Here is a 59,635-nt window from a genome sequence, read left to right on the forward strand (position 1 = left end):
GGTGGGGGTAATCTTAGGGTGCCTGCGGAGTGTTTGTGTGTCTGGAGAAGATTGGCTAGAGGAACTCGAGGAACCTCCGGTTCCCCATTTGGGGCTACAAATGAAAACTAGCCCCCCCCCCCCAACTCCCAATCCCTCCTTATCACTTGGAAAATTCCTGGTGTGTAAAATTGAATTCATGTGCTATTTCCCAGGACGAAGAATACACCAAGGATTGGAGAATACATAACATGGAAAAGCTGGAGGAGCCCCACCTAAACACATTGCTCAATCCCTTTCTTGTACACGCATGCAGACAGACACGCAAGCACACACTGCAAACACAAGCAAACGGGGTCTCTGTCTTTCTAGAACAAAGACTTTAGTGGACTCACATTAAGGCCACAAGCCAAAGAAGGACTCCCTTCGAGTATTATAAGAGGAACTTCTGCTGTTGCATGTGTTCACACTGCAGCAGAGACAATGGAAATGAATGAAACAGACATTTGGTTTTATATCAAAAATCTCACCTTCTTATTTCCATCTATTCCAGGCACAACATGAGCACAAAGCTATCCAAACAGGTGCTGCACATGACCTTAATCTAATAATCTAAAAAGAAATTATATCCACTGACAAGAAGCCTTCAAGAATAACTGTCCATTGATCAGAAGCAATAAACAGTGAAGAAGTCTTCATGTCTAAAAAGGGTTAACTTTTAAATAAGCTCTCCCCCCAGTATGACAAACACTGCTTCTCAGCTTTAATTATAACCTCATTATTCACTGAAATAACACTGAAGACAAAAGAGTCCTTAATGTACAAAGACTGCTCCTAATTCACGGCCACCTGCTAAAATGATTACCAGTTTTTTTCTCGTGTGAACACACAACGGTCATAGCAAAGAAGAAATCCCATCACCGCAGGAGCGAGCTGAAGCACCTGTTCATCAGCTGAGCACCTCCTCTGAAGCAGACCGAGCCAGATCCTGCCCACTGACCCCCAGACAGGGATTACAATGTTGTGCAGGTCAGGACAGCAAGACCATCACACACCCTGCTGGTTGTGTTCCTGACACAACCAGCTCTTCTTCTGTCCGAGCTGTCACACATAGCACAAAAAATGAACTCTAATGAAAATTTAGAAAAATTGACATATTGTTGATTTGTGTGTTTCAAGTATAGCTTTACACTCTCGCTGATTACTGTTTAAAAAAAAAGTTAATCATCGGTTTTTCAGAACGTTTATTTTCAAGCAGGGGAGAAAATTAATGGAGGCCTAAGGAAAAAGTACCATCTTAAATGAAAAGAACTGTTCATGCAAATAAAACTGGGGGGAGAGATTTGTAATTTTATGTGCACACTTGCATTTCATTTGATTAATTCATCTTTTATTTCGTTAGAGGAAATTACGTTGTAGTTTCCACATATTGATTCCACAGTACGACTGCTGTGTTTGACTCCAGGCAACAAAGTGCTTTCTCCATGAGTGAAGTTCAAGGAAAACTGTGCGTGTGCTTTGATGTGGCAAGAGATGATTTTCAAACCATTTATGTTTAGTTAAATTAATTATTTATGTCATTCAAAATTGATTAACGACAAAAAAATGGACACCGTGTTAAGCAGTATTATTGTGGTTGGTCTGAAGAAGGTTTCTTTCTAGGGTCATGAAGGATGTCCTTCCTGACTGGAAGCTGAGTGGGCATGTGGTATTCGAGGGGTCTGACTTTTAAGAGGCCTGCACAGCCAATCGTGATATCCCATAACCAAAGACCAGTCCATCCCACTAGCCGCTGCCACCTGTCCTTCGCCCTCCCTCAGGGTGCATGGAGAGGGTGATGGCCAGATGGCTCTTGAGGGCCAAGCAGCCTCCTTAGTGCAGCATCCTCCCAACCCCCAGCCTCAGAGCTCCATGCCTGGTCCCAGCTCCACCCTCTGACCCCCTCCTCCCCCATCCTCTCCCATCCATAGTCCAAACCCCTGAGCCCCAGTGCTCGTCAGTGCTGCATGACTGGGAAAACACAGTCCTTCACTAAAATAAATCCCCGTCTCTGCTCCGCAGCTGCCTGGTTTGTAAGACACGTTTAGTCGGTGGCTAAGAGAGCCCTCATCTCTATTGGCAAACACTGTTCATGACATTAAGATGTTCACTATCACAAAGTGCCAGATCCTGCTCTTTCTTTACAGCTTAAATACAAATATTTAAAAGAAAAACTGTTTGTTTCAGCTAGCTGCTAAGTTTAAATAAGGTAACGAGCACTACAAGCCACGGTGATCACTAAAGATAGTGATCACTTATCTAAGTGCTACAGTCGGAGGGCAGCTAGCAAGGAGCAACTGTTATAGTCGGATAATGCCTACAATAGGATCTAAACAATCTCACAAGGCTGCTCATTTGTCATCGTGCTATCCTATCTCTCTGATATTACATTCAATTAGTTTCAGATACCAGCAGAGCAGGGCGCTTGGCATGAACAATCAATCAAACCCTGTCAATGACAAATTGTCACTCCTCTATTGCACTCCATATCTAGGCAACAGGCCAACATAACAGTGGAGAGATGATTCAGGACCAAATCTAATGGATGTCTCTACTTGGGGTCATATTACTGCAATGGTTCTTTTTGAGAGAAAAACTGAAGTCTCGTTATTCGAATCTGTTTGATGCCAGCAACAAATGATCATTTTCAGTGGTTTTAAAAGAAAAATTGAAAAAAAATATTTAAAAAAGCACCTTATAGAGCAAACTGCAGAGATGTATCTATAAATGCTTATTTCAGAGACAGGCCCAACTGTAGAAATCTGAGTGGTAGCACAGATGTTGTAGTCCCAATGAACAGGTTGGCAGATTAGGGAGGGTACGGCTACAGTGACCTTGGGCATATGTCTACCTAAACATCCAGGGTTGGAGAAGCCATTGTAGAAAAAACTGCAAATTGTTTATTTATTCTTTTCATGGTGCTTTGGTAATCTTCAGGATAAAACTAAAACATTCACAATGAAACATAACTATTTCAGTTCATCTGGACAGAGTTTTCAGTGGGAGAAATGTTTTGTCACCCATCCAAGTGACTTCTTCAGTCTCAGCTGACTTATAAACGATCAAGGAACTGACCTCACAGCCCATTGTTCATTCAGTAGGCTAGTGTCAGTCATTGTGCAAATGTACTGTTTATAAGGTTGGGGAAACCTGCAGTCAGCTGAGACTGAAGACGTCACTTGGATGAGTGCTGAAACGTTTTTCCCACTGAAAACAGAATCAGCCTTTTGGGATTTGCTTACCTGGATGATTGAGCATGCATCAAGAACTCTTTCAGCTTCAAGTATTATCAAAAAAGTAGGCTTTCCCAGCTCATATTTTCTTCATTCATTTTGTGGGCTGAGCATGTACTACGGATGAATCTACTTCGAAACTATTTTTACTGCCCAGAGTCACACAGAGAAAACCTCAGTTTATTTAATAAAACTTTCAACTGATATCAACTGCATATCTAACCTGCTTTAGGCATGCTTACTGTAGTAGTTAAAGAAAAGTGTCAGTGAGCTACTATTCTTCACCATCTACCACTGTGAAGATGGATGGATGGATTGATAGATGTTCACCCAGCTTACTGGGATTAAAAAAAATTAACTGAAACCAAGTCTGATATACTAGTGGTATTAAATAAGAGTGCAACTATCCACCATAACAATAATAGTAAGGTCTTTATTTATACATGTGTCATGGTATGCTGCTTCCATAAACAGCTGAAACAAAACAAAACACTGTCAGCTTAACTACTATAGGGTCAGTATCCTATCAACAAGTCTCATCGAACCGTTTTAAAGCTGGAATCACTAGAGGCCGTCATCTGTGGAAAGGAAACTCGAAACGTCGCTAAACAGGCCTCTCCCACTGTGTATAAAATGTGTCCTGAGATTACAGATTAAGTCCACCCTATGAAGAACATAAACAAAAGCCATGTAGCGTTTCCCACTCCTCTGTGACTCTTAGCTAATTATGAGGCTGTTAGAGAATAACTGCAGCAGATCAACACGCGCATCCACTGTAAACACCTCATTATCCTACAGAACCCCACCCAACCGTATCAAACACTCCTTAATGAGCAGTCAGAATAGCTGGTGAAAATAAATACATAATTTCCAGCGGCTCTGATTGAGCAATTAGTGTCAGAATCCTTTTTATTCTCACGTAACTGAATCAATAAGAGATTCCATTACACAATTCTCTCTGTCACCTTCTGAATGCCCTTCATCGTCTCTCGGACTTGCTAGTGAGAGGGCGGAGGTTAAGATCTAATGTCAAACCAGTAATGAAATCTTGCCCACTTTTTTAATTAGTGTCTTTTTGACTGTCAGCTTGAGGCTGGTGCTTTCTCAGCATAATGAATCCTGATTTGCGTTCTGTCTCTGTGGATAATAGAAATGTTGGAAGCGCTGCTTTTTCACCAAACATGTAGACAGCATGGCTAAGAAAAACAGATTTAAGTCAACACTGCCTGAACCTTTACCATATGTTTGACATTTGTGTTGTAAATGTGTAATGTCTCAAAAATCAAGTGTGAGGTCAGGATATAAATCAGCCAGCAGTTCAATAACAGAGAATTCAGTGTTTCATTAGCACTCTCTCAGGAGTGAGGCTGTATGGGAGCCTGGGATATCCCACCTACCAGCAGACGCAACAGAATTGTTCATTAAAGATCAACTTCTTCTCTTTTGTTGCTCTTCAATAAATTAAGCATGCCTGTCTAGACCTCTAGTTCACAATCATTGAAATCTCTACAACCCAATTTCACGCTGGCTCCCACAACTCTGTGTTACAGAGCAGAAACAATGCATGAATATGTGCTGCAAAGTGTTGTTGTCAGAGGAAACCCAACTTTTATCAAAAATGTGGGGCAACATTTTCAGAGTTACACATTACATTCTCATGGTTATAAAATTACCTATATCTGTGTTAGAGGCAGCTTTTGACTCCCAAAAGATGTTATGTTATTTACAGTTTTAGCCGAGACCTAATGGAGAGGTTGTTGTCTGTCCAAGGATCATCAGATAAAACTTTTAATGTGACTTAATTTTATGGCAGTTTTTACTGAGTGTTGAACTTTCCGCTTCCACTTGTAGATTCTTCAGTGTTGTTAAAGCGTTAAGGATGAAACTTGCCACTACTTCAACAACAGTGGCACAGCACTGACTTCCTGTTATTCAGTATCCTTCAGTGGTATCCCAGAAAAGGAGAAATTTATTTCTATCCAGTAAAACTTGTAAGAACTAATTAACCTAATGGCTTTTGCAAAAATGCTGCTAAGTAACAGTACAATTGCAATCCTTTCTTGCAGCTGGACAATTCCTAAGACTAAAGCTCTAACTTCAAGGAGTTCATGTTCAGTGAATAGCAAGTGGCTACATAAGGACAGGTTTCTGATAGTAACAAAAAACAGTGTTTCTCTTAATAAAACATCATTGCAATTAGGGCTGCTCAATTAATCGAATTTTAATCACGATTACGATCTGGGCTTTCAACGATCATTAAAAATGACTGAGCCGATTATTAGCCCCTCCCTAATTTATCCGCGACACCTTAAAGGCCGGTCCGTGAAAATATTGTCGGGCATAAACTGGTCCGTGGCGCAAAAAAGGTTGGAGACCGCTGATTAAGAGGACCCGAGGGAAGCTCGGAAAGCTAAGCAGAAGTTATTTGGAGAGTGACTGCCGTTGGTTGAAAAGAGAGTTAAAAAAAAACAAACTTCAGTGGTGTTGCACACTATTTTATATTATTTTTTTTAAAGTCATTGTTAACCCTTTAAAGCCGGTCAGAGCAGCACGCTCCATTTTGCGTAACTATTTTTAAATCCCTGTAGAACCTGAACCGTGTAAGCTAGCGCAATAATTTGTTTTGCATATGAAACCGGAGGAGTTGTACTTACATCTGATGCCATCAGCGGTTTCGTTCCACATATAGCTTTGCAAAAATTGCATAAAAAGCGCTTGCAGGAACAAAAACATAATATTCCAGAAACACGCTTTGCCGTTCCTATCAGCTGTTCGTAACACTTCCCACAGTGAAATGATGCACATGCTGTTTTCTTTGCAAATTTGCATCATAGGATTGTTTTTTGTTTTTCCTGCAGTATATAAAAATTGCTGTATCTCCAAAATAAAACTATGAAGACACTCAAAATAAATTTCCTGTTGTTGTAAACTATTTTTTGCAACTTTATTGTATTTAAAGTTTTGAGGGATAAGCCTCTTAAATTTCTCCAAGTAGAAATATATGTAAACAAAACAAAAGCGATTTTCAATTTTTTTTGTAGTTTATTGCACTTTTTTGCAATTTATGTAATTACTATGGACTTAATGCATACATATTATTAAAATATGGGCTATAACAGTTGTATTGATGTATAGCAACTTGAAATGCTCCCACAAATGGCACTACAGCATGTAAAAAAAAATAATATAAGCTCTGGTGGACTTGGTTCTATAGTAGGTCTTAAAGGGTTAAATAAATATCGTCAAATAATCGTGATCTCAATTTCAGTGAAAATAATCGTGATTATCATTTTTGCCATAATCGAGCAGTCCTAATTGCAATACAATAAAATGCATCCATGATTCTCTAGTACTTCCCGTGTACGTCCATGATTGCTACTCAGTGAACATTAATATATGAAGCAGGGGACATGTGACATAGTACATCTACAAAGAGAACAAAATCCAATTACCTCCTACTGGGGAGAGTATCACATATAGGATCTTGAACCCACACAGCCTAGGTAATTGCCAGGGGACATTGAATCTCTGCATGAAAGCCTGAGGTAATTCTCTCACAGTGGGTAGCTGTGTGTCAACGTTACTACATCAGTGCTTTCAGTTTATGTATGTTGCTTGATGTCCATTAAGAGGGAAGGTGAATATTAGCCCAGTGTAGCGCAACCTTTCTCTTTAGGGATGGCCAAGCGTCTGGCCTGCTCTGTTTTCCTATTGATGATGCCGTCACGTTTGCAGCTGGCTTCTAATGAACTAGACGTGTCGCTGCTGAGAACTCACTGAGCATGCAAAGGGCAACAAAAAAAAAAAAATCCCTTTATGAATGATATCAGGGTTAGTTACCATAGCAGCAATGAAGCAGATGGAAAAATCCAGATAAGATTTTTTTATAACCCCCCCCCCCCCCACTGCCTGGACATCTTCCTCTTCTTTTTATACTGCTTTGTATCAGAGATGTAATGAGGGGAGATAACCTCTAAGGGGCAAGACTTTTTATAACCTTATTTTTGGGGCAAAGTCAGCAACAACTTTTTAGGTTTTATGACTGGTGCATCGATATATACAGTTTCTCTGTCCTGAGGATTATTGAGTTAAATCTATTTGTTATATTTACAGGGTATGTCAATATAAAGTTATATACTTACAATGTTTACAATTGCTCAATGTGTGCCTCTCTGGACACACGGGGTATTTCAATACAATCGCCAAACTCGTCATATACTTTTGCGAGCTTGTCTGAAGTCAATGCAGCCACTGCTGTTGTTATGCTACCTGCGAATCCCCTCTCTCTAAGTACATGTTTCATGTGATACACCTTGCTTCCATAAGGACCTTGCACTGCTCGCCTGATTTGTGACAAAATGGCAGTGAATGGCCAAAGACAGCGGACGCACAGCGGTCTAGAAGCTCCCTCTCAGACCCCTTTAATCACAATATGCAGAAAGGTTCTTATGGATTTTTGGCTTCAAGGTCCTCGTGTTGCTCGGTGTGTCACTTAGCATCCAGCGAGATACTCGGTAGCCTGGGAAACTGGAAAACAGCAGCTGGGACTTTGGTTGGATCAATTAATATTCATGTTCTACATATTCCCATGTGTCTAATTTAACACACCTGATCAAATCAATAATTTATGGGGTGACAAGAGGACATGGGATAAACAGGAAAGGAAACGGACCTCCTTCTTAAACCTAAACCCTGGTGCACCTATGGCAGGAATCTGACAGATCTGTACATAATTTGAAATCAAAACCTCAACAGCTGTCCATTTCTCAGCTGCTCTGGATGGTTGCTGCAATATGCTGGAACACAGACACAATCCCCAACCTGGAGAATTTGGGGTGCCCCTGTCTCATCTCTTAGCTATAAACACATTGTGCTGAGCGTGAGATACATACTCTGAACCATAAGTCAGTCGAGTCCCTGCCCATTGCAGCAGAGCAGGAGAAATTCACTCTGCCTCCCATCCTTAAATGAAGACTAATGCACTCTAAATCAGACATCTATTTAGGTCTGTCACCTGGTGCCTGTTCCAATCTGTCAGACCCGTGCAGTATCCCAGGCAAATGAGAATATCAACTCATCTCTATCTCCAAACAAAAGGAGGGTTTTTTATGTCCTACAGAGGACAATGTAATCATCTAAAACTCAAACCCTTACCAGCTTACAACAGCGCTACATCAACATCATGCAGAAAATGCGGAGCGAAGCTGAAACAGGGAAAATTGAGTCGTGGTATTAAGTGCTCTATCAATCTCAGCGCAGCAGACTGCTGAAGTAACTCACAACCACAAACCAAGGAAGAGGCCTCAAAGAGGAACCCACAGACTCCTTGACGCTTTCACTGATTGTTAGCTTTCAATCAATCACGCTTTGCTTCCCTTGCCTCCACAGTTTGTTTCCTCAAGAGGGTCAGGCAGACCTCTGAATCTCCTCCATGACAAAATGAATACTTTTTTTGCTCATGCATTGAACCAAACATTTTTACTAAAGGAGATAGCAACAGGTTTGTTTCCCTCATTGACGTCTCATGCATCACCCTGCCAAAAGTCAACTGTTAAAGCATGGCTTCACTGTAAGCTTGCGTACCCTCACACAGCCTTGTTGTACAGTAAAGCCAACAGAATCCCACACAAGTAGATACACACTCACCCTTTTCTGGTCCTCCAATCCATGCAGCACAGGCTTCCTCCTCTGGTGCTGTTGTGGGCTAGCCTCTGCTCCTGCCTCCATCTTTCCATAAGTAACTGAGTACTCACTCGGGCTCTCCCACAGCTAAATATCCCACCTTTTTTAACACGGAATGAAGGGAAATACCTGCTCAGAGTATTTCAGTCCCCGTCCCACTTAATTTCCACTTATGGTTCATGAATGTCTCTTTAAAGAAAAAAAAAGAACAATTGTCCTTCTTATCAGCTTTGCTTCATTATAAAGATGACACCGAGTCTCTGAGTGGATCCAACCTCGGCCACATGCTCCGTCTCAGTCATAATGTTTCTTGATGGTTTCTCTTTGAGGTTCCAGATCCCAAGGGGCTGACCTGAAGTGAGCATCAGGGCTGAGATGGGGAACTGGAAACAACCAGGAGGAACCCCTCTTCTAAAAACATCACAGCAGCAAGAGACCTTTGCTCTTGAAGAAGGCTGTGATCCTCGTGGTCTTCTCTGCTGCTATTATAACAAACCACAAAAATGTCGGCAGATTTCAGTTTCTTTGCAGCAAAAGGAGTCCACCCCCAAAAAAAGAACATCCAGAAAAATCTGATGTGGAGGAGCTGGTGTCACTCACAGCTCCGCGGTCACGTGTGGCACCTTGCAGTAAACAAGAGAAGAAGAAAACGGAGAAGACCGTGGTGACAAACTCATGTTTCAGCATCTTTACACACACGACCAAATTGCAGCCATACATGGGCTAACTATGATAACGACTAAATGATTTCGGAATCATTTAGTTTCCTGCTGACTGCTCAGCGATCACACGCTACAACCCATAATCTGAGTACGTTTCACGGCGCACAAACTAAAAGCCCACACCTGCTCCAGGTGTGGGCTTTTTAACCCTAAGAAAACAAAAGAAAAAACTTAATAAAACACAATTTGGCAACTTTCTAACGGTCTTTTAAACATGCTGTATACTTTCTGGACTTCTCTACACACAAAGCTGCTAACGCTACACTTTGACAACAGATACACGTTAACTCGAGAGTTAAAACAAACTGAACAAATTGCTTGCGAAGGTTTGAGCTACTGCAGCATCCCTGCAGGATAATCTGGGAGAGCTCACAGGCTGCCTGACACACCGGCTGCTGCTCTGAGCTGGTAGCAGTTGGCTGCTTTAAATAAACGAGAAGAAGAAATTCAATGAAAGAACTGAATTTGGTGTAAGATTGGAGCTCACCGCGCTCTCCTCTGTTTTCTTTGCCTTCCCCATGGAGAATGGTACCTGTCTCGTGCGCAGCGCGGTCCGCTCCTCTGGCTGAAAGCGGAGCAGCCCGCTGCCTCATTCACGTGCCGTCGGAAATGTTAATACTTGCGTGGGATGGATAGCAAAATGTCCGTGAAGGTTCTCAGTCATCCTGGACATCTAAGGAACTCAGAACTGAAGAAGCTTCTCGGATGAGAGGTGAAACGTCTTCAAGCAACTTAAAGAAGTCCAGACGCTTTTCTTTTCAAGCTCTTTAGACTAGCAAAATTGCTAGAATACTCGAAAATTAGATCTCCTCGTAGGCTATATTATTTGCAACCAAAATAGTTTTGTCTTAAAATGAGAGCTCATAATACGTTTACAATGATGAAAATGACTTTCAAGTGCCTCTGTATTAGAGTTAGCCTCTGTTTTACACATTCGTGTCTGTGATGTAAAACTTACATATTATTATTATTATTGATAATAATAATAATAATAATTATTATTATTATTATTATTATTATTATTATCATAGGCCCGCAGTTTTGAGGATGGCATTTTAAGTCTGTCGTTACAGATGCTGCGATACTGCGATCAAACAGTTGGGTTTTCTTTTCTTTTTCTTTCTTTTTTTTGTCAAAACGGTTCTTTTACTGTGTTTAACTAGCGGACATGGATGCCATCATTTACGACGAGCACCTGAAGGCAGCATTAAGGTCCCGCTCGCTCTCTCAGCCTTGGCATTACGTCACGCGGTGGTTCAAGCTCCGATGTTTTCTCTCAACATCCTTGAAGGCGGCCGTAGGTTTCCATGGTTACTCTCGCTAGGTAGTGCTTGGTTGCCACCTAATGGGGAATTAGAGACATGCAAGCGCTAATAACTGGTAATTGTACTTTTTAGTCTACATTCCTATAGGTGAACTTATTAGAAAGTCAGACTTTATTGATCCACACTGGAAAATTCAGATACCAGTCATTAAATTTAGACTCACTTTTATTAGTTGGAACATCAAAGTAATATAAAGAATTCCAGTATATTACACATTCTTCAGAAATGAATACTATAGAATAAGATTTTAAGTGTTTTTGTTGTTTGTTTGTTTTTACCTTTGTACTTTTACTTAAGCAAATGACCTAACACTAAATAAATAAAATCAGATTTTTTCAGTTTATTTTTTATTTACTTTTTAAGGATGTGTATAACCTGTTCTTACAAGCCTGGAACTGATTATTGGTAGGCTGGTGAGTGTTTCTGATGATCCACTGGGTCATTACACAGCTGCTTATGAAATCTGCTTAACTATGGGGAGGAACTTTGGACTTCACACACCATCCCCTCAAAGAGCCATTGTAGTTCATCAGTGTTACTTGGTAAATTGACTGGTTCTTATATAGGACATTTCTATTCTATCTGAGCACTCAAAGTACTTTGCACAACTTGCCTCATTCACCCATCCATGCAAGCACACATTCATACTGTGATGGTTGCATTGTAGAACAACTTGGGGTTAATATGTTGCCCAATGATATTTGGGATGCTAAAAAAAATTTAAAAAATGTTTGCGTGCAAACAGTGATCAAACCACTAACCTTACAATTAGTAGGTGACCTGCTCTACCACCTGAGCTACAGCCACTGCAGCTGTGTCGACTGAACAGTACACTTCACAGGATCTCGAGTGGGTTAAATTTAGACTCCGCTATTTAAAACCTGAAATTCTTCTTTTCCAGAGACTCCGTTTTTGATTGACAGTGTGTTTTGATGATTCATTGTCTTGTTGAAACAGAAATGGTCTGTTATGCTTCAGGTCCAGGACTGTAAAATTTCCTTATACAATTTGAATTTACTGTTCTCTCGGTGACTGAAAGCCACGATATTCTCTCCACAAATGCACAGCTATATATTTTTTAAATATGTTGTGCTATATGTTTGTAAACTGGATCTTTTGCAGAAGTCTTTGGCATTTCCTTTTTCCACTCGACACAAATATGGATTATGTGCTATAAGTTAAGCCAAATTGTGCTTGTGTATAACTGCAACAGATCAAGACCAGGTCATGTTTTATCAGCTGGTCTTGTTTTAGGCCTAGAAAGCCTAAGCAGCTTATCAAAAAATTAACCAATAACATGGGACTTGCATTAATTGATAGCCTAGATTTGTGGTGAACGTTCCCATCTAATTTATGTGTGATAAATTTTTCTGGTTATGCTGACATGTTCCTGGCAAGTTGCAAAATAAGCCAGTAATCAAATCATGTAAATTCAGGTTTACAACAAACCACACAAAGCTTTTAAACAAGCAGCTATATTAATTTGGTTATTTGCTGTATAATGTGGTTATAATGTGGTTATCGTGTGCATCCATGCACGTAATGATTAACAGCTGTGTGCTAGACTGAAGATCCGGGTTTTAATTTTCAGGAAAATCTCTCATGGCAACTGAAATAACAGGAACTGTTTGAACCTGTGCTTCTGCTCAGAAAACTCTAAAAGATCTGGAGTTTTTTTTTTTTTTTGTATTTTTCCTATATTATTGTTGCAATGCATGTGGCAATTCCACTAAAACAAACAAAAAATATTTGCAGCGCCAACTAACAGATGTCATGTTTTGTGTCCATCTTACCAAAGGTCCCTGCGGCCAAATATTGCACTAACACCCTGTTTGAGTTCATGCCGGGCTCACATGATCCATATTCATAAAGACACAGCCTTCATTTACACAAAACTTTAAGGCAGGAAGTTTTCTCCCGTCTTGTTGTAGTAGGCATAGTATTTTTTGGTGTTTTAGTGTTTTGGTGCTGCAAAAAGTTGTCTGTATTGATTTAATGCTGCTTACTACAAAGTAGTGGGTGAAGGCACATTTAGGGACTCAAAGTGAAATGTTAGTCAGGCGACAACTGCAGAGTTTAGTGCGGTACAGCTATACAGCAGCCTGATCCCAGGACAGCTTCTATCCCATTTTTTTCTTTAAGGATTATCCTCAGAAACATGAGGCTCATTCTGATGCGATGGCCATCAGTTTTTAATTGTTTTATCTGTGTTCATGTTTTTCCTGATTAGAAAAAACAAAAACAAAAAACGGTTAAAGGTGCCGTAGCAGCATCAGAGTCTTAATTACAATTGAGAGTAAGGCACAGACACAGTCTTCCATAAAAAAGTTTCAACAATAGCTTTAGCATACTGACTTATCTGAAAGTTCCTAAAGCATAATTTGTTGGATTCCATTTGCACACGTGTAGAGTCAAGACCATCCCTTTTATTATTATATTGCCACCTGGACTGAAATTATGTCACCAGCTAAGATTTATATGCTTATGATGACCAGCTGGGAAAACTCTATTATCATGACACTGGCTATTAATGTCTGTGTGTAATATAGATCATCTTTTAAAGGGAAGATAAAATACTCTACTTATTTATTCACTATAACCCACATGGGTAGTTTGAACATTATTTGTGTAAAACGTTACACTTAAAGAAGTTTAACATGTTTAATTGTTTTTTTGTTTTGTAGGTTTTACTTGTTGGCCGCCTCATAGCTTGTTCTTGTGAATGTCTACATGGGAACCAAAAGTGTGAATAGTATTGTAAATGGCCTGTATTTGTAAAGCGCTTTTCTAGTCCCTAAGGACCCCAAAGCACTTTACTCAATCAGTCACCCACCCATTCACACACATATTCACACACTGGTGATGGCAAGCTACATTGTAGCCACAGCCACCCTGGGGCGCACTGACAGAGGCGAGGCTGCCGAACACTGGCGCCACCGGGCCCTCTGGTGGTCAGAGGGCCCGGTGGCGTATAGTATAGCAAGTTGACAGAAAATATTACTTTTGACACTTATCTGGTGTGCATGCTAATGGGTAGGAGAACCAATTTATACCTTAAGTGAACATTTTGACTGCAAGATTGTTTCTTACCTGTGTTTTCTTACAAGGGTGTTCCAACAAAAAGAGTCCCCAGACTTCCTGATTGCCTCTTCAAGGTGCCAGGTAGCACCAAGTAATTTAAAAGGGGATTAGACAGTCATATTGGTTTTTGTTTTATTTATTATATTTTTTATTTTATTTTAGATCATAAGTATCTAGGCCAGTAGTTATTGTGATCTATACAGTGTTGATCCCACATTGATATCAGTAAGTTATATTATCAGATAAGTTGTGTGTTTTGTTTATTATTTTAATGGTATGGCTTGGGGTTTAATTACCAGTATAGTCTATGAAAGACTGCCAGTTAACATCAGAGGCTGTTACTGGAACCATGTCCCACCACTCGGCGACATTGTTTTAGTTTGTGTTTGTCAGTGCTGGTGGTGAAACCTGGTTGGCTTGTACCTCATCTCTGCCCCAAGCCTTTAACTGAAAATTTCTCATGGTGAGCATTGGATAAGGACTATAATATATTTGTTTTGACTCTAAATGTGGCTAAAAAGGAGACCTTTCATATACTAGATGGTGATATGACCTTTAAAAGTATACCCAAAATGCACTCTGTGAAATTTTCGCTATCATCATAATTATTAATCTGGGGGAGTTCCTACTGTTAAAACGATGACAAATCCCATGCAGATGCATGGTGCTGAACAATGGTGACAGAAAACATCATGCTGACCAGAAATTATATTTAGGCTTTAGACTGTGACTATGTTAATGGGTGTCAAATTGATTTGGTTGTTGTCATTTCAATTCAAATCAATTCAGTTTTATTTATATAGCGCTAAATCACAACAACAGTCATCTTAAGATGTTTTCTACTGTAAGATAAAGACTAAACAGCAGAGTTAACAGAGTTTAAATTAGTTTTGAGCCCTTAAATGTTCTCCTATGCCTCACCTGTATCCTTCAACACAACCTGAACTCTCTTAGGCAAGCGTTCCTGAAATGTCCTTAAGCAGTTTTCGGTAATAGTGCTCCAGTTTTGTTGAAGGACATTCAAAGCTCTTCTTTGTGCTACCAGTCTGTTTGGGATCACTGACATTCTGACTCATTCACTTGGATACTTTCCAGATTTTAGGATTATTGTGTAGTGAATCAAAATCTGAATGCAATTTTCTGTGTTCATAATAAAAGGATAAGCGGAAGCGAATAGATGGATGGTGTTCATGTCATCAGTTTTGACAAGATCCCAACACCACTGGCTGAAATGCAACCCTAAACCATGAAAGAGCCTCCACTATGTTTTACAGATGGCTGTGGACACCCACTTTTGTAACTCTAAAAGTCGTCACTGATAGTCTGTCCAGTTCTTGTGTAATTTGGCATACCTCAGCCTTTTTTTTTTCTTGTTTCATTATTTCTCTTGACTTATTGACAGAAACCTTTACAGTGAGAACATTTCTGAGTCTTGGGTCTCAGTCACTGATTTTTATTCCTTTTTCTACAGGACATGACTCTCAGATACTGCTTATCTGCTCTAGATGCGGTTTTAAGCCTGACACTTCTTCTTTTGCTCTCCACTTGTCAAGTTTTCTAAGATTTTTGAAGGACAAACTTCCCGCCATGTTGAGATAAGCCAAGTTTGGGACTAACACCTCTTTGGAAGTCACTGTGGGCGTAAAAATACTATTTTATTCCTGTTATACATTTGGCTCTTTTTTTTTCGTAGATACACAAAAGAAATTAGAACAAATGATGTGTTTACTTGGCTGCTACTAGTAGCAAAGTGCATTTAAAACTGGTTCTTTGCTAAGTTTTCTGCTTTGTGTAGACACAACACTGGGTCACCCCCTGAGTTAAGTGAATTTTTTATCCTTGAGTAGATCATTATTGAGTACCCCAAAAAACAGAAAAACACGTTCCCCTGAGAATGATTGCATACAAAACCTGGACTGAAAATGAAGGAAATGTTTGTATTTTAACTTCCTTTTAAAATGGAACTTCCTGCTCGGAAGGTGAAAGGTTACGTGACGCTACAGATGATTTGGGCCCGCCTTTCTCCCCGCCAAGAGGTATGGGGCGGGTGTGACGTGAGCGCGCATACTCGTACTGGGCGGGCCAAATGTTGCCGGTCACCGACACAACTGGGCAAACTTTTCATAACTGTAGTAACGTTGACCAAAAGGCCACTGCTTACTGGCAGAGGAAGAGAGAAAGCTGAGGCGCGCAAACTTTGCAGTAATTTTGTATGATTTTTGACGTTTCTATCGCCTCTGTGCACGCGGAGAAGCGCAGTCCCATAATAAAGTCCTTATTGGCGCTCGGACCAGACTGCCTGGACTCCATAACATACTACTGCGAAGATGTCAAGTTTCCTTTGAGAGAGACACATTTCGTGGATTTAGGTGAGTCTGTTTATGTACTTCTCTAAGGTTTGGGAGCTTTATTAAAGCACACACGAGATCTAGACGGCTGGAAAGTAAATGTTGGTGGATTTTTTTTCCACTGGCACTGTACGTAGATGTGTTGATTTGCTAACAACTTATAGCCTAAACTTTGGTCCTTATTGTTTCTTGAAAGCCAGTTGGGCTTGGTTGAAATGTTTCTTGTTTATCCGGTTTTACTGTTTCTTATCGGACGGTGGGCACTCGTAGCTGGCGTACGTGACGCCCACCCTTAACCGTAGGACGTTTTTCCACCGGAAAGCAGACTCGGCATAAAAATAAAGTATCGTTCCTCATGGTGGAACTTAGTAATTATTAACTGTTTGCCAAAAACGTGTTAAAGGTTAAAGCGAGCCGTCACTGTTGCTTTAGGCACGTTCCGCGCCAAGGATTTCAAAAAACTGTTTACCTGCGCGGGACACTATTAACTTCCTCTCCGCTGCCTCGCGCCTCGTTCTCATTGGCTGCTTCTGATAAAAAGGGCGGTACCGCCCTGCCGTTGGGGCTGCGATTCGGTGGAATGTACGTCAGTTACCGCCAATATTAATCATGTTTTGATCAGTTTTAAAAGATTTCTTTGACAAAAATTACCAGGAAGAAAAGTCATGGTGTTTGTTAAACTGACACCGTGAACATTATTAAACTCATAATTGTTTGCACTGCCGGTTCCCCGGCAAATATATTTACCCCCAAAAGAGGTAAGATATTCTCTAAAAATGTATATATACATAAGTAAGATTTATAAATATAATAACGAAGAAATCTGGTTTGCAGGTTTAATTTTTTATGGCTATTTAAGTGAATTGCCTTTGTATATGATTTTTCTTAAAGTATTTGATTGTTTTGAACTATACCGTTAACATAGGTAACGTAATACCTAGATAACTATAGCTCATATGATCCTTATTGAACTGTTATGCTAACTTGGAAACTGACCCAGAAGTCTCATTCAAAGCTCAATAAGTACAGCATAATATGGCCACGTTTAGATAAAATTTATTCGTATTTTTTTATTCTTACATTTCAGTATTAACCAGAGAAGAAATATGAGGCTTGCATCTTAATATGTCTTCTCCTTTTCTCACCAGGATGGTGGTTTTGTTGCACCCCAGGTATTGGTAAAAACAACAAAAACGCCAAAGACATTAACTGGTTCGTGTGGTGTCTTAGTGGACAACCAGATCACGATGGGTCCCCTCACCACACCTAAAAAAGGGAGGGAAGTTGGTTCAGTTGATCCCTGGACACCGACCTCCAACCTCAAAATGCTCATCAGCGCTGCTAGTCCTGAGATCAGAAACCGAGAAAAGGAGCTCTGTATGGACAACGATGGGCGGGATAGTCTTGAATCTACACAGGTACAAATAAAATACTAGAGCTGATGTCACAGGCATCTTCTGGTATGTTGAGATGGTAAAAAAGCTGTTCTTGTCTGTTGTCTTTTTTTTACAGGAGCCTGAAAATGGAGAAGAGTCAGAGAAAATGATTAGCAGAAAAGAGAAGAGTCTGGGGCTTCTGTGTCACAAGTTCCTTGCACGTTATCCAGATTACCCAAACCCAGCCCTCAACAATGACATCTGCCTGGATGATGTGGCCACTGAGCTCAGTATGTCTATTAAGCTCATAGATTGTAGCTAATGATTGCTTAACTTACTTTGTTTAGCAATAGCTCTTATGATACATCATATCTGAGTTGACTTGTTCTGCTTTAGGCAAAAAAACACACACAAAAACACCATGATCGTAACTTATTCTGGTTTGTTTCATTTTCTCCTCCAATGAGTTACTTTTACCTAATGAGTTAAGAAATTTTATTTTTTCTCCTACGCTCACAGATGTGGAGCGCCGACGCATTTATGACATCATGAACGTGCTGGAGAGTCTTCACATGGTGAGCCGCTCTGCAAAGAACCGCTACACCTGGCACGGCCGAACCAAATTGGCTGAGACTCTGGCCATTCTGAAGCAGGTGGGCGAGGAACACCGGTACAGCCAGCAGATGCAGCAGATCCGCCAGCGCCTTGTGGAAAAGGAGTTTGACTTTGACGGGGAGGAGAAGGAGAACGAGGTGGCGGTGGTGGACTTGGAGAACGGAGAACACGGACAGAAAGAGCTCTTCTTTGTGGAGCTGCCAGGAGTGGAGTTCAAAGCAGGTGGAGAAGATTTTGTTTTTATATAAACAATAAAATTGTCGTTTTGAATTTTGTGAGATGATACACAAATACTAATACAAAATGAAACAGTTAGGTTCAAACACAAACCTTTGTGTTTATTGTCCTATGTCTTGTCCAGCCTCTGTCAACAGTAGGAAAGACAAATCTCTGCGTGTGATGAGCCAAAAGTTTGTCATGCTCTTTCTGGTGTCTAATCCTCGTGTGGTCAGTCTGGACGTGGCTGCAAAGATCCTGATTGGAGAGGACCAAGCAGCAGACCAAGACAAGAACAAGTTCAAGAGTGAGTACAGAGCCTCATCCAAATAAGGTGTAGTGTAAGGATGTCAAACTCATTTTACTTTGTGGGGCATGTACAGCTCACTTTAATCCTAGGTGGGCCAGACCGGTGAAACTTGTTTTTCTGATGGTGTGAAAACATTTATTGACACACATTTCTGAGATGTTTTGAGATGTCCTTTAATTATATGACAAAAACAAAAATAATTGGCAAAATTTCTTCTTCTTTTTTTTGTTTGTTTGTTTTGTTTAATGTGAACACAAATTTCTACAGTAGATTTTGAAAATAATAATAACTTTCTGTCATTTAACGGTGTATTATTACTTATTTACTTGGTGTAGTATGAATTCTGATAGGGAGTTCTTTTGTCAGTAGAGCGAGATAAGAGAGAATGAAAAGCTGTAAAATGTATGACTTAAAAGTCTAAAATGTAAAAGTCGAAAGTGTTACAAACATCTCCAGTTGGGCAAGATTGGAGTCTTGGGCGGGTCCTTATGTTTGACACCCCTGGTATAAGGTTAATCGAGACTGCGTCGTGGCATACATGTGAACAATGCATGAACTCTATGACAGTTATGATTGAGGTGGGGGTAAAGGCATCTTATGAAGTTTTAAATGTTGATTATGTGTATTTCCTGTTTTGTGTCTTCACTAGTCGATATTAACGCTGTTTGGTTGTGTGTTTGCAGCCAAAGTGCGGCGGCTGTACGACATAGCTAATGTGCTACGAAGCCTGAAGCTCATTGAGAAAGTTCACGTGGCAGAAGAAAGGGGGAGGAAACCGGCGTTCGAATGGGTCGGCCTTGATGATTTCCCACAAGTCATAGGTATCACCAGAACTCCCTGAAAATTTGGCCCTCAGTTATAAGGTGTAGTCGTAGCGTTTGTGTTTTCTTAGCACTTAACTCTTCCTCTAGACTCGGAGAACACCTCAACCGCATGCCCACCCAAGAAGAAAGGCGTACTTGAACCACGTGCGTCTGCCGACAACTGTGCCAAAAATCTCTTCTCGTCACCGGGGACCAAACGCAGCTTCACTCGCCACCCGTCCCTCATAAAGCTCGCCAAGAGCATTCAGGATGATCGACGCAAGATCAACTCGGCCCCCAGCAGTCCTGTCAAGAGTAAGCAGAAAAGACATTTCTTCATTTAAAAAAAAGTTCCTTCTCCAGCAAATTATTATGAATGATGCAATGAAGCTTCTTAATTTTCTTTTCTTTCTTTTTTTTTAAATTTACTCTTCTGTCTTCAGGTGATTCCTCAGTGAACAGTGACTTCCCAAACAAAATGGCCCAGCTTGCTGCTATTTGTAAGATTGAACTCGACCAGGAGTCAGTGTAAGTTTAGTTCCATTTAGTCTGTCACTCATCCTAAGCTAAATCTTCAGTAATAACTCTGTACGTTTTACCTTATTTGGCTTTTGACCCACAGAGATTGCTTGCACGTGCACAAACTTACCTCATTATATTAAACATTTTGTCATGTTTCAATGTGAGCATCCACTTTTAAAAAGAACATAAAACATTTAAATGATTGTCCTGCTTGTGTTGCAGGACTGGAGATGTAGGCCTAAAGCCTGCTGCTGCAGAGGCAAACACAGGTTACGTGTTACAGCTTCCCACTCCTACTTCAGTGGAACCATCTCGTATACCGTTACAACCTCCAACTCAGGAGCAGGCAGTCAATACTACTGCCAACCCGATCCCACACGCCCTGCTGGCAGCACAGCCATCAGGGTCTGTTGCCTACATCCCCGCGCAGTGTTCGCCCCTGATCCCTGTACTGTTACCTCAGCAGCGAGGGAGCGGGCCCTACGCCGTGTATTTGAACCCTTCTTCGCTCAGGTCAAACCCTCTGGCCAGGCCGCAGCCAACTAGCCTGGCAGTGCGCTCTATGACTTTTGAAGATAAGACTGGGCAGAGCCCAAATGGCCAGTCGGCAGCTAAGAGCCACACAGCTGCCGATGCAAGTCCCTCGGGGGTCAAAAGGCTGCGTTCAGAGTTGGCATCCGAGGGCAGCCCCTCTAAAGCTAAGAGGTCTGACCCCACCTTTAAGGTGAGAAAACTTAAATGTGCCATTTATGTAATAATCTGGTAATAACCAACACAGAACTATGTAACTGTATCACCCCGCACTGTTCATTTCTCAGCGCCTGTCTTTGTTCACCTCCTAGGACACCTCGCCAAAGCTCTGTGAGATCCTGCAGGCCTGCCTAAAGGCCCGTCGTGTCGGTCAGCTCACCAGTCGGCCCTCGCCTCGCGCCCTCCACCTGGACCCAGAGTTTGTCAACACCCCCGGCGGGGCTGTAGCCAATCAGACATTAGAGCAGAGTTTGGAACTCCTACTGGACAGAGAAGAGAAGGTGGCAAATTCTGACAGCGAGGCGGGATTAACACCGGTCAGGGCTGTTCCCCTCACACCCAGACAGCTTCATGCTGAGGTAGAAGTGCTAAAAGAACTTCAAGGATCAGAGGATGATCTGTTAGTAGGTGTTCATTTGTTGATTTTCTTTTGTTCTACTCTACCTATCCAGACTTTAATCCCAGCTGGATACTTGATCCCAATCTCCCAGCAGTCCCTCATCAGCTACAAGGAAGTTCAAAGTTCAGGAGCAGAAAGCAACAAGATCTCACCTCCCAACATCTACCAAACACCAACTGCAGGTAAATATTTTATTAAATGTGCTGCTCGAGCTCTGACTGTACATAGATTTTATACTTAAACTGTCAAGAAAATGTTAGGTCTCCAGTTATCATTGTGTGCAGCACAGTAAAGATTGCATAAACAACATCCAAACAACAGAACTGACTTTTACTCTGTCTACAGGCTCCAGACCTGCCCCAGCCCAGGAGATTACGCCCACCAACCTTCGGCTTCAAAGACCCGCTAACGCAGCCTCTCCACAGGCCACCCAGCAAGCCCACCGCCTCAACAGTCCCAGTCCTGCCATCTTAAACTTCACCCTGCAGAACCTCGGTCTGATCTCCAGCTCCAGCCCAGGAAGTGCATTTGCTACACCTCAGACTCCAGAGCGTGCCAACACCCTGACCAGTCCATTGCCGAGCCCCCTGACTCTGCAGCAGAGGGCCATGGTTTTCATCAAACCTCTGTCCCCTGTGCACATTCAGCAGACTGTATCCCCACATCAAGTGGCCCTGATCGGTGTACAGCAGGTATAAACAAACAGCGTGGGCCTCTAAACCAGACTTAATCTGTTCTGCTTTCAGACTTCATGGCACACATGGATTTACATGCATGTCATCAGTTTTCTTGGCGGTGTTTTTGAGTTAGTTTCAGTTGTCTCACTGATTTAACAGTTTGAGAGAGGTGCTTCTGATTGTCTGATTAGACCTGAAACAAGTGTTTTATTATTGAGGTGATAGGATTTAGTGTTCATATAAGATCAATGAAATGAATATACTAATTTGGTTGAGAAATATTAGTCTAACTAATTATTGTCTGTTTTCTAGCCCCTGATGGCCACCCCTAAAGGGAGCGGGGTCCCCCAGCACAGCTTCTTTCACACACCGGTCTCCCTTTCGCCTCTGGCTGCTGTAGTAAACACTGCCGGACAATCATCCACCAAAACTGTACACATCCCTCAAAGAAAGCTGGACGTTACCACTGATGAGTCCTGAGGGCCCTGAAGGATCTTAGAGTACATATTTGTGTGTGTGGGTGTTGTTTATGTTGTGGGTGGATGGGTGTTTTTTTTTCTCCCCCTTTTTAACCTGTTTAGCATTTACACAGTATTCATTACCTCTGAAAACATTTCACAGCAGCTTCACTGCCTTCATTCTTATGACAGCCAGCTCTAAAAAAGCAGGTTTATCCCGATATTCATCAACACTACCGTCGTGCTCATTGTGATGCTTATGTGGTCTGTTTCACAGGAATAGAATGGCATGGGGAGAAATGTAAGAATAAGATATTTTTTATTTGTTTGTTTTGGGTTTTTTTTGTTTGCTTTGTTTTTCCATTTCTGCTAATATGGATATTTTTATTCCTTTTTTCAGTTTGTCAGTACTAGTAAAATGACATCAGCACTCGAGTAAAATCTAGCAAGATCACTTTTGCACATACGGCATGTACATGTTAACTGTTTTACCCCTTGAATGGAATTGCTGAGAACCTGTGAATATTTGTAAGACATCCTAAGACAAATGAGAAATTGTGAGATTAATTTATAAGAAAATTACACTTGTATCTGATGTCCTGCTAAATTTAAAAATGCTTAATAAATTTTAAATATGTATTTTGTAAAAAAGAAAAGAAAAAAATGCATCCTTTGTCGCCGTCGTCGCCAACTTATGAACAGATCGCATTTTCATTCCCTCTCTAAATCCCTTCATCCCCAGTTGTTTGTGGCAGATGGCTGCCCCACCCTGAGCCTGGTTCTGCTGGAGGTCAAAAGTTTTTCCTTCCCACTGGTGCCAGTGGCACAGGTGGGTCTAAAACTATTTTTAAAACTGGGAAACGGCACTAGCACATTATTTCTGGGTCTTGATCATCTGCTTTCATAGTTTGAAGGATCCACTGCAGATTTCTGACCTTTATCCCAAGATGAAACCTTTATATCGTAATAGGAACGGTCTGTCCTGGGATTATGAGGCCCCTACCCATAAGACACAAGGGGCTCACAGAAGAGTTTAAGTATTAAAATGATTTCAAAGAAATAGTTAGCAGATGTGCAGATTTTGGATAGATACATTAGCTGGCTCTGTATTACTATTGTCAAAAAAACCAGTGAGGGTACTGTCCCCCCATAGGCTTCCAGTACATGGTCTTGATTGCTCAATCTTGAAGCTCTACTCTTTACTCTGCACTTTGTTTTTGTTTTCTTTAATTTGTCACCAGAGCTTCTGAAGTTAAATTTTATTAAACAGAATGCATTAACATAAAAATGTTAAATTAATTAAGCTACTTTACGTGGATCTGTTGTGGACAGATTCATATTGATTTTGTTTACTGGCTATTCTATTCTGTTCAATTTCATATGTCCATTTGCTACTTGTTCATGAGATATTTTTAGGCTCTTATCTCTTGATGGCCTAGCAGCTGACTGGAGACAGTCCTGAAAGCCTTCTCTCTTGAGCTTAAGTATGAAGTATCACTTCAGTAGAATAAGTAAAGAGATCTGACGTGATTCAAACGTCTGTGACAAGCTGTGTTTACTTTCCCTTGTAGGAAGCTTAGGACCAATCTTTAACATTTGTTCTGCAATTCATTTCAATTCAGTTATATTTATATAGCACCAGTTCACAGTAACAGTCACCTCATGGCAATTTATATTGTATGGTGAAGATCCTAAATATTAGAATGAAACGTCCAACAATTGCATGACACCCCACGACCCTACAACTAGATGTGAAGATCACCAGGTCACTACCGCAGCTCAGCCATGTGTTCACCATCAGTGGTGCAACCAATAGTTATATTTAAATACACCGTTCATGCATATAATCCTGTAATGCTTCTCTGCTGGTAGTCAGACTTTCCCGCACTCTGTCTGAGGGCAGAGCAAATATCTGAGTGGCTGATGTTCAGGCCTCTTTCAGCTTGTGATGAAGGGTCAGAGGGCCCTGCTTAGTCACAAGTTATTTTAGGAGGATACTTTCATTGAAGTGTCACCAGTGGACCGTGGTGATGGTGAGACAGTATTTAAACAGCCCAGAAGCACTCATCACCAGTCAGCCACAGAAGCAAGCTTGGAGTCAAGGTAAGGACCTGCTACCTTTTGTATTAAAGCTCCCTTTCAGGGTTTGAGTAGTTACTCCAAGCTAAGTAAAGTACTCGATGATACTTTTACTTACTACTTTAATTTTTCTTGCTAGAACTCTGTTTACATTGACGCATTTATTATACACAACCATACCATGAACGGCTGGCGGCACTTTCACGTGAAATTTAGGATCTGTCTCAGTAATATTCAGTTGTTTTCAGTGTAATTTGAAGGAGAGACAGCTCAGCTTTTGTCTGTCCAATATGACAGTTAAGCCCCTGTTCCTGGAATATCACATACCAATGCTGTGAGGTGATGGGCAGCCTTTGATATTAGTGCAAACTGGGATGTCAGACAGAACGCCAGCGAGGGCAGAGCTGCCATTCCTGAGTAAATGTTAGGATGGATGTTAGAGTTAAAAACTGACACATCGCAGTGAGACAATATCAGAACTGATTTGATTTGAAATCTTCGTAACCCTGACAACGTGTATTCACGTACATGCAGGAATGTACACATAGAGATTACACACACACAACCACCTGAAAACATAGAGATTTTATTTGTTTGTTTAGGTGAGGAGATGATTTTTAACCTTTTTTAAATTCAGTATAGTATCCTCTTTCAAATTTTATAAATGTAAAAATGTAGATAAGGTAGATCCTCTAAAACAGAGATTCCCAAAGTGCTGGGCCCGCTCCTTGGGGAGGAGCAGAGCCCAGAGCCATTACCGAGGAGGGGGCTGGTGGGGGGGCAGTGGCGGTATGAAAAGATAAGAAAAAAAAAAGAAAGCTTGGACCCTGCAAGCATTACGGAGAGCTTTTTGACGGGGCTTCCACACAAACGCAAAGCAGGAGATGAAGCATCGTCAAATATGTTTCCAACTTCATTCTAAAACAAAAACTAGAAAAATGGTGAAGCATGTCTGCCCTTTGGCTTCACCCGCACAAGTGCCAAGGTAGGTCTCCCCTGCAGAATTGGTTTTCCCTGTCGGGAGCACACGCTGGGCTCTCCAAATCACGAACAGTATCCCACATTCTTGATTTTTAGTTCACAAACACTTCTTATAATGACTAACTAATCCTGAAATTTTGGAGATGTTAGCTGTTTATACAGTAAAGTTACAGCGGGATACAAATAATGTCAGGCTGATCTTGCCGTAATTTGTCCCCCCTGTCCAAATCACTGACAAACAGTATGCCACAGTTGTTTATGTTTTTTAACCCATTTTGCACAGAGAGACATTTAAAAAAATGTATTGATAGCGATGTTGAATATTATTACACAGGAGAAAACAACTACAAGTAAAATTACACCATGAGGCCTCTGCTTTTCTAATTGGAGGGAGAGTAACTGCGTGTGTAGTCTATATGTAAGCATGTAAAAACTGAAGATATTAAGATTAGCAGTAACAGTATTTTGTCTCTATCTGCAATTCATCTCATGTAAACCATAACATGGCGCACAGTCTGACGTAGGAAAAGGCACATACCTTTCACATTGCGTGACAAACTGTATTCCTCGTCCACACAAAACGCAAAAACAGAGTTTTTAAAAAATCTCAGTTTTCGGTGATTCGAAGTGCCGTTTACGTGTGGACGAAAGGCTCAAACGCATAGAAACAGCTGCGTTTTCAAAGGTGTAGGTTCACAAAGTTAGTAGTTTATTACTACTAATTTACTAGTAGTAAATGACTACCTGTAATTTATTGCAGTTTACTTTTTTGTTCAATCGTTTACTAAATGTTTGAGGTGTGAAATAAACCGCAATGGAGTTTGAAAACAAAATATGGGTGTGTGTGTTAGGTGGTGGGGGGTGCGAAGATTTTTCTTGGAAACAAAGGGGGGCCTAGCAAAAAAGTTTGGGAACCACTGTCATAGGAGGTCATCTGACTGTTGATGTTTTCTCTGTATTATTGTAGGGTCATTACCTAACAATATAAAAAAGAGGTGACTATTGTTGTGATTTGGTGCTACATAAATAAAACTGAATTGAATTGGATTTTTAATATGATTACATACATGTACAGAATACTGGAAATCAAGTCAGTCCTTACATTAACACTGATTTAATTGCACGATGTTTTACTTGTCTATGAGTAAGCACATGCCAACAACAGTGGGAAGGAAAAATTCCCTTTTAACAAGAAAGCTCCAACAAAACATGGCATACCAAAGGGCAGCTATCTGCTGAGAGCAGTTGGGGTTGAAGGAAGTAAGACAGAAAAAAAACTCCTTGAGGGGACTGTTGTTTTGATTTGGGGCTGTATAAATAAAATAATTGTATAAATAAAATAATTGAATTCAACTGAATTGAAAAAAGAAGACCAACCTTAGGCGAGTGGTGTATAAAAACATAGTGAGTGTAAAGAGTGAGGGAAGAAGAAATGCTCAGTGCATTATAGGAAACCCTCTGCAGCCTAGGCCTAATGCAGAGTAGGATTCAGGGTCACCTGATCCAGGCTAACTTTATCAAAAAGGGAGGTTTTAAGCAGAGTCTTAAAAGTAGAGAGGGTGTTTCAAATCCAAATTGGGAATTGAAATCATATTTACATTTCAGTTCTAGCCTGGAAAACAAGACAACAGATCAATAGATTGTTTGAACTCCTTTATTTATTTATTTTGATTTACTCTTGAAGATGCCAAACTGGGGAGGAGGAGCCAAATGTGCAGCCTGTGAGAAGACAGTGTACCATGCAGAGGAGATCCAGTGTAATGCAAGGAGCTTCCACAAGACTTGCTTCATCTGCAGTAAGCAGACCCGCACTGCCCCAACAGAGGGTGTCATGGTGGATCTGGAGAATCATGCAGATATGTGATAGAAGTAATTTACACGTAAAACCCCCCCAGCTATTTTCCTCCTTCCATTCACCTTTGTGTATCCCATCTGGGCCTGCATCATTACTCAGCAGTCCCTCTGTATTTTTCTGTGTTTAATGACCTGCCTGCAAAGCTTCTTTGATTCTTCCACCCTGCTTCTGTTTGGCTTGCTTGCTGATTTCATACAGCCACAAGTGCTTAACTGGATCACTCAGTGACAGTTTACTTTCCCAGTTTACTGTCCCCTACACCAAAACATACACTCTCCAGCTGGTCAGTAGCCTGTGTGACTGCTAGATTGTTCCACTGGGAGCTCAGAAAGGCCTCTGTGAAAAGCTCACCCATCTTCTGAGTCTTCATCTTTTCTCGAACTTTCACCTCATGATCCCCTCTCTTTCTACAAATAGAAATACAAGACATCAGACTATGTGTAATGTTACTGGTGACTGATAACACTAGCTAGGTGGGTGCTTTATTTAACCTCCATTATACCACCATGACATTCTACTGAAAACATCTCACACAGTCTCATGGTCAGCATGGTACTAAATGTGTGTGTTTCCTTCACACAAGTGAGCTGCAGAAAGGGGCTGGACAGTACAACAGTTGCAGCGCATGAGTCTGAGATTTACTGCAAGTCCTGTTATGGCAAAAAGTACGGGCCGAAAGGATATGGGTATGGGCAAGGAGCTGGCGCTCTGAGCTCTGATCCTCCTGGACAGGATGCAGGCCCTCAGCCTCATGAGTAAGTGTTCATGACAGATAAAGACAGAGCACCTTATAACCTTAACCTTAACCATGACCGAAACAGTGGTGCAGAGGCAAATAACCTTAAAGAGAAAAATTGCTTTAAAAAATCTACTTTGACCAAAGATGACATCACACAGCGTTTCTTTTCTAGCTCCAAACCTCGACCAGCCTCCTCAAAATCCACCGCCAATAAATTGTCCCAGAAGTTTGGAAGTTCAGATCGCTGCCCTCGATGCTCCAAAGCAGTCTATGCAGCAGAGAAGGTGATGGGAGCAGGGAAGGTGAGGACCATCCTGTTATTCTTTGTGTGCATCTAAAGTATGACTTAAATTCAAAGTTACTTGCTGTTGCCCAATCAGACAAACAATTTAAATTCACATCTTGTATCTCTTCTAGATGTATGTTTTTATTGCTGATTATTGGGTACACCAAAAATCAAAGACAATACCAAAAAAAAACCCCCAACCCAATCAGTTTGGACTCTTTAGGCCACTTAACGATGAAATCAAGGCTTAGCGCCTGATGTAAGTGTGCCACATGTTCCTTATGGGTCCACCAGCTGGCCAGGAATTCCTTCCCCAGAGCGGAGTCCACGCCAGCCTCATCTCAGGCAGACGAGGAGCATCCTCCTATCCCCCTCTTGTCCCTTCACTGGGCCCATCACATCCCAGCCCAGCTTGCATTCTGCATCGGAGTCCCTCATGCGATGCCACCACAGCTCCCCTCACGTCCGCGTCCTGTAAATAAATAAATAGGGGCCAGAGCAATCATCCCGGAAGAGGCCCTGGCTTATAACTATGGCGGCCCTTTCCCAAAACGGCTGTGCCCGTCATACGACAGTGGGGAGAGTGTTACTCACATATGCAGGCAGAGGTACACATCTGCCCGGCGGTCGATTACACGCAGCGCCTCCCACTGTTGCACTTCTCGCAACAGTCTCCCACTGTCTCCCAACTCTTTTTCACCTGGCCTTCTTGCATTCCTCTTCATGTCTGGGGCTTCTCTCCTCCAGTGCTCAGCTAGCCTGCCTTAGGTCTTTACACAGCTGATAGGCCACCTCTGGACATACCCATACCTCAGCAGGTGATCCCTATCAGCTAATTGTCCCATGCTCAGCCAATCCACAGTGGATTAAAACAATGTCAAATAAAACACCAAAAACCATGCAATACAAACAGAAGAATAAAATCATGCAATAAAAACTAAACTCGCAAATAAACTAAAAAAAATCGAAATGAAACCAATATAAAAGATAAATATAAAGTTCCACTGTGTGACAATATCATGTAAGGAACTTTGTAGCACTTTGTTATTAATAATCACAAATATGTGCGTCTTTAGCCTTGGCATAAAACCTGCTTCCGCTGCGTTCTGTGTGGTAAAAGCCTCGAGTCGACCACAGTGACAGATAAGGATGGAGAGCTGTACTGCAAAGGTACACATACACACACACAAACACACACACATTGTAAAGATGGTTCTTGTTTATCTTCATTGCACTTTAAAACCAGAACATTTAATATTTAACCAGAACTACAGGAAAAAAACCAAAGCAGCACACAGTACACACAGGTCATATTTGAAAACTACCTCTAAATGTTGATTATTGACTCAGTCAATTCTCGTTTTTCTCTGCAGTTTGTTATGCCAAAAACTTTGGCCCCAAAGGATTTGGACTGGGCAACGCTGCAATGCTGGAGGAACGACAGTAAAAACATGCTTTTAATAAGCCTCCCACTCATCGTGCGGCAGCTGTCTCAAGGAGACCTTTGCACTGCTGTAAATTCAAAGTTATTTTTAAAAGTGGCTAAATTGTTCTTGTGATGGTTCAATGCAGAATAAAAGCATTTTATTACTTTAAAATTGGTTTTAATGCAGTTTATTAAAAACATCTTGAAAGACTAAGAGCAGAGCATAAGAACAAGAGCTCAACAGCTTTCTGTTGTCTTTGTTACATATTATAGTTTTGATGATAACAAACGTGCCTGAATGTATTTTGTCCCCTGTTATTGTTGTGGTGCAAAGACTTTTCTTGCTAAACTGAATTACTACATGTTATTTGCAATCATAATTCTGTGCGCCCCCTTAATAGGAATATCAAATCAGCAAGCGATAAACAAATACAATGAGTTAATATTTCCAGAAAAATTATGTGTTGGCAGCCAAGCAGAGCGACACTGGATGACTCGTTGAACCAACATCACAGTGGCTATCTCGTATTATTGAATTAACGGAGCTGACGACACACAGAAAAAAAATTCATCAGATAAAAGTGTCTCCATATCATGGCTTACATTAAATTTTAACAGAGTTACCTGTAACCTTGTTTTTTTGCCAGTCCTGTTTGGTTCTGTAGCAGTCAGAATTATTGTCGGAAGGCCAAGAATGATGCCCAATGGATTTGTTTTACCAAGTGGATCATCATGGCCTTGCCATATTATCATTTATTTTATTTTCGGTTGTTAGAGATGGGACAGACATGACTGAGGGATAGGAAAGGGAAAAAGAAAGAAAGAGAGGGAGGGAAGGAAAAACAGATGGGAAGAGAGACAGTGAGAAAGGGCACTTCAAAAAAATAATCTGGATCACCTGTTGAGAGAAGAAAAATCAGAAGAGAAAACAAACAAAAAAGAGAGCAACATAATAAACACAACACCATTGCAATAATCTAGCTAAGAGTAAATGACAGTAGATACTAAACACTGAATGTTATTGTGCAGCACGCAACATCAACAGCACGCAATGTGCTTTGAGGTAGCAGCCAAGAAAGGTGTAGTTTGTGTCTGTGAACACCCATGCGTACACCTGTGTGCACACACCCAAAGAGGACCACCGGAAGGGCAACCGTGCCACCCTCCTGGGAAGAGCTGAGGAGAGCCCCAGACAAGGGGTCACCTGGCAGCGAGTGTGGTGAGGGGAGATAGGCCTCCATACCTTGGAGGGCCTGAGATGTACCCAGAGAGGTGGAGTCTCAGACCCAACCTGACATATAGACACAGATGAACAGGCACACACACAGACAAATAAATACTTGGCACTCACCCAACGTGGAGACAGACACAAATAGACACTGTACACACAATCACACTCCCCAAACATACTTTATACTAAGTATTTGTAACTAAGTAACTAAGTAAAGGCAGGAAGTACTTTGGTACTTCCTGCCTTTGCTCTTTGCTAAGGTTTTAAAATCACTGTGGAAAGTTTTGAATTAGTACCTGGTTTTAAGGAATGAATACAATGAATATAAGTCGATCAAAAGTGCTCAAATACAACCACTCAGACTTAATAAACCAAAGGAAATCAGTTCAGTCAATTAAAATGTCAATTACATTTTATTTGCAAAATACCTGTTGACAAGACGCTGCTTCAAGGCACTTTATATTGTAAGGTAAAGGCCCTACAATATTACAGAGAAACCCAACAATCAGAGGACCCCCTATGAGCAAGCACTTGGCGACAGTTGGGAGGAAAAACTGCCTGTTAACAGGCAGAGACCTCCGGCAGAACCAGGCTCAGGAAGGGGCAGCCATCTGCCGCGACTGGTTGGGGGTGAGCTAGTGACACAGATGGAATGTGTTCATGTCACTTCCTCACAGCAGACAGATGTTATTGTCTGTGAAGGTTCTCAGTCATCCAGGTCATCGTAGTCAAAGGAGCTTGTAAAGAAACGTGTCTGGACTTCTTTAAGTTGCTTGAAGATGTTGCACCTCTCATCCGAGAAGCTTCTTCAGTTCTGAACAGAGAACTGAAGAAGCTTCTTGGATGAGAGGTGAAACGTCTTCAAGCAACTTAAAGAAGTCCAGACGTTTCACCTCTCATCCGAGAAGCTTCTTCAGTTCTGAACAGAGAACATCTGCAGCTGTCATCAAAGAGAATTCAGTGATGTCGCCGTGACTGTGACATGGCAGCCAAAATTAAAAACTATATTCTTCTATTGTTATTTTTTATTTGAATTTATTAATTTTCAGTTAATTTTGAAGTCAGGTTGTTATTGAGTTTAATCCCTTTTTCTTAAAATCCATTCCATTTGAAGTATTTATGAATAAAGCGATTGTTCATTTTGAAATATTTAATTATGAAATATCTTTTATTGTACATTAAATTATCAAGCAATAAATATATATAAATTCATTGCTTTTATATATACATATATGTGTGTGTGTGTATGTATGTATGTATGTATAAGAAATAGAAAGTACAAATATTTCTGTCAAAATGTAGGAAGTAAAAGTTAAAAGTTGTCAGAGAAAAAATAAATACTCGCACAAGTTTTTTTTTTCCAGGATATATGATTGGCTTCATTTAGTATAGCTTTAAAGTAAAATAATGCTATCTTTACTGTGTGTTTTTTTTTTCAATCCTTTTGCAATCATAATTATGATCTGAATGCACGGTTTTGTTTGTTTTTTTAGCCATCAGATTTACTGTCTGAAGGCCAAGAATGATGCCCAATGGATTTACTTTACCAAGTGGATCATCATGGCCTTGCCATATTGGTCAATTTGATTGACCTTATTATTATTTATTGTTATTATTATTTATTTTATTTTATTTTACTTTCAGTTGTTAGAGATGGGACAGACATGACTGAGGGAGAGGAAAGAAAGAAAGAAAGATTTTGATTGATTTTTAAAAACACATTTATTCACTCAAAAGTGAACCAAACAGTCAGTTCAAACCAACACATTGCTAAACACAAGTTCAGAGTTATTTAAAGTAAACAGACTACCTTTATAATCCTAAAGATTTTGAAAAACACCCAGTCCAACCATATTGAAATAATATTTATATACTCTAACATCACTTTTGCTCTCGAAACACTTTTGAAGAGCTCAACACAATCAGTATTTCGTCCATTATCAATCTTGTACTTTCTACTCAAGTAAATTTCCAACTTTGCTTGGCCCAAGAAAAAAAATCTGCAATTGTCCCTCTTTTCTTCTTCCCCTGTGTCATATGAAAAACCAAAAATAAAACACTGTTGTGTGAAAACTTCTCCAAAGGATTCCCAAATACCATTAAGTACTGAAAATCAATCAATCAATCTGAAACACTGTACAAAACAATGAAAAATAGTTTCTCTCATTGAACAAAAAGGACATGCATCTGAAGACCCAGGGTTAATGATGGACAATGATACCATGTAAAATCCGCCACTGTAAATTACCAGCTTTCTTGGTCAATGGTGGCTTGTACAGCGACCCCCATACAGGGCCCACATCAAAACCAACCTTAAAATGTTCTCACCAAGGTTTTGAACTTCAATATCAAAACTACTATGAGTTTCTTGAGCAAACGCTATGTCAATGCATTTAGATTTTAAAAGGTCAAAATACATCGCCCTTTTTCCATGTCCCTTGCACCATTAAGGTTCAAGGATGGGATTTTAAAGCTACTCATAACCATACAGAAAAAGATCCATAAAAAAACAAGAATACAGCATCGTATCTGCTGTTTTTCCCCTGTCAGGTATAGCATCAAACTCTGCGAAAACTGATGCAGAAAATTAGAACCAGTCTATACACTTCAGTGTCCCTCAAACCATCAGGGGTCCTTTGTCATATCAACCATTTAGCTGAATCAAGAAACAACTCTCTATCAGGGAAAAAATCTTGTATAACCACATCTCGCTTTCCTTTGGTTACTTCCAAAAAACTCTTGTTCTAAACTGTACCCATTACTTCTCTGACCATCAGGAATAGAAGAGTCAGATGACTCTCTATCACTATCACTCTCTCTTCCACCCTTTTTGTTTGCCTGCATCTTTTTTGGCTTTGCACCTTTAGAGTCCTTAGGTTTCCTTTTTGTATGTGGAATCTTAAAAACACTTTCATTATCCCCAAACAAATTCCTGTCACTGTGGACCATTCCATCCACATCCATTTCCTGTTGCACTCCTACTGGCGTAGTTGTGTGGCCAAACTCCTCACACACTTCAGCAGAAGTAGCGGCAACCTCACTGGTGTCCTGACTGCTAAGAGTCTCACATCCTGAAACTCCGCCCGTCTTTCCATCTCCGACATTGAATGCTGGGGGTCCATCCCGTGTGTCACTTGCAGAAACACCTTTGCCCCCCTTACCTGCTGAGACCCTTGCCAAAGTAGGGGAGACCGGGGATAGTTGTAACGTGGGTCAGTTGTAAGTTACAACTGACCCACGTTAAGTGTTACAACTTGTAACACTTACAATTTCTCCAATCAGGGCTAAGTTTCAAATGATGTGACTCATCCTGTGCATGCCCAATTCAATTCTGCTATCACATGTGAAAAATCAGCACATTTGTCAAACACAGACAATTTAACACGAAAAAAAGCAATTTGTATGCCAAAAAGTACGTTTTTCTACTTTATTTCAATGTTTAATAGCATTATCTGAGTAGAAGTATTGACCTGTTTCTTCTTTTCTTTTGTTTCTTTGTTTTGTTCGTCATCCCCTGCTGTACTCAGAGGCCCAAATCCACTCAGAACCAGTTAAAAAGACAGGCACAACATTGTTTTATTGAAGTTTTATAGTGGTCATTTGTATTAAATGCATGCAATTTTTACAAAAGTCATAAAACCAATTTTTCCACACATACAAAGTCCAATTCTTCTTTTCTGAACAGATAGTAAAAATAGTTTTAATGTGTTCATAAAAACAGGACAAAACCTCCATCACAAGTAGGCCTCTAAAGGTTCTGTTATTTTCCCTTTACTTACACTGGTCAAGTATAAGGCAGCAGCAGTCTGTACAAACAGCAACTGAATCAAATATCTACATGTTTCTTTGCGTTTTCCCAATTCTGAGTATTGCAGTCTCTTTCCACAAGGAGCCACCACATTAAAAAACAATAAATAAATGTCTGTGCTTTTGGTCCAGAGTCTGACCCTTGACCCTGAGCGTGGAGGAGGTCAGACCATGTCGGTGTGACCGAACACATGCTGGTGGCCAGGTTGGAACTGCTGTGTCCAGTCAATGATGACCGGTTTGAAGAGTCCACAACAGCGGAGATGGAAGAACGACACCAGGTTCCTAACCACGCCCAAACTATGAACACAGAATCAGAGAAAAGTGACTCAGCTGACCGACAACATAAAGTACGAGTTTAGGTTAAAAAAACAAAACAAAACGCACAGCACATGATTTGCCAGTAAATCCTAAAGAGCCCATGGCATGCTACAGACAACTAAGCAAACAATTTGTAAATATCAAGATATAAGTTATACGATAAAGACAAGAAGCACTACATGCAACTCACTTGAATGGATTTTGTCTCAGAGAGACAGGTTGCCCGAGTTTCCTCTGGCGATGTGTTAGATTTGTTCGCTCTACTGCCGTCAGTCCCAGGAATGCAATCTGATCACACACACACACACACACACACACACACACACACACACACACACACACACACACACACACACACACACACACACAAAAAAAAAAATAAGGTATGTTGTGTGTTAGAGCAAGAAAAACAAAGAACTAAGCTTGGGGTAAAATTTAAAGACTTTTGTGAAGGCCAAAGCTGAATATTTCCATCTATATTTTAAAATGATTAAGCAAACACTCAAAACAAAATGGAAAGCCGGGAATTTTCTCTGGTCTCACCCAAAACACAGAATTTGTAGTAATTTATGTTGAATTCTGCCAACTAATCCCCTATTTTGAAACATTTACAGAAAACGCAATATGTGCGTGACAGTGAATACTATCCATATGATATACAGAGCCTTAGAACCCCATTAAGAAACTCCAAGCAGCGAGTCACCTGGTAGAGCTGCAGCAGCAGGGTCAAAGTAGACCAACTTGTATGATAGACGACCAGGACGAAGATGCAGAGCAGCCAGGGAGAGCACCCTATCAGGCCAGAGAAGGTACCCCACAGGCCCTGCTCCTCGTAATGCAGCATGCAATGAGTGGACCAGTCTGAAAGAAACATACACAGGCATGTTCATCCAGGGTAAAGGTCATAGCGTGTCAGATGGCATGGCTACACTAGCTGTTGCAGAACTCACACATGACACAGCCGTACAACATCCAGGCTCCCATCAGCACGAGGGAGAACAGAAAGAGGATGAAGTAGTGATGGTTCCTCGCACCTGGGGAAAAGAAAATAATCAGATTAAAAGATGCAAAAAATTAAAAAAGGTAATAATTTAGTAGCAGTGCGTCAAAAAACATTTATGGGAAAGTATTATGCTCTCCAATAATTTGAATGACTAGGGATCAGAGCACTTTATCTTCAGGAAAAATACTGTATAGTTTTTTAATACATCCCTTAAGTCTTGATATACTAGACCTCCTAAATAAGACATGACTTTCTCAGCTTTGTCTTCGTGTTTGACAGTTCTTCCTGCTGTTGCGTAATTTGAAAGTTACGAACAGGCTTGTGTGTTACCAATGCAGCTGTTGGTCCAGATGGAGTGGTGGTCCTGCTTGGCCACACAGGCATCGCAGCTGAAGCAGTGATTGGCTCTCATTGGCTTCTTTATCTGTAAAAACACATGGTATAAAATAGTACTGGTTGTCACAGTGCTAATGGTGCAGTGTTATTAAAGAGGTGGTTGCAGGTCAGTGGCCTTACCATACAAGAGGTGCACAATATCCTGGGGTCCAGACAGCCGGCTTCAGCCAACACCAACACATTCTGTCAACACAGAGGAACAAAACATAGCTCAGCTCCATGTAAAACATTTACATGGAATATTCTGAACTCTGTCCTTCTCACCATTTTCTTCTCCTCTTCAGTTGCTCTGATGAAGCCGGGGTCCGTCCTGCAGGTGCGGAGGTAGTAGTAGAGTAAAGCAGTGGCATTCAGAGTGAACAGTACCTGTACTGTGGCACTAGGCTGATGTGGAGTTTCAAGTTAAGAAGGTCTCTGTTCAGTTTGTCATCAGAATATGAATGAAACCCAGTTGCCTAATTTATTGGCCTCCAATGACAGATCTGTTTCTCTTTACTGATGATAAAACTATGCATCACTCTTACAACAGAAAGAAAAAAACAAAACAAAACACACACCCTCAGAGAATCTTCCGGTTTAAAAGCATTATCCATCAAGTGCATTCATGAGTCTTGCTTATGTTTTTCATCTGGTACTGACTTGCTTCTCCCAAAGGAAATGCTTTAAGGTGTGGTTTCATTTTTTCAAAGGATATCTGGCATAAACCAGAGGCACCAGGTGACAAGCATCCAAAAGATTGAAGCCATGAGACTTGAAGCTTGTAGGTTGGACTGAAAGTCTGAGCCTGGGAAATTCCTGTTTCATGCAAACATTCATTACTAAATCAATAACACAGGTTTTAATAACAGTAGAGTACATCCGTGAATCAGTGGAAGTGTATCCTCACCTTGTAGCCAGATTAATCACACCTATCACACAGGCCAACAGGATCCCTTTGAGTAACCAGGATTCTGAGTTCATATCCACTATTGCACCAACACCTCCAAACAAAGCCGTGCAGAGTAAAAACTGCAGAAACACCTGAGAAATACAGGGAGAGGATTCTTTTAGAAGAGTCACTGTAGACTGCTAAAAACGTGTTATTTGAGACAAACGTACCCTGTATCTGTTCACGACTCGCAGGCAGCGAGAGTTGGAACGAAGCCTCTCCCGTTTGACCTGATTGAGCATGTGCATGAGCAACGGGCTGTGCACTTGGTGAGCCAAGTCGATGGGTGTGTGACCCTGAAGAAGAACATTAAGAACCCCATGAAAAAAATGAATCACTGATTCAGTTCAAAAGTGGGTATAATTGTAGTTCTTATAATTGACTGTTTACGCTGAGTACATGAACTCTATTGTCAAACGCAGTGCAAAAAACCCAAGTTTAACTTGTGTTAAACTCAAGTTTAAGGGCATAGTTCTATTGTAGTAAATGAATCAAGAAACAGCTTATTTATTGTCAGTCTGCAGATACATGCAAAGCTATTCAGAGACATGGAGTGAGCAATACTATTCAGTGCATTCTCCAAGAAAATCTTGTTTTTTAGTGAGCTCAGCAACTCAGACTTCATTATAGTGGGCATCAAGACTTAATGGAATACTGTAGGAATACTGTGCATTGCCTATTCATTATTTCATATGCAAGCATTTACAGCTGAATAATAATGAAAGCAAGGTGTACCTGTTACTTGGCCTGATCTACTAAGATGGCTTACTTACTTAATAGTGAACAAAGCGCTCATGCAGAGATTAAGCAAACACATTCAGTTGAAAAACAAAACAGTGTGCTCCTAGAATATACACCTAGAGTATCCAGTTCAAAATCCTACGTCTCCTAGAAAACCTGACCTCTGAACACTGACTTTATCATCGGGATTCAAACTCATATGACAGTAGCTGCGCCTGTGGGATCAACTCCTACAGTTCTCGAGTTATCGCTTTCACAAACTTAAGTGTTCACGCGCCCACCTCACCGCTTGCCTGCCTGACCAACAGGGTGATGACATTACCCATTTAGCCTTTTACAGCTAAAGGTTAATAAGAATAATATTCTGTTTATGTATTCCAACATTATGCACTCACAATAATGTAAAAAAAAAAGAGAAAAAAAAGTGTTTGAATTTATTGAAGCTCACATTAATGTTTTCTGCTTCCACACTGGCCCCAGCCTCCAGCAGGATGTGGGCAGCATCTACATTTCCTGCCAGCACAGCACAGTGCAGTGGAGTGTTCCTGTTGACTTTGTCCACAGCGCTCACAGAGGCATTATTTTTGATTAAAAAGTTTGTTGGTTCAGGCCTGTGACAGAAAGGAAACATCTTACTTTGTTACAGCACATTTAGATACTATCAGAATACTTTTAGCAATCAGAAAAAAAGGATTATGCTAACAAACTATACTTAATTTCTTATCAAGACAAGCAATCAAAGCACTGGGGTTAAAAAAGAGAAAGAGGCCTTACCCGATAATCTTCTGTGCTGCTAACATTAGTGGCGTCTGTCCATTGCAGTCAGGCCCGTCAACTTCCTGGAGGCAACGGAGAAATTGAGAAACAAAACCACAACTTGCGCAAAGTGAGAAGCAAATGTAATCAGAGAAAGAGTGAAAACAGAAGTGTTGCAGAGAGAAAGAGTGGGATATAAAGTGATGTGTATGTCTGACCTGTCCCTTAGCTATAAGATAAGCTGCTATTGCCATGTGTTGGAAGAGAATAGCAAGGTGGAGAGCCCTGTAGCCCTCTCCATCTGCAACAGAGGGGTCTGCTCCATATCTCATTAGCTGGATTACCATGGGGAGGTGGCCCTGTCTGGTCATTCAAACAAAAACATGATAATGGACAAGTCTTAAAACACCCAGCAGACTAGTTGTAAAACAGTTACGTAGCCTCACTGAGGACACACTGCCAAAGTGCATAATCTCTTCTAATGCAGGTAAACTTTAACCAGTGGTTGCTGGTAAACCAAAACTAAAGTAAAATAATGCATATGCAAAACAAAGCAAAGCAGCCCAACCCAGCTCTATATCGTGCACAGCCATATAGTCACCTTATGGCCCAATGAAGTGGAGTAGAGTTCAGGTCTCCGCCCAGCTGGTCTACTATTGCTCCTTTGGAAATATAATACCTGTTAGAAAACAAAAGAGAACAGATGTAAAGATCATACTTCAAAGTATTTTGTGGGTTTTTATTATTTGTATTCATTTATTTGTCTCCCTGGTTTCCAGTTTTTGTTTAGCTACTATTTGTTAATTATTTGCATTATTATTCATAAACTTAAGTGCCAAAAGAAAGCCTGTGTTGGTTATATATAAAATGCAAACTGATCATTTGTCACAATTGTAGTATTTTTTTTATGTATAGATTCAAGAAATTGTCTAGAATAAATAATTATACCCCCCGATTTGGTGTGTTGTGATAGGTCATTTGCAGTAGATGTGTTCACAAAACAGATTTCCATTTCTTTCTTTCTTTTCGTTGTCAGACTGAGATGAGATCTAAAGGCCTTACTTGACCAGCTCTAAGCGGTTGTTGATAGCAGCCCAGTGCAGCAGAGTGACGTTCTCTTTGTCTGGCTGCCTGACGTCATATCCAGCTTCCACCAGCTCCTTACAGCGCTCCAGGATTCCAAACCTGCGGGACACGCACACACACGCATGCGCATGCACGCACACGGCAATCAATCATGTTATAAACCACACAGTGCTCTGCAATCAAATTAAATCCAAACTACAGATAAACTGAGGAGATGCGACAAATGTAGATAAAATATGTTAGAGAACTAAAAGTACAATGTGACCTGGAAAAGCAAGTTACTCAAGAAGGACTTTTAGAATGTGGAAGACAAAAAAAAACAAACCAAAAAAAAAACGTATACACATACTCTTCCCTACAAAGTCATGGTTAGATAAATAGATAGAAGCGGTTCTATTGGTTTTTTTCTATTGTCCCCCGGCTTAAACAGCGTGAGTGAATTCTGCTTTTATTTACCTCTACTAACTGATCATTAGCCGCAAATCCTTACATGTACTTATCTCAAAAAAACTAAAGCACATCAACAAGTGCATCCATTCTTTACATTTCTAAATTGGATATAAACTAACACGTGCTATATCTTGTTCTACATTATATCATAAACAAAGATTATGAACAGCTGAAAACAGGCCTACAATTATCAATATTACCATATATTTAGAGTCACGAAAGAAAGAAAGTTTTCACAGGGCTCTGTGCAGTCCTGTGAAAAACTAGGCCCACCCCATGATTCAGTAGCTTGTAGAAACACCTTTAGCGCCAATAATTTGAAGTACTTTTCTTTTATGACTTTATCTGTTTCTCATATCACTGTGGAGTAGAGCTGGACGATATATCGAGTTTTTAAAAAATATCGATATATTTTTATACGAGATATAAGATGTGACAATATCCTTTATATCGATATAGTCTATGTGGAGCCGCAAGTTTGCCTCTCTTTCGTCCACTTTCGTCTTTACGCAACGTTACTCGGCCTCCCCTCCTCCCCCATCGCTTCACCTGCAGGAAGCGACAAGATGGACACGGCAAATCTCCGTTAACGAGTTACTGCACATCGCCGTGCGTGGGGCTGGACGGCGTCAACGTGTTAGCTAGCTAACCACGCTAACGAGCTAACCACGCTAACGCCATGCAGCCCAGAGGTGCTGCACGGACTAAAATCCTTTCATTTTCTCAAAAGTTGACAGCGCGCCTTATGTATGAATTCTGGTTGTGCTTGATGACTGCGAACCGATTTTATGTGGAACACGGCGCTCAGCAATCTGTCAAAAAACGTTTTAGTACGACTTTGGTAAGCTACGGAGCTGCACCGCTTGATGGATTGTCGGAGCATTACGGCTGAGCCTCGCGGAGTGATACGTACTGTGCTTCAACGTAATATTACCCTACTGTGTATAAGGACCATAAATGGCACCTGTTAAGAGACGTGGTTGCGAAGCGGATTTCAAACTCCAGGCTGTCAGTCACGCAGTAAAACTTGGGAACAGAGCAGCTGTGAAATCTGTCCGTCTTTGTTATTATGCTCAGCGTCTTTTAGTTTACATTTTGACTGCACAATTGTGAGCTTTTTGTTATGCACAAAAACAACATTGTTTTCTTTTATTTATGGAGCATTATTATTTAATAAATGCTCATAATTTATTTTTGAGTAAATTTTATGTACATCTGTTCTATGTTAATAAAAGTGCCTGTGTGACATCTGGGACACAGCTTTGACTAAGAACTCTCTTTTTGTTCTTACTTTATGGCTTTAAAAAAATATATCGAGATATATATATCTTATATCGCCATCCAGCTAAAAAATATCGAGATATGAATTTTGGGTCATATCGCCCAGCCCTACTGTGGAGGAATTCAGACCTTTTACAACACTGGCAACATTTGTCTTTTTTCCAGCATTTCTTTAGGTCATTGAGTTTTGCAGGCAGGTTTCTTAAAGTCCCAGCACAGCACTAAGGTCTGAACTTTGACCTTTGTCTTTATCTTCTTATCTTTTTGTTCTAGATTTGCTGCTCTGTTTTAGGACTGCAACTAAAGATTATTTTGTTAGTGGACTAATCTGCCAATTCTTCTTTGATTAGTCAATTAGTCACCGATTATTTCAATAACTCTTATCTCCGCTTCCTGTGGGCAGACCTATTTTAGGCTCCAGTACCTCACCTGCTCAGTCTGCCCAACGGTGACTATGACCCTGTTGTCTTGTCCTGCATTAAATTAAAATAATGACCCAGGAAACATATGAATTTGAATATAAATTTTTTTAAAAACACATGCAAAAAAGAAACTAAAAATAGCTTCTGTCCATAAGTTCAAACAAAGCTCCAAATTAAATCAAAAATATTTTATTTTCCAGTACAAAAGTACAAGTTTCCAAACTTTACAGATGATACAGTTCATGAATTCCCACCTGTAGTAGACATGCTCAGGAGTGAGGTTTGCTCTCATCTTTGAGATGTTCTAGGTGCTGATAACAATGCTGAAGATGCTCTCTGTCATGACCTCAGCCATTTGAGAGGTCCATGAGCCTCTTTACAGGACACTCAACTCATCTATATACCTGTGCTTAATACTAGTAAAACAGAACAAATCTAAGGCTCTAAAAGACAGTTACTAGTCCCAAATCTCAGTGTTTCTTAGATGGTGTAGTGTTTAAAATATTAGAAATTACATGTTCCACTACTTACTGTGATGCCTTCACTATGTCCCAACTGCTGCTATCATCCATGTGTGACCGTTTCTTTGGTTGCTCCCTGATGTCAGTCAGATCTGCATTTTTCCCGAACTGTCCGTAAAAACCCGGCATGAATGGATTCACCATCCCTCCAAATCCTGCCGGTCTTGGCCCATGACTGTGAGAATGGCCTTGATGCCCATGGTGACAGCTGTCATGCATGTGGCTGTGATCCTGCAACATGCACACGACGAGACACTTATTTAGTCCAAAGTGGTCCACAGGGAACCTTTAAAGTGGTAGAGACCGTGGGATCAAACTGTCAAGTCCAAATTGAGCCCAGCCAAAGCCCTTTGCTGCCATCCCTCTAATTTTTCTGACTCACTGTATAGAGACTGAGGGGCTTGGTATTACGGCTATACCATGAGATTAAATCAATTTGTCAACTTTAGCAACCCAGAGTTTATTTCTGAATCAATTAATCTGTCTGTGACTGTTGTAATAATAGATTAATTATTCAAGCCAACTATCAAGTAAAAGTATTTCCTCTTTACAGTCTCTGAATCTGCTGCTCTTTTTTTTTTAGAATACTGAAAATTGGTTGTATATGGAGAAAACAAACTCAAGGCCTCACATAAGGCTTTCAGACAGTATGATGTAACGCTTATCTGTTATTCTATGGAATAAACTAATAAGTGGCTTTTTTTTTAAAGTTGACTTTCAGAAATAAAACCTTGGTATTCCCAAACAAGCACCCCCAGAGAATTTTTGCCATATAATATTCTCCACAGCGAAACCGGTATAAATGTTCATGTGACATAAAAATATCATATTGATATCACTGCTATAACAAAGCCATGTGTTTACATTCCTTGGTCTGTGCAATGAGACAAGTCCAGGCATATCTGAGAGTGCCAAAAGAGACATTTAAGTACCTTAAAATTAAACTACTTATTAATTAACATCTGACATACTTTTAACACAACTTCTGCAGTTCTGTTTTCAAGGGAAAAAACTACCTTAGACTACATTTGTATTTACATCGAGCTTATGCTGTGTCACTGGATAATAATGCTGTTGCTTCCAATTTGTTTTGGTACATTCACACTAAAAATAAGGAAGCTTCTCACAGATGACAGTAGCTCTATGGAAAAGAATGATGGAAAATCCCCTTCATTTACTTACACTTATGAATGCTACTTCCCGCCAAGTTGCAAGTATCAATAACACTGCTCAGTTCTATTTTTTTCCATGCAGTCAGAAATATCGTGCTATAAATTTGAGGCTGTATCAACCACCCCTAGTTATGCTTTCATACTTTTTTGACACACAAATACAAACTGGAGGCAGACGGAAAACGATGTGTTTGGCTGAGATTGACCTATGACAGCTTATAATGATGGATCTATCCATAATTAATGTCTATAGATTTTAGAATGAGATGACTAAAAGCTCTCGTAGGTGTAATGTATTGTGGCCTAATACTTTTTGTCCATATACTGTATATAGCAAAATATATATCCTAGGCAAACACAAGGTGATGTACGGTCTAAGGGAATGCTCACAGTAAGTAGCTAACTCATTTGCTAAATACATTGTTGGAAATTTAGTATAATTTTCCCTTTATAATATAAATCAATCATCGCACAAGTTTATCATTTAGAGAAGGTTTCAGATGAAAGCTGTGAGAAGTTTGCACTGCGCTGAATATGTAGATAAATCTTGCATTGTTGAGTTAATCCCACCCTACTACTGCAGCACTAGGCAGCCGTTTTATCTTCTGGGATAGATGGATGTGCTGGATGCGTTTTGCTGTCAGTCTGGATTAGAATAGATGTTTAATACTGATGGTCACACTGTGAATACAACAGGCTGCTGCCGTGATCTAGACAGATGGCTAATTTACCAACATATGGTAAAAGCTGCACGCTTTCTGGCTGTTATGAGTATTAATACATGTGGATTTAGCTGAACACACGCAGCTCGGACAAGGACTGGGACTTGTGTGCTGGAAGAGGATTACAGCATCATGATAATGGGAAAGGTAAAACAAACAAACAAACAAAAAACCCCAAACCCTCATCTGTTTGTCAGTTAATCATCATGTCAACCAGATAAACCAGAAAGCACTTCCGTAAAGTCAGCACCAGAGGTTTCACGCCAAAGAAATGAGCTAAATGCTAGGACGCTTTGAATTCAGGTAACTAGCTGCAGGTTCACTATGCCTATGAAGCTAACGACGACGAGCCCTGATTTAACTCGAAGTCTATCAGGCAGGTTATTACACGTTACACCAACTCAACACAAGCTAAAATTTAACAGCAAGCTAGCTAATTGACAGCTAACAAAAATAACATAACTGAAAAAAATGCCCATGTGCCAAGTGTCAACACGATAAATCAGAAACTACATACAACAAGACAAAGAAGCAATTATTATGTATAAATTGTCTTACATTTGCGTCTTCGTTCCAGTCCATTTTGTAGTCGATGAGGGAAGGGAAAGTTACTGCCGCTGGATAGGCAGGTTTAGAGTTTGACTTCCGGCGTTGGCTTTTCAGATTAAATGTCTATTTAAAAAATGTATGCGTCACAATTTATACAGTATCGCATAAAAAACAAAACAACAGGAGTGTACAGTCTACACATACACACACAAATCACAATAAATTCTTTGAGAGGCAAAATCTTTAGCCCACCTCAGCAATAGAGCAAAAGATGGCTCCCTCTGCCAGGAAAATACTGCCATCGCCGTTTTGATATACTTACAATGTTTAATATGTAATACAGTTACCACACACACACACACACACACACACACACACACACACACACACACACACACACCTGCGGTGGTTAAATGTTGCTCAGGTGTGAAATTTAAGAGTCGTGAAATTTAATAGAGCTTTTTTTTTTAATCTAATAAAGTGAAGGTCACATTTTTTATCTAATGGCGTTTTAATTTCATATGACCTTTCCCTCAATTTTCTTTTAGCAACTTTTACTTTATTTTGAAGGCCAGAAAGTTAAAGAGGAAATGTTGCCGTTTGGCTGTTATTTTCCTCAACGACTTCCTTCTTCCTGGAGATGCTTTTGATTGGGCTTTCGTTTTCCACCCACATACAGGCCTCCACCACTGCTGCAGTGGTGCTTCAAGTCTTAGTCCCCCCCCCCCCGAAAAACAAAAAACAAAACAAGAACAAAAAAACAAGGGTTCAGTTTTCAGATCCTTTCCCGAGACATGTTGGATTTTAAACCATCCTAAAACACACATGACAGTCAAAGCGCTTTGGTAAGTGATTTTTTTTTCATTCATAAAACTTGATTAGAAACTAAACTTCTACATCATTTCAACTTTTGTTTGTTTGTTTTTGTTTCAACAGCATCATGGGCAGCTGAAACTTATAGCATAGATGTACATCAGTGATTATGATCGTAAAGATACTTGAATACTTCTGTCAAAGTAACCTGGCATACAAATAAACCAATGAGGCGCAGGTACTTTAAAATGGCTCACACAATCGTGTTCTTCATTTAGTGCTATAGTAAGCAAGTCTCCTCCTCAACCTTTCACCTAATGGTCAATATATAATTGCATGTGCAATGAAATTTCATATAGCTGTAATGAAATGATTGGATTTCCCATGAAGAATTAACCATTGGAGCCAAACCCATATTCGGAAAATATGAGAATAAATCCTATTTGACACTGGGTGAAATTACAGTATGTGTCACTCAGATGAAACCAGCCACTTACACTGGAGAGGAGTTTTTTTCCCTCCCTCTTTGCTGTGAAACTAAATATGGACTGAATGCAGCTGAAGTGGCCGTCACCTTGGAGCTGTAAGCACAGAGACTATGACCTGTGAATGAACTCAAAGACATGTAGAGGATAGCATCAGCATCATCTTCTTTACTAGATACAGCTGGATATTTTCACTACATGCTTTTTCCACTTTTTCCAAAAACCCTCCATGTCCAATATGTGTCTATTGAACCTTGTTCCCTTCTCATATGAAAATAATACACAGATTGTAAAATGAGGTAAAAGCTAACTCTATGTGAGGAGGCGGAGCTCTGTTTATAATCACAAACTTTTAATCCAGGAACACAGCAAAATCTCCAGTGTTAAATTAACACTAGAGAGTGTCTATATGGGTCCACACCTCTGAGTGCTAAATACAACACTGTTGAGTGTTAAATTAACACTTTTGACAGTGTTATATGTTTAAAAGTAACCTAGTCAGTTTTAAAGATTAACAATGGCTAACACTGAGCAGTGCTGATTTTCTAACACTGGAAAATAACTCAAAATGTTAGAAATATTCCAGTGTTAGAAAATCAGCACTGCTCAGTGTTAGCCATTGTTAATCTTCAAAACTGACTAGGTTACTTTTAAACATATAACACTGTCAAAAGTGTTAATTTAACACTCAACAGTGTTGTATTTAACACTCAGAGGTGTGGACCCATATAGACACTCTCCAGTGTTAATTTAACACTGGAGATTTTGCTGTGAAGGCAAATAGATTTATCATTAAATAGCCTCCTGCAAAAAATGTAACTTTTTAGTCACCCTGTTACTGTGAACCTTTTGTTAATTTTTAATATATGGAACAAACATTTACAAAACCACCACCCTACCACATATAGGTTCTTAGTTAAACCGAAACAGAGACCTAATTTCTACAGGCACTATGCTATGCTGCGCTTACAGTAACGCACTAAAAAAGGTCTGAAGTAATATTTTTGAGTAAAATGCAACTGAAATATATAACTTCAAAGGTTTATTCAAATAATGAATTATTAAGGAAAACATGCTTGGTGTAAATTGAATTTATACCAATCAAGTACATTTCGTGTGACCTGATTCCATTAAGTCAGTCAAATTACTTAAAGTCAGCACTTTGGGCATAAATATTTTTTCCAGTGTATAAATCACAAACCACCCAATTTAATCAGATCATGAGGCTTTCAATTCATTCAAAAAAATTTAAGAATTGCAAGTAAGGTGTTTACAGCTTAAAAAAACCCTCCAACTTTAACTCTTATGTCTTTTTTTAAAATATCAGACTGAAAGACATCATCTTAATCGACTGAACAGAATGAGGTCTTTCAGTATCCCTTCAGGGCAATCCACATTTTACCTGAACTCAAAAGGAATTAATTTATTTGCATTTGCTGTAACATCCTCCAGCTAGCACATTTCTGTTGAAGAACATTTTTCCATAATATCCAGCTCTTTAGACAATCCCATATACAATACAAACAGAGGGCTAGCCGCCTCTTGCACTACCAGGTGAGAGGCAGTAGATGGCCACAGCATTCAATTTATGATCAGAAGCTGCTCATCTGTTGTGTTTCCACTTGCACCTGATTTTTTTGGACAGCATCTAAACAGACATGGTAGTTGTGAAGTTAATTTTGTTTATTGTCCTGGACAATAAACAAAAATAAAAATCTGAATAATCCCTAGCAGTAAAAATCAAATCTGCTTTTGATTTTGATTGTTGCAGAGTGTTTGTTTTTTAAATTAAAAAAAGCATTAAAAATTAAAAACTTTACTGCTATTCATGATTGAAGACAATACAAGTCAGAGAAAAAGTTAAATACTATAGTAAGCATTGTTTTAAAGAAACTGTCGTTATCTTAGACTCAAATTCAAGTTTGACTGTGCCTGTCATCTTTTTGCAAGGGAAACAAAATCTTTAAACAGATATTTAATCCTAGTGTGTGCTTAAAAGAACAGTGAATGTAAAAAAAACAAACAAAAAACCCCATACATTAAAGCAAGATGGGACCGCTTTGTTATTATACATGTTGGTGATTGGCCTGCCCATCGTTTATTAGTCACTGGAGGGTGCTCTGAACACAAAGGATCAGTTTTCAGGAACACTGTGTCCTTCTACACATTCATACCTAGAGCTGACAAGTACAGTGCCGTGGAAAAATATTTGCCCCCTTCCCAATTTCTTAGTTTTTTGCATTTGCAATTACGTGTTTCAGACCGTCAAACTATTTTTAATATTAGTCAAAGCTACATGATAAAATATAAAATGCCATGTTGAAATAGTAATTTCACTTATTAAGGGAAAAAAACCTCACCAAACCCACCTCTGGCTCTGTGGGATAAAAAAGTAACTAAAATATCAGGATCGGTGCAAATACTTTTTGATGCCACTGTAGATGTTTAGTCTGATCAGCAAGAGGCCTACAGTTCATGACTGCTGTTCTTTTGCCTACCTCCTTATTTAGTGTGCATGCCAAGAAGTGAAATGGGCAACCACACTCTTTATTGTCTAATCTAATTATATAGAAATGTGAATAGAAATGAATAGAAATGTGACATGAGAAGTAGGGGTGGGGGGAAAAAATCGATACTGTGTAGTATCGTGATATTTTGTTTGCTAATAATGTATCAATACAGGGACAGCAGAAATCGATATTTTGTTACAAAAAAAGTTTTTGTGGATTGGAACATGCTCTGACTTCAGAGCATGTTGATCAGCTCCTTTTTCTGAGCAAGAATCCTGACATTCCTTCACTGTCCAAATGTGTTTAACTTTTTTTTTTGGCAGTAATAAACATGACAGTTTACTTATTTTAATTTAAGACATGTTTTATTTTAATTAAGTTTAAAAACTTTTTTATTTAATGTAAAATTATATTTTGTTTTAATTTACTTTCAAATTCTTCAGTTGCTGAATGGGCTGCACAGTTTTCATAAATTGCATAGTTCAGAATAGCTATAATTGTACCAGATGGTTGCATTCAGTTAAATTGGACTAGACTGTAATACAAACCGTTCAGTTTGTCAACAATAAAACTGACTGAAATGAGAGAAAGACTGAGTGCGAGGCTTTGATATTAGATAAAATTAATATTGATAAAGTTTACCTTTATGTACAGAATCTGAATATCGCAAAATATTTTAAAAAATTGCAATAATATCGTATCGTGCGTTAAGTATTGTGATAATATCGTATCGTGGGATGTATGGTGATTCCCACCTCTAATGAGAAGGTGTGTCTTTGACTGTTCCTGTATAACTTATTTTCGGACTAGTTGACAAATTATGCTCCGGTCATTTGATGTTTCCAAGATAGATGTTCTTTTGTAAAATAGTTACATTTTCTTTGTATATTTCATTTATCCACCATCATACATACAAGCTAAGAAGAGGTCGTTATACTAACAAGAGGTATCAACGCTGGGCCAAAGTTGAGCACATGGTTAAAGTTTGTAATCCAGCCAGGGTGTAAATATCACTCAGCAGCCAGAGCTGAAGCAGGTAGCATCAACACATAAATCTACTCTACCCGGCTTAAATCACAAGAGCACCTCTGACCAAAAAGCTGTAGATTTTTTCTTGTTTGCACAAATTAATCCAGATTCACATTAATTGTGTTCACAGCTCCAACAAAATGAGGAAGAGGAGGGGGAGAAACACAATTAGGTTGAATTACAATTGGATGGAAGGCGAGGACAAGGAGAAGGAAGCTTAGGATGAGGAGGAAGAGAAGCAGCAGGAGCATCTTTAGGGATCCCTATGATGTCATTGAGGTTTGTTTCATTAATATGGTCCTCTCACAAAGAAAGATGACTTGTTTTAGTTCACCTACTTCCTGTATTAAATAGTGATGTGCAAAACCTTGTGGAAAACCATGGAACAGGCACGTATAGGGCATCTGCAGGTAAATGAACATCAAATCTCTAAGACAGACTGAAATCTGTATATTTATCACCCTTACGATAAAACCCATGTCAGCCATTGGTTTGTGGACTTTTGTATTTTGAAGTCTCAACATTTGCTTTATTGCTGTTGCTATGTTGGGACCATATTAGGATGAGGGATCAGAATCTGGAGTCATGCACACTATTGTTTCATTTAGTGTGTATCCATAAGATTCGTACAGCAGATCCAAGTTGTGCCTTGAAAACAGGAAAGTCGTCTGCATAGAGGAGAACTTTAATAGCAGGCTTGTACAAAGTGAGGCTTTGTGCTCACATTTGCTGCAAACACTCGTTTTACCCTGTTTTGATTCAGAATTCAGTTGAAATCAGGCAAGAACTGGACTTGTTTTTTATAATGTGTTCTTGTGAATTGATTGTGTATCGCATATGTTTGATTTGGCTTTCTGCAAGACAACAGTCGTCCGCTGGCCAAATTAAATTTTCTAAATACCTCCACGTGATCTAGCCTGGATTTAGAAAAGAATAGCAAAAAAAAAAACTGCACCTCCTGCTTCAGATGCAATTTGTGTTTCTGTGTTCAGAGGCAGCGGCGAGAGGGGAGACCTCGGCTCATCCAGCTGGAGAGCCTGACCAGGAGGAGTCAAACATTAACTCAGCTCTTCCAGGGCACCCTGCAGACTCGGCTGCTGGCAACAGCGAGGGATGACGTGAACGCCAAACTGGAGTCCATCACAGGTCAACTGCAGGTATGCGAGTCAGACCTTCTGAGGAGGCTTTCACTTTTCTCTCTTCTTTATAATTGACTCTTTTCTCTCTCTTTCAGCTCCTTGTCTCAGAGTGGGAGGGATTTGAAGCACAAAGGGAGGAACTTGTCGTTTGGTTGGCTGATATGGATGTCCGCCTGAGTGAGGTTGACCAGCTGACAGGAAGCACCAGTGAAAAACTGAAACAACTGCAGGTGTGGGCTTGTTTTGATATGACATATATTTGATATGATACATACGTCAGAGACATTATCCTAAACTGGACTAACAAAGGACCATGAGTACAACATGAAACGTACATTACATAGCGTAAGGCTGAAGTTCATTGATCATTTTAATCATAAACTTGTTGTTGAAATATTTTTACTGAACATGCAAACATCTGCTGATGATAATGTGTTGATTTATTGGTCTGTTATGAAGCTATTGCTATTTCTAATGTGTTTTATCACTTTCTGATGTTTTCTTAATTAAACAATACATGTATTAATTGTTGTGTTATCTGTAGATATAGTATTTTTATATATATATTTATTTATAGTATAGCCAATATATTTAATTATTACTGTTTAAAACACTAATATGTGACATGTATTAGTAGTGATGTTGTGCTGAGGGTTAAAATGCCTTTTTGTCTTTTGGTATACTACAAAATGACAATAAACCATTAATATATGTCTATGCTGTGCTCGTATTTATTTTACCCTATTTTATTTATTTTACCCTACTCAAATTCAATTTATGATACATTTTATTTTGAAAGATTTAAAGTGGTTCTTTAAAGAACCACTCAAAAAAGGTTCTTTAAAATGGTTTTTTTAAAGAACCATTTGAAGGATCTTTTTAAAAATGGTTCTTTAAAGAACCATTTTTAAAAAGGTTCTTTGAAAAACCATTAAAGGTGCCCCAAAGAACCATTTCTTGATGGTTCTTTGGGGCACCTTTAAAGGTTCTTCAATGAACCACTGAAAGAAATGGTTCTTCAAAGAACCATTGTTTGAAAGGTTCTTGGTGGCACCAAAAAAGGTTCTTCTATGGCATCAGTCTAAAGAACCACTTTTGGTTCCAGTTGGCACCTTTATTTTTCTGAGTGCATTTGCTAAAATGTTACTGTTAATTTTTCATAAACACATTCCTTTTAATTTTATAATTATTTGATTTGATTTGATATACCTTTATTAGTCCCACAAGGGGAAATTTCATAAGGCTGCCGACCTATTAAATACATTTGTTAAATTTGAACACAAACTGTTTATGTGTGCAATAAATGAAATACAGTATATAAGGCAGAAACAAAGTTAGTACAATTCTGACAACCTTGAAGTTTTCTTTAAGCAGTCAGGAAATTTCCCTAGGCTTCAAAGCTCTTCTTTGAATGTTGGCTTCCATTTTTTTCTATCCTCTGTTAAACTAACAGACCGCTTTGATAATATTGGGATTAGTTTGGGATCATTGTTATGCTGAAAAATGAAGCTGTTACCAGTGATACCCTTTAGAGACTACAGAGCCCCCACTATGTTTTACTGATGGCTCAAGACCATTACTTTAGTTTCTCTCTCCTCACCCCTAACGTATATACTGATGACGATTTGAACCAGAATTGTAAAATTCATGTGTAATTTGGCAAATCTCAACTTTTCTCCCTACTTCGTTTTCTTAAGAATGACTTCTTGACAGCCACCTTTCCTCTGAGACCATTTCTTATGAGGCTGCAGAGAACAGTAGGTGGATCAGCTGAAGGGCCAGATGCATCTCTCACACCTGATACTGGTCAGGTTTCTGCTGGATTTATTTTCTCTATTTCTTTAGGACCTCCTCCTTGAATTGCTACCTTATCGTGGTGGAGGGGTTTGTGTGTCACAGGGATCCCAGGGGCTATGTTGTCTGGGGGCTTTTGCCCCCTGGTAGGGTCTCCCATGGCAAATTGGCCCTGGGTGAGGGACCAGACAAAGAGCGATTCATAAGACCCTTATGAAAAGGAAACCGAGGGAACAGTTTACCCTGCCCGGGATAGGGTTACCGGGGCCTCGCCCTGGAGCCAGGCCCGGGGAGGGTGCCCGAGGGCGAGCGTCTGGTGGCCGGGCCTTAGTCCATGGGGCCCGGCCGGGCACAGCCCGAAGAGGACACATGGGCCCATCCTCCCGCAGGCCCACCACCCGCAGGAGGCGCCATAGGGGTCGGGTGCATTGTGTGCCGGGTGGCGGCCAGGAGCGGAGGCCCTGGCGGACTGACCCCCGGCTGCCAAGACTGGCAATAGGGACATGGAATGTCACCTCTCTGGTGGGGAAGGAGCCTGAGTTAGTGCGTGAGGTTGAGAGGTACCGGCTAGATATAGTCGGGCTCACCTCTACACATGGCTTGGGCTCTGGAACCAGTCTCCTGGAGAGGGGCTGGACTCTGTCTCAGTCTGGAGTTGCCCTTGGTGAGAGGCGGCGGGCTGGGGTGGGTATCCTAATATCCCCTCGGCTTGCTGCCGGTACGTTGGGGTTTTTCCCGGTGGACGAGAGGGTTTGTTCCCTGCGCCTTAGGGTCGGGGAACGGGTCCTGACTGTCATCTGCGCTTATGCGCCGAGTGGCAGTTCAGAGTACCCAGCCTTCTTAGAGTCCCTGGGGGGGGGGGGGGGGGGGGGGGGGGGGGGTGCTGGAGGGTGCTCCACCTGGAGACTCTGTTGTCCTGCTGGGAGACTTCAATGCTCACGTGGGTAACGACAGCGAGACCTGGAGGGGCGTGATTGGGAGGAACGGCCTCCCTGATCTGAACCCGAGCGGTGCTCTGTTATTGGACTTCTGTGCTAATCACAGTTTGGCCATAACGAACACCCTGTTCGAACATAAGAGTGTCCATAAGTGCACGTGGCACCAGGACGCTCTAGGCCGTAGGTCGATGATCGATTTTGTAATCGTATCAGCAGACCTGCGACCATATGTTCTGGACACTCGGGTAAAGAGAGGGGCTGAGCTGTCAACTGATCACCACCTGGTGGTGAGTTGGATCAGGTGGCGGGGGAAGACGCTGGACAGACCTGGTGCACCCAAATGCGTAGTGAGGGTGTGCTGGGAACGTCTAGCAGAGGCCCCAGTCCGCGAGATCTTCAACGCACACCTCCGGCAGAGCTTCAACAGCATTCCGAGGGAGACTGGGGACATTGAGTCCGAATGGACCATGTTCAGCGTCTCCATTGCCGAAGCTGCTGCATTGAGCTGCGGCCGCAAGGTGGTTGGTGCCTGCCGTGGTGGTAATCCCCGAACCAAATGGTGGACACCAGAGGTGAAGGGAGCCACTAGGCTGAAGAAGGAGTCCTATCGGGCTTGGTTAGCCTGTGGGACTCCGGAGGCAGCCGACAGGTATCGACAGGCCAAGTGGAATGCGGCTCGGGCAGTGGCTGAAGCAAAAACTCGGGTGTGGGAGGAGTTCGGAGAGGCCATGGAAAAAGACTTTCGGACTGCCTCGAAGAGATTCTGGCAAACCGTCAGACGTCTCAGAAGGGGAAAGCGGTGCTCTACCTGCACTGTGTATAGTGCTGGCGGAGCGCTGCTGACGTCGACTGAGAAAATTGTCAGGCGGTGGAAGGAATACTTCGAGGACCTCCTTAATCCCACTGACACGTCTTCCGAGGAGGAAGCAGAGTCTGGGGATGAGGGGAATGACCCGCCAATTTCCGGGGGCGAGGTCACTGAGGCAGTTAAACAACTCCAGAGCCCCTGGTGTTGATGAGATCCGCCCCGAGTTCCTGAAGGCTCTGGACGTTGTAGGGCTGTCCTGGTTGACACGCCTCTGCAATGTTGCGTGGAGATCAGGGGCAGTACCTGTGGACTGGCAGACCGGGGTGGTGGTCCCCATCTTTAAGAAAGGGGACCGGAGGGTGTGTTCCAACTACAGGGGGATCACACTCCTCAGCCTCCCTGGGAAAGTCTATGCCAGGGTGCTGGAAAGGAGAGTTCGTCCGTTAGTCGAACCTCGGATACAGGAGGAACAATGCGGTTTTCGTCCTGGTCGCGGAACACTGGACCAGCTCTTTATCCTCTCCAGGATACTTGAGGGTGCATGGGAGTTTGCCCAACCAGTCTACATGTGTTTTGTGGACTTGGAGAAGGCATTCGACCGTGTCCCTCGGGGTGTCCTGTGGGAGGTGTTGCGGGAATATGGGGTGTCTGGCCCATTGCTACGGGCCATTCGATCCCTATACAACCGTTGCAAGAGCTTGGTTCGCATTGCCGGCAATAAGTCGGACTCGTTCCCGGTGGGTGATGGGCTCCGCCAGGGCTGCCCTTTGTCTCTGGTTCTGTTCATAATTTTTATGGACAGGATTTCTAGGCGCAGCCAAGTGGCGGAGGGCTTTCGCTTTGGTGGCCTCAGAATCTCATCTCTGATTTTTGCAGATGATGTGGTTCTGTTGGCTTCATCGGGTGAGGGCCTCCAGCTCGCACTGGAATGGTTCGCAGCCGAGTGTGAAGCAGCGGGAATGAGGATCAGCACCTCCAAATCTGAGGCCATGGTTCTCAGCCGGAAAAGGGTGGAGTGCCCACTCCGGGTTGGGGATGAGTTCCTGCCCCAAGTGGAGGAGTTCAAGTATCTCGGGGTCTTGTTCGCGAGTGATGGGAGAAGGGAGCCGGAGATCGACAGACGGATTGGGGCTGCAGCTGCAGTAATGCGGACGCTGCACCGGTCCGTCGTGGTGAAGAGGGAGCTGAGTGTAAAAGCGAAGCTCTCAATTTACCGGTCGATCTACGTCCCTACCCTCACCTATGGCCACGAGCTGTGGGTAGTGACCGAAAGAACAAGATCGCGGATACAAGCGGCAGAAATGAGCTTCCTCCGAAGGGTGGCTGGCCTCTCCCTTAGAGATAGGGTGAGAAGTTCGGCCATCCGGGAGGGGCTCAGAGTAGAGCAGCTGCTGCTCCACATCGAAAGGAGCCAGCTGAGGTGGTTCGGGCATCTGACAAGGATGCCCCCTGGGCGCCTCCTGGGTGAGGTGTTCCAGGCATGTCCCACCGGGAGGAGGCCCCGGGGCAGACCCAGGACACGCTGGAGAGATTATATCTCTCGGCTGGCCTGGGAACGCCTTGGTATTCCCCCGGATAAGCTGGAGGAGGTGGCTGGGGAGAGGGAGGTCTGGGCCTCTTTGCTTAGGCTGCTGCCCCCGCGACCCGGCCCCGGACAAAGCGGATGAGGATGGATGGATGGATGGATATTTCTTTAGGACTTTCAGATACTGTTTACCTGCTGTAGGTAGTTTTGTTTTTAGGCCGGCCAGTTCTTCTTATATCCTCCGTTTCCTCAAAATTTTTGTAGACACACTGCACCCTGCTGTGATAAGTCATATTTTTAGTTAATAACTCTTTGGGAATCACCTAATTGTTGAAAAAAAAAAACACCTCATTTGTCTGTTGAACTGTGTTACATTTGGCTTTTTTCATAGATTCAGCTAAAGAAATGGGAACAAATTATGTATTTTTGTGACAGGCTGCTAGTAAAAAAGGGTCTAAATATACAACTTAAAATTGGTGCTTTGCCAAGTTTTCTGTTGTGTGTAGACACATATGTTTAAGTGATTCATAGGACAGTGTTGCGAATTAACAAAAACAGCAAAAACAAGAAAACACACTTTTCTGGTTCCTTGGCAGCGAAATATGAAGAACTGAGGGTTGGCTCAAGACTTTTGCACAGTATTGTATATGCTATAATGAAAAGGAACAGCTATATAGTGCTTTATCTTTGGTGTAAACTCATCGTTCAGTGAGGGCGCAGTGGGGTCATTAAGAACCGAGCGATTAAGGAAACAGGGCATTCCAATGAAAACTTGTAGAGGATGTGTTACTAACTGGTGAATGAGCAGCAGAGGACCGTTGAATGAGAGGACTTTGCTCCCAAAACTCTTTATGGAATTTGGGGTATTTTTATTGTTTTGGCAGCTTGTGAAAAACTAAAATTAAAAAGAGTAAAAGCTTGTAAGTGTTTTGTTTATTGGACTCTTACAGTGATAATAGTGTGCAGCACATGGTGCTTTGTCTTCTTTTATTTCTTTCTGCGTCTTACTTCTTCTGTTTCTATTGTGGATCTTTAAATTGTTTGAATATCACTCAAAATGTTAAAATGCGACATCAACAAAATCTAATTTTCTCAGGGGCTGAGATCGCCATCTCACGTGGTGTCAAAGGCCAGGGTAAAGAGGTGGGTTTTCAAGAGTGACTTAAAAACAGATAAAGAACTGGCCTGTCTAATCTCTAAAGGAAGCTCGTTCCACAGTTTTGGAGCTGCTAAAGCAAAAGCACGATCTCCTCTAAGTTTACGCCCAGTAGCAGCTGATCAGCTGACCTGAGAGAGCGGGTGGGTGTATAAGGCTGTAGCAGCTCAGAGAGATAAGATGGAGCTAGGCCATGGAGAGCTTTAAAAGTAAATAAAAGAATTTTAAAATGAATCCTAAAAGAAATGGGCAGCCAGTGAAGTGAAGCTAAAACAGGGGAAATGTGCTCAAACTTTCGAGTGCCAGTTAAAAGACAAGCTGCGGCATTTTGCACCCTCTGTAGATGACTAATATATAATGCACTGACCCCAATATAAAGTGCATTACAGTAATCCAGCCGAGTGCTAACAAAGGCGTGGATCACTGTCTCAAAGTGCTGCCGTGAAAGAACTGGCTTTATTTTTGCCAGCTGCCTGAGGTGAAAGAAGCTAGATTTTACCACTGACTTAATTTGATTATCAAACTTCAGATCACAGTCCACTTTGACCCCCAGGTTTGTGACAGTTGGCTTAACATACTGTGCCAGGTAATCTACATACACATTGGGGGTCTCAGTGCGGCTACCAAAAACCATCACCTCTGCCTTTTTATCATTGAATTTTAAAAAGTTAACAGACATCCAAGTCTTAATGTCAACGAGACACTGAAGTAATGGCTGTGTAAGGTATCTGCCTTTTTTCTTTAGAGGGACATAGATCTGACAGTCATCAGCATAAAAGTGGAAAGGAATGCCGTGCTTTCTCAGTACAGAACCAAGAGGAAGCAGATATAAAGAGAAGAGGAGGGGGCCTAGAACTGAGCCCTGTGGGACACCACACAAGAGGGGAGCGGAGGACGACACATAGTCACCAAGGCTGACACAAAAAGTTCGCCCCGTCAAGTAGGACCTGAACCACTCCAGTTCTGTGCCCCTAATGCCCACCCAGTGCTCCAAACGAGAGAATAAAATGGCATAATCCACGGTATCAAACGCAGCTGTCAAATCTAAAAGCACAAGAACAACACAGTCCCCAGCAACAGTCGCTAAAACTGATTGTTTGATTTTGTTCAGTTTTCATTGTCATGGGAAAATCAGCTCATTAGAGTTAAAGATTGGCTTCAGTTTCATATCAACAATGCACAACAGCCACCTTGCTACTAACAGATGTTTTTGTTTAAGGCTGCTTTGCTAAAGGAACTTCTTTACTGTTTCATTGGTCTATCACAAACATATAACACACAACTACGGTTCCAAAAAGCTGGGAAACTCCCTGAAATATATATACAAAAAAACACTCATTGATTTGAAAATCAGATGAAACCCATGTTTAATTGGAAGTAGTACAAAGGGGAAGGCTGTAGCTCAGGAGGTAGCACAGGTGACCTATTAAGCATAAGATTGGTGGTTTGATTTGTGGCTGCTGCATCTGCATGAATGTGTGTGAATGTTAGTCGGTGTTGTTCTGAGAAATTGTGCTTGCATGAATGGGTGAATGTTGTGAATCGCCAGTAGAGTAGAAAAGCACTTTATAAGAATCAGCCCACTTACCACTACCTGTTCTCTGTGTATCCAAAGGGAATGTTTCTGAGAATAGGACATGATTGTGTTTCAATTTTTTAATTTGTCAAACTACCTCATCTTTCCACACGAGTCTTTAAGTCTTTGGTAACTCACTGTAGTTTTGAAATCTTAGTATTTCACTAGTGGAGCTTGAGAGCAAATTTCACTGCCTGCTTTTGTCATATTTTTATTTTAGAGTAAGTCAAAACTTTTCGGTGGATGACAGCGCTGGATTGCAAGCAGGCCAGACTCCTGCTGTGCAGAGCCACGCTAATGTAAGAAGTGTAGTTTTAATTTTGAGATTGTCTTGCTGAAAAATGCAAGCCCTTGCCTGAATCACAGCTCTGGCTTTAACTCTTTTTAATGTAATGAAAAGTAACCTGAACAATGCTCGGTAAAGCTAAGGGGGGCAGGAGAGTTAGCGATAAATCTCTGTGACTCTGACGCTTTGAATTAGTTCAGTGAGAATCAACTCTTATGAGACAAACATTAAAAGGATTTGCAAGTATTCAAGAACTATCACGATTACCTGAAAAACACATTTAATCCC

At 40.9% G+C, this 59,635-nt stretch overlaps 5 protein-coding genes across 6 annotated transcripts in view; 3 read left to right on the plus strand and 2 right to left on the minus strand.

The window, feature by feature from the left end:
• nav2a (neuron navigator 2a) overlaps positions 1 to 10,253 on the minus strand; it is a 224,625-nt gene extending 214,372 nt beyond the window's left edge. Inside the window, exons 1-2 of the mRNA XM_085407819.1 lie at positions 10,143 to 10,253; positions 8,898 to 9,556 (exon numbers count right to left, since the gene is read on the minus strand). Of these exons, the coding sequence (XP_085263945.1) occupies positions 8,898 to 8,978 (81 nt within the window). The 5' untranslated portion in view covers positions 8,979 to 9,556; positions 10,143 to 10,253. The remainder of the gene's footprint in view (positions 1 to 8,897; positions 9,557 to 10,142) is intronic.
• Positions 10,254 to 16,127: 5,874 nt separating this feature from the next.
• On the plus strand, positions 16,128 to 22,946 carry e2f8 (E2F transcription factor 8). 2 transcript variants are annotated; one of them, XM_085407866.1, is made up of 13 exons: positions 16,129 to 16,430; positions 17,558 to 17,827; positions 17,922 to 18,075; positions 18,305 to 18,622; positions 18,762 to 18,923; positions 19,610 to 19,747; positions 19,838 to 20,044; positions 20,173 to 20,257; positions 20,474 to 20,975; positions 21,094 to 21,360; positions 21,454 to 21,583; positions 21,747 to 22,093; positions 22,391 to 22,946. In XM_085407866.1, exons 2-13 carry the CDS (start codon positions 17,657 to 17,659, stop codon positions 22,556 to 22,558), a joined length of 2,649 nt encoding a protein of 882 aa, XP_085263992.1. In that variant the 5' UTR covers positions 16,129 to 16,430; positions 17,558 to 17,656; the 3' UTR covers positions 22,559 to 22,946. The 2 variants fall into 2 exon arrangements, with proteins under 2 accessions (XP_085263985.1, XP_085263992.1); XM_085407859.1 differs by having other exon boundaries at positions 16,128 to 16,430; positions 21,094 to 21,583.
• Positions 22,947 to 24,488: 1,542 nt separating this feature from the next.
• Positions 24,489 to 30,383, plus strand: csrp3 (cysteine and glycine-rich protein 3 (cardiac LIM protein)). Its single transcript, XM_085407874.1, has 6 exons — positions 24,489 to 24,639; positions 27,281 to 27,392; positions 28,035 to 28,206; positions 28,363 to 28,492; positions 29,553 to 29,646; positions 29,850 to 30,383. The coding sequence occupies exons 2-6, from the start codon at positions 27,281 to 27,283 to the stop codon at positions 29,921 to 29,923; spliced, it is 582 nt and encodes a 193-aa protein (XP_085264000.1). The 5' UTR covers positions 24,489 to 24,639; the 3' UTR covers positions 29,924 to 30,383.
• Positions 30,384 to 34,559: 4,176 nt separating this feature from the next.
• zdhhc13 (zDHHC palmitoyltransferase 13) lies at positions 34,560 to 45,382 on the minus strand. Its single transcript, XM_085407886.1, has 17 exons — positions 45,298 to 45,382; positions 42,856 to 43,076; positions 40,148 to 40,270; positions 39,687 to 39,764; positions 39,304 to 39,448; positions 39,104 to 39,168; positions 38,778 to 38,940; positions 37,759 to 37,884; positions 37,547 to 37,680; positions 37,353 to 37,455; positions 36,925 to 37,047; positions 36,781 to 36,843; positions 36,595 to 36,688; positions 36,212 to 36,295; positions 35,965 to 36,122; positions 35,452 to 35,549; positions 34,560 to 35,240 (listed from the first exon to the last, which is right to left on the minus strand). Exons 1-17 carry the CDS (start codon positions 45,319 to 45,321, stop codon positions 35,105 to 35,107), a joined length of 1,938 nt encoding a protein of 645 aa, XP_085264012.1. The 5' UTR covers positions 45,322 to 45,382; the 3' UTR covers positions 34,560 to 35,104.
• Positions 45,383 to 50,105: 4,723 nt separating this feature from the next.
• On the plus strand, positions 50,106 to 51,718 carry LOC146679086 (uncharacterized). The gene is made up of 3 exons (XM_085412401.1): positions 50,106 to 50,404; positions 51,118 to 51,282; positions 51,360 to 51,718. Exons 1-3 carry the CDS (start codon positions 50,348 to 50,350, stop codon positions 51,525 to 51,527), a joined length of 390 nt encoding a protein of 129 aa, XP_085268527.1. The 5' UTR covers positions 50,106 to 50,347; the 3' UTR covers positions 51,528 to 51,718.
• The last annotated feature ends 7,917 nt before the right edge of the window (positions 51,719 to 59,635 follow it).

The sequence above is a fragment of the Rhamphochromis longiceps genome, linkage group LG1, assembly GCF_057381845.1.
Source record: "Rhamphochromis longiceps isolate RC_006_pf linkage group LG1, R_longiceps_female_GT1.1, whole genome shotgun sequence".
Taxonomy (NCBI): domain Eukaryota; kingdom Metazoa; phylum Chordata; class Actinopteri; order Cichliformes; family Cichlidae; genus Rhamphochromis; species Rhamphochromis longiceps.

What these genes read in the sequence shown, in the direction of transcription:
- csrp3 (XM_085407874.1), top strand. Translation starts at nt 27,281, where the DNA reads ATGCCAAACTGGGGAGGAGGAGCCAAATGTGCAGCCTGTGAGAAGACA. An exon ending in GCAGGCCCTCAGCCTCATGA is followed by an intron (nt 28,207 to 28,362) that starts GTAAGTGTTCAT and finishes TTTCTTTTCTAG; the next exon opens with CTCCAAACCTCGACCAGCCT. An exon ending in TGGAGAGCTGTACTGCAAAG is followed by an intron (nt 29,647 to 29,849) that starts GTACACATACAC and finishes TTTTCTCTGCAG; the next exon opens with TTTGTTATGCCAAAAACTTT.
- zdhhc13 (XM_085407886.1), bottom strand. Translation starts at nt 45,321, where the DNA reads ATGGACTGGAACGAAGACGCAAAT. An exon ending in GCAGCACAGAAGATTATCGG is followed by an intron (nt 38,941 to 39,103) that starts GTAAGGCCTCTT and finishes TTTCTGTCACAG; the next exon opens with GCCTGAACCAACAAACTTTT. An exon ending in GTTGTACGGCTGTGTCATGT is followed by an intron (nt 36,123 to 36,211) that starts GTGAGTTCTGCA and finishes TGTTTCTTTCAG; the next exon opens with ACTGGTCCACTCATTGCATG.
- e2f8 (XM_085407859.1), top strand. Translation starts at nt 17,657, where the DNA reads ATGGGTCCCCTCACCACACCTAAAAAAGGGAGGGAAGTTGGTTCAGTT. An exon ending in AGGAGTGGAGTTCAAAGCAG is followed by an intron (nt 18,623 to 18,761) that starts GTGGAGAAGATT and finishes TGTCTTGTCCAG; the next exon opens with CCTCTGTCAACAGTAGGAAA. An exon ending in CCCCAGCAGTCCTGTCAAGA is followed by an intron (nt 20,045 to 20,172) that starts GTAAGCAGAAAA and finishes TTCTGTCTTCAG; the next exon opens with GTGATTCCTCAGTGAACAGT.
- LOC146679086 (XM_085412401.1), top strand. Translation starts at nt 50,348, where the DNA reads ATGAGGAGGAAGAGAAGCAGCAGGAGCATCTTTAGGGATCCCTATGAT. An exon ending in ATCCCTATGATGTCATTGAG is followed by an intron (nt 50,405 to 51,117) that starts GTTTGTTTCATT and finishes TTCTGTGTTCAG; the next exon opens with AGGCAGCGGCGAGAGGGGAG. An exon ending in CCATCACAGGTCAACTGCAG is followed by an intron (nt 51,283 to 51,359) that starts GTATGCGAGTCA and finishes TCTCTCTTTCAG; the next exon opens with CTCCTTGTCTCAGAGTGGGA.